This window comes from Halichoeres trimaculatus, unplaced genomic scaffold (genome assembly GCF_033239565.1).
Source record: "Halichoeres trimaculatus isolate MK-OKI-2021-1 unplaced genomic scaffold, fHalTri1.1 fHalTri1_scaffold_19, whole genome shotgun sequence".
NCBI lineage: Eukaryota > Metazoa > Chordata > Actinopteri > Labriformes > Labridae > Halichoeres > Halichoeres trimaculatus.
The window spans coordinates 15,067,977-15,137,086 of NW_027437197.1; the positions used below are offsets into that span (position 1 = coordinate 15,067,977).

At 40.7% G+C, this 69,110-nt stretch overlaps 4 protein-coding genes across 8 annotated transcripts; 2 read left to right on the forward strand and 2 right to left on the reverse strand.

The window, feature by feature from the left end:
- Window positions 1-454: 454 nt before the first annotated feature.
- On the reverse strand, window positions 455-8,548 carry LOC141808197 (OX-2 membrane glycoprotein). Of its 4 annotated transcripts, none has more exons than XM_074694633.1 (7): window positions 8,345-8,548; window positions 8,006-8,086; window positions 7,595-7,915; window positions 6,471-6,800; window positions 4,551-4,835; window positions 4,010-4,111; window positions 455-2,389 (listed from the first exon to the last, which is right to left on the reverse strand). In XM_074694633.1, exons 2-7 carry the CDS (start codon window positions 8,082-8,084, stop codon window positions 2,262-2,264), a joined length of 1,245 nt encoding a protein of 414 aa, XP_074550734.1. In that variant the 5' UTR covers window positions 8,085-8,086; window positions 8,345-8,548; the 3' UTR covers window positions 455-2,261. The 4 variants fall into 4 exon arrangements, with proteins under 4 accessions (XP_074550734.1, XP_074550733.1, XP_074550731.1 ...); XM_074694632.1 differs by having other exon boundaries at window positions 8,006-8,116; XM_074694630.1 differs by having other exon boundaries at window positions 8,006-8,119.
- Window positions 8,549-9,259: 711 nt separating this feature from the next.
- LOC141808195 (Golgi pH regulator) lies at window positions 9,260-14,811 on the forward strand. The gene is made up of 14 exons (XM_074694628.1): window positions 9,260-9,503; window positions 10,255-10,314; window positions 10,468-10,571; window positions 10,651-10,757; window positions 10,864-10,965; window positions 11,084-11,204; window positions 11,292-11,372; window positions 11,453-11,562; window positions 11,645-11,733; window positions 13,044-13,136; window positions 13,242-13,337; window positions 13,675-13,764; window positions 13,850-13,915; window positions 13,999-14,811. The coding sequence occupies exons 1-14, from the start codon at window positions 9,462-9,464 to the stop codon at window positions 14,203-14,205; spliced, it is 1,368 nt and encodes a 455-aa protein (XP_074550729.1). The 5' UTR covers window positions 9,260-9,461; the 3' UTR covers window positions 14,206-14,811.
- pdzk1 (PDZ domain containing 1) lies at window positions 14,809-18,937 on the reverse strand. 2 transcript variants are annotated; one of them, XM_074694627.1, is made up of 7 exons: window positions 18,676-18,937; window positions 17,647-17,857; window positions 16,131-16,463; window positions 15,862-16,055; window positions 15,558-15,779; window positions 15,160-15,480; window positions 14,809-15,073 (listed from the first exon to the last, which is right to left on the reverse strand). In XM_074694627.1, the coding sequence occupies exons 1-7, from the start codon at window positions 18,880-18,882 to the stop codon at window positions 15,020-15,022; spliced, it is 1,542 nt and encodes a 513-aa protein (XP_074550728.1). In that variant the 5' UTR covers window positions 18,883-18,937; the 3' UTR covers window positions 14,809-15,019. The 2 variants fall into 2 exon arrangements, with proteins under 2 accessions (XP_074550728.1, XP_074550727.1); XM_074694626.1 differs by having other exon boundaries at window positions 15,862-16,463.
- A 4,502-nt stretch (window positions 18,938-23,439) lies between these two features.
- On the forward strand, window positions 23,440-42,221 carry cckbrb (cholecystokinin B receptor b). The gene is made up of 5 exons (XM_074694629.1): window positions 23,440-23,801; window positions 33,816-34,067; window positions 37,711-37,972; window positions 38,689-38,816; window positions 40,838-42,221. The coding sequence occupies exons 1-5, from the start codon at window positions 23,633-23,635 to the stop codon at window positions 41,374-41,376; spliced, it is 1,350 nt and encodes a 449-aa protein (XP_074550730.1). The 5' UTR covers window positions 23,440-23,632; the 3' UTR covers window positions 41,377-42,221.
- The last annotated feature ends 26,889 nt before the right edge of the window (window positions 42,222-69,110 follow it).

Sequence of the window (69,110 nt, forward strand, 5' to 3'; positions counted from 1 at the left end):
ATTGGAGATGCAGTGCTGATGACAACGCAATTTGTTCCCACTCAGAAACTCTGACAAATACAGACTCTGTGGAAAGAGCTGACATTCAAATGCTGAGATGAAAGAGATTTTTGATAAACAGGGAATAAGAGTTTATGTTTAGCAGCTTTCAGTTTAGAAGACTCGGGAAGTGACAACTAATTTAAAGAAGTTAGCAAGAAAATTGATACGCAAACATTTATGTAACAAAAGAAATAAACTCTGTGTGTTAACCAGGGTTAAGTATACACATGTGCAGCAGCCGCTTGCCTGTGTTTGACTCTGCACAGTATGAGCCCATACTCTGCGGCCTGGCCTTGGATGAAAACCACCACAAAGTTCAGCATCTGGAGGCCAGGTCTGCAACATCAGTGTTTCATATTCTTCACATTAGTTGAAATAAAAAAAGGTTAAGATCATAGGACAGAGACTGATAACAGATTTTGTTTGTTTTATTCTGTTTGTGGCATTTTTTCATCAACTTCACATAACTGGTCATTTTAAATATGTAGCTGTAGTTGTTCTGTATAGGGCTGAATCCTGGGCTTTCTCTCACATCAATCAAAACAAGCTTTCAGCTCATGAGTGCTGTGTTCATATACAGTGGAAATATGCAGACAGAGGAATGCTGTATTGAATCGTTTGACTGGTGAGGAATGTGATGCTCCTGATTGAGCTCCAGAGTCCTTATACAAGATCATTATGTTTTATACACAAGACTAAAATTACATTGTATCAGGCAGAGTTTTAAATAAAACAAAATAATGCTAACCTAAATGATGCATCACAAGCCGCCCAAACCCATCACATCTCCTCTCTGCCATCACACAGCCAACAAGACATGCATTCCTTTCAGGGGCACTGAAAAGGTTTCTGCATGGCTCCTCCAGAGAATTCATGCAACCTCTGACCGTGGAATTTATCCTCAAAAAATATGCACACACACTCTCTCTGTCTCTCACATACACAAACAGATCTCAAAGCATGAAGAAAATCTGCTCCAGATATTACACAAACAAGACATAAGTATGCAGCCTTTTTCCCAGATTGAACCAATAAGGAGCACGACTTGGTTCAGCCTGCTCTGAAAATATACAGAAGATGAGAAGCTCTTCAGGGGGGGGGGGCACATTATCTCATTAAGCTGAATTATTCTATAGGATAACGTTGGAAATACTCTGTAGCTTTCATCTGTCTCTATGATACAGGTGTGGTTAAGGGACTGATAAAAATGTGCAAAAATTAAGACTTTGAAAAGCAGAAGAATATATTTTTTTGTTGTTTTTGCAAACTCTTGTCAAAAAGTAGTAAATGGGGCCTTTTTCATGGGTTCCATTTGACCACAGACGAACAAACATTTGGTGCAATAAGGGCCTGTGTCCACTGACACCGTTTCTTGCACCTGCAGCGCCCACAACCACAACTTTTAAGCACACCAGCTCACACTTGCTGTTGACAGATTCTAAAAGATGTTTCACAGGACTTGTTCTTACTAGTCACCATTTCATTTTCAAATGCTCTGTTTGCTTCATATTTTCTTTCATTTAATTGTATTTTGCAAAAGTGAAAACAATTGGTAGCATTTTAGCGTTAGCAGCAGCTGCAATTTGGGAAAAGGTGTCCTAGCAAAATGCGTGTGGTAGGTTTTTCTGTAGTTGTTGTTGACAAAGTTGATATCGGAAGTCCTTACCCCCCTCTTGTTTTTGATTGGTCAATGATGAAGAAGTGAATTTTTTCTAATTAGATTGCTGTGCATGCAGTGGTAACATTATCCTACACTAGGTGTTCATAGACTTAGGACATCAAACTCTGAAAATTACTGAAAATAGCCACTGCCAGATCAGAAATCGCTGCTAAAGGACACAAGCCCTTGCGTGTTTTCAAAAGTTTTTGTACAACATAAAACCAGAGGAATAAGCTATTATATTTTAGTCTAAATACGACAGACATTACATCATCAGACATCAGACGGACAAAGGACAGTTTTTAACATGTGCAATATGCTGCAGCAGCAGGATCCCTGTATTTCTACATCCAGTACAGTAGATCTGCTGCATGGTGGAATGGATAACCAGTCAATCCCCAAAGCCAAGGAGAGAAAACATGAAACACATCCATTCAGTGTCTCTGTGTTGACTTGATGTGAGGACAGCCTGGGGATTTTATGAGAGTCAGATTCAGAGGAGCAGAGATGAATGTCGTTGTATGAGTCAGAGCTCCTGAACAGGATTGTATGTGACATCCTATAGAGGTGTGTCAGAACTTCTTCCCTTTGGACCCAACGATGATGTCGATGATGATGAAGATGCAGGACACAGCTCAGTTCTGGTGACTCTGAGAAGTCCTGCCTCTCTCCTCGGTCTGGTGTCATCTGAAAAATTAATCAGCTGAAAAGTAATGAAGAAGAAAAGAAGGACGTAACAAAAAGAATGACTTTTAAAAGAGTTTAAAGTTTTCTAGCCGCTAAAAAAACACAGTAACAAAATAACCAGACAGGAAAAAGAGAGAGGAGACTGTGAACCTTAGGTCTGCTGCTGTTTATCCAAATGCTGCATGTAGGTACTTTCAACAAAGTAATTTGATTGGCCTTGGGTGTCATGAACGGCGCCTCCAAATAAAATGAATTATTATTATTATTATTATTATTATTATTATTATTATTATTATTATTATTATTATTATTAGATATTCACTCCAGAGAAGCTACACCTCTCAGATTTAATGATGGGAAGAACTTCATCACTCTGTCATCAAATAGTAAAAATTTGTTCCTGAATGTTAGCTTAAAGAGAATCGGTGGATTTCATCACATACTGCACAATAATAATAATAAAATTTCAGAGACCTCAGACAGCACATGACTGCATCCACAAAGTCAGGTTCAAACTGAACAACCCACAAAGGAAATAAAACACAAACAGGATCCAGACACACTGGAGACTTCTCTGGACCTGAGTCTGTTTGATATAGATTAAGGGGAAGCAGAAAAAGGTTCTGTGGTCTCACATGTCAAAGTACTCGGTTGTGAAATCTACCCTAAAAGATGAGAGGGACCACCTAGCTTTTTAGCCCTGCACAGCAGGAGCGGCATTATGGGTGGGTCCAATGGTCCCAGGCCATTTTTTTAAATGAAAATTGGTGAAATTTTGTCACTTCAAGTTCATTCTGTTATTGTTAGATGCCCTGTCTTAAAAAAGATGAGCAATGAGTTTGGCAAACATATTCTAGCCTTTCGGTAAAATATAAACAGAGTAATGAAACATTCAGCCTCATGTTACATGGATGAGTCAGCAGAATGGTTTTGGGAAAGACAGTAGATTTATTGCATTTTATTTAACTGTGGTTAATGCCGCCGTTTTAACAGCCTATAATACATCTAAAGCCATATTAATGCAGCTCGCTGGTGTGTTATAGTGCAAAGCTTTGATCAGTATGGAGAGTGATAGCAGGTAAATCTGATGCACACTAACATTATGAAAATGCAATCAAATGTTAAAAGAGCAAAAAGAAACCAAATCCACTTTAGAATCAAACACTGTAACAGCAGTTTATCAGTCGGTCATTTTTATTCATTTAACTTAATGTTTTGATTTCCTGTTAATTTAAAGAATTGGTCAACCAACTTTTGTAATTCCTCCTGCACAGTAAAAAAGCCAGGCATCACTGATGGGTGCTTAACTGAACTGCCTGCAGTGCCAACTTTTCCTCTGTTGAAAATATTTGGCACATCATGACACAAAAATGTCAACAAAAGAGCAGCTGAAATGAGCAGTAAGAATGAAGCAACAAGTCAAAAAGTATATACCAAAGCAGCTAGGAATGGTTATTATTAGATCCTGTCTATGCACAGTCTGGGCTTCTACATGCACAAATTTTGGAAAAACAAGGTTAAGTTAAGACTTGGTTTGCAAATGCCTCAGAGCAGGACCTGTCTCCACAAAATCTGTCTAAGAGTTTAAGTCTGGGTCAGTTAGTTTATCCCTTGACTCACCTTCTTTGCGCAGGAAACACTTCCAGAGGCAGAAGCAGAGAGACATGACCAGCAGAGCTGCCACGGTGGTGACTGAGATCAGGATGGTGAGAGCCGTCCCAACTGAGAGAGAACAAGACACAAATAACATTTTTGAACTGACGACTGATCTAAAAATGGCCTTAAACCATAAACAAAAACATTTCTTAAGTGGTTGGAGCTTTTCTTAAAGTAATCTCAAACGGAATCATCAGACAACAGCTGGATTACTCTCTTTCCTGTGAGTGACAAAGCATGTGTCTGTGAAAAATGACAAAAAGAAAAACACTACCAGGCTACACAAAGCTGAATCTCATGTTTAAAAAGTGAAGACACGGAAATCGTTGTTTAAAGAGAAGTCTGTTAAATATCCAGATCATTGTCCGACTTTTTTTTCACTTTGTTTTTATTGGATCTTCAACTTTCTGCTATCCACATGATTATTCTTGGTAGTAATGGCTCAGCTTGCTTGTTTCGTCATCTTAAGTTTTAAAGAAGTGCATCATGGTTGTCGCTAACTCACTTTTTGTGTTCATGGATACAGCAATCGGAGACTCGAGCCCTCTGTGGTGCACCAAGCATTTAACCGACACGTCTTTCAGCAGCCCTGATTGGACTGTCAGCGTGCTGATGACCAGCGTGGTCCCGTCCGCCTGTGGGATCTGCGTGGTCACAGGAGGGCCCATGGTGCGGTTATCCCTCTCCACGTTCCACACAATCTCCACTGGGGGGCGTGACACGGATGTGCAGTTGGCTTCGATCACACCTGGAGAGGTAGTCTTGTAGCTCACCTGAGGTTTGGGCAGCACTGGAGGAAGTAAATTTTGACACACAAACATGTCACATGTTAGCATCACGCTAAGTGTTGTATGGGGAAAACAAAAACAAGAAACCTGGGAGTGCTCATTGAAATGATGAGACTTTGAAGCCTTTGGATCAGCTCAGATTTTTGAATTCCTGCACACTTAAGATCCACAAATGAATCCCTGCCTGTTTTCAATCCCTTTCTCTCAGGGCTGAGTGAGGAATGTGATACACTGGAGCTGAGAACGTTTTTATTGGCAAAAACATGGTTAGCCACAGATATTTCACCCTCATACTTTCAGTCTCTTTTCAGAGATCTGGGCCGTGAACCCAAACCTCCATCGCTGTAGAGGGTTATCAGATTTAAAGAGGGTCAAACCAGCAGGAAAAAGGCGTAACAGTCCAAACCATGAACACACGCAGCCTTTTTACTGAAATTAAACTCCATTGTTTATCTGTTAACTCCTCGTATCCTTGGAAACACAATACTACAGGGTTTCCAACACTAAGGGGTGTGACCCTGACAATGGATCCAGATTTATGCTACTCTCATGGTTTAATATGGTTTTCAGTGTTTTACCAGCCACTGTTGGAGAGGAGGGCGCCGCAAAACAGTTGGACTAGGATGTGTGGGAGGCAGCAAGCAGCATCAAGCATTAGCATGAATGCTAATCAAGCCCCACACCTACTGTACTGCAGTTTGATGTCAAACAAAAGCTCATCTGTTCAACGAGATAAGTTTGAGCGAAAGGGAACGAAAGAGGAGTGAAAGAGCAAACAAGCAGAACGAAAGAGAGAAAGACAAAGCACAGAGGGAGTCAGTGTCCGCAGCAAACACTGACACAGTCAGGGCCTCGCTCCCTGCCTCCATCACTCCCTCCAATGGTCCATTCATCACGTGGACACACTGTTCTGTGTTTGTATGAGTTAAAACATCAGCCAGCAGCTTAGCTGCACTGTATCATGGGAAAAAGATCAGCATTCCCGTTTTATTCCAAGAGAGACTCCATCATCACATCAGAGTCATTTATCTCTCACATGAGATCATGTCTTTCCTGAAATTTTCGAGTATAATCAAGGAGAAACAAAAACTAACCAATCAACAGCCTTCAATGCACACTATATTTTCAATTTAAAGGATTAGTTCAGATTTTTTTGCAATCAGAAAAAAATATGTGCCTTCAATTGTCTGGTCTGAAATCATAAATTCTTCTGTCATGGTTGTCATTTTAGTTCAAAGCCCTTTCATTCTTTTGTTGCTGCAATCTGAGTTTCATTGGGACAGATTAATATGCTCTGGTACACACATGTAACAAACACGAGAAAACAACAGGAAAACACAAAACACATGAGCATCAGGGCCTTGTTGGTTGGCTTGGAGGGAATGAGGCACAAATTTATTTCAAGCATAAGTTGCTGCAGCTCAGGCCAGCAGTGGATGGGTCCCAAACCAAGATGGCTGTCCCCCTCTATTTCTAATCTCACCGCAAAGCAAGGCTAAACTTAGTTGGAGTAGCATTATCAACAAGAGAGAAAATGTTTCTGAAAGCTATATAAACATCCAAAAACATCCTTTAAAGAAAGTTTTGGTAATTCTTTGAGCTATATGTTCATGAAAATGTGAAAAACACTTGTTTACCAAAGGTGGCGAGGCAAACCGTGGAACTCTTCAGCCCTTCAGCGTGCGTGCTGTACATGCAGGTGTAGCAACCCTCGTCTTCAATAACAACAGGCTGGATGATGAGCTGACTGTCAGACAGTGAGGCGCTCAGCCAGACTCTCCCTTGGTATGATGGCTCTATCATGGGGTCACTGCGCTTGGCATAGGATGCGACCTCTGCAGAGTCTCCGTGTGGAGGGGTGTGCCGCCACATGACTTGCTCCACCTTCTCAGGTAAACCATAGGAGCAGGAGAGGGAGGCCTTCTTGCCACTCACAGCTGTCTTGTTGTTGTCAACTGTGATTCGTGCTAAAGAGACAAGAGAGACAAGAGGGTAAAAATACAGGGCAAAGTTAATATCCAGAAATATGAGGCACCAAAACAGAAACCTATCAGTGGAATCTGCAGCAGCTGTTTCTGGTTAAAATATGAAACCTCCTTCTCCCTCTGCTTCACGCTGCTTTATTAACCTGACTGGAAGATCTACAACTGGCTTGTCAAGCTTGTGTTTAGAGTTCAGGAGGAGCTGAACATCTATATTCACATATTTTCTCAGTAAATCCCCAAAGAACCTTTATATAAGCAGCTCACACAGAGAGGTATGAACTGTTTCAGGGCTGGAGAATCAGTTTGGTTTGATAGTAGAAGGCTGGTGCAGAGTGAGAGCATGCAAAATCAGTTATATTGCATTCAAGTTAAATAGATTCCAACGTAATTATGAGCAGCATTATGGGATAAAAGGGGCTTACGACAGATGGCAGTTAGTTTGACACAGATGATACCTCACAGAACGAGAAATGTCAGCGTTACAGCTAATTTTAAAGGCTTGCTTTTGTTTTAATTTCGTTACACTGAACTGACTTCAGATGCCTCAGCTCCTCTGTTTGATCTCTCAGAGTGAGTTGGGTGTCTTCCTGTAACAACAGCCACTACTCAACCTTGGCTTAAGAGGAAGCTTCTCCTCCCTAGTTCATGACCTTTCTGACTGTGTAATAACAACAGAGTCAACTCCTGGCCTGTGTTGTAGAAACTAATGTGTTATCTGAATCCATTCTTTAGGGGTTGAGGAAATGATGGAGTATATGTGTTTTGGCTCTACTCACAGTAGACAGTGAGGCACGTCTGTCCCTGCTTGGATCCAGAAGGATGCATGTCAAAGATGCAGATATAACAACCCTCGTCCCTGAAGCCCACCCTGCGGATGGTGATCGCTGAGGTGTCTCTTGGAGAAGTGGCGAGCTCCACGTGCTGCTGTCCACTCACACTGTCTCTGAGGCCAGGTTGGTAGGTGAGCAGGGTCTGGTTCTGGACGTCCAGCCAACGCACCTGCCTCAAAGATTCACCTCGATCCCTTATAACAGTGCAAGTCAGGGTGAAGGGTTTTTCAACAGGAGCTTCAAGACGCTCAGGCGCTGTTACCCTGCCTGCAAGAACCAGTAAGTAGAAAATTATTACTAGCTACTTAATTTACAGTTTGATTTCTTTATAGTTTCTTCTCAGTGTGACCTACTCACCCTGCAGTCTCTTCACCATCAACAGGACGAAACACACCAGCAGACCTTTTCTACAGCAGGCCTGGGCCATCATCTTCATCACTATTCATTTAACAGGGAGAGCCAAGAGTACTACTAACACATGAGAAAAAAAGTAAGAGCCATCAGCAAAAATTCAATCTAACACTCTACAGCTATTGTAATTGATGGTCAAACAGGGATAAAAAAAAAAAGGCGATACAACCTTAATATAACAAATAACACTGAAACGCTGTTGGTTAAACTACAATGTTTCAAAAAGAAAATCTGTTGATAATCTTACTTTTTTTTTACCCCTTTACATAAAAGTTCAAAACTCACCTCTACTTGTCCAGCTGTACAAAGGTGAAAACCAACGGTTAAAGATGTTCTACCACTGCAACATCCCACCTCTTCACCTGTCCTTAAGATCCAGCAGTCCTGTAAAACATCACCCCACAAGCGACTAACTATCTGTCACTCATCCGACTTTTTTCTTTCGTGTGCACCACCACCAGCACAATGGACACCAGCCTGTGGCTGCTCCAAACTCCAGTCTGCTGTGTATGGGCAAGCTTTTAAAGGAGAATATGAAGCATTGTTCGGGGCCTAACAGTGCTCTCTAGTGTTGAGTAGTGTGAAATTCATGTTGGTGGGTTTTTTTTTTTTTTTTTTGGTCTCAATGACATATTATGGATCAGTTTCATCTTATTGTTATGTCTATATTTATCGTCGTCAATATATTTTTTTTTGTACAGATTTTCGCAAGTTTAAATTATCTGTTAAGCATATTGCTGTTTTAACTTTTGGCATTACCATAACTGTTATCTTGTACATTTATTCATCCACTTACGTATTTTTGCCGTCTGCATTTTCCTCACCGTTTGTATTTCTTTCTTTTGCTTACTTGTTCCTATCTGTGGTCCTTTTGTTGTCAAGCACGTTACAAACTACTGTTTTCAAAGGTGCTGGAAAAATAAAGTTACAACTGATACGATTAAATTCTCAAGATGCAATTCTGTCGCCCTCCTCGGGCAAATCTGGTAATTACAGCGATCCCCTAAAGTCCTCAAAGCCTCAGATGGATTATCAGCAAAACTTAAACAACAAAAAAAAAACATTATTTTTTTTTTTTACAAATTAATTACTCTTTAATGTTTCTGAGTGTATGATTTACTGTCATTTAAAATCATTTTTTGTACTCCGTGTTTAGCTTGTGTTTGACATCACATTCCAGAAACGGAAGTGGATCGCAACGGCGCATATTGATGACGTTCATGTTGACAGCCGCCCAATATTCAGAGCTGAGACCAAAAAATATCTAAAAATGACCTCAGTTATAACATAGCAAACATTTAGAGGCCTGATTTCTCTAATTGACACGAACTGAAGCATCCTCGACCTTGCTGCACATGCTTCACCTGGATTTCTATGGACTAGTAGCTGTTTTTAGGACATCATGTCGTTTCTGGTGGACTCAGTCATCATGTTCACCTCACAGGTAAGCATAAGTTGTTAAAGTAGGGCACACTGGTACACGTAGTATTACTATCATGAATAAACACCCTGTGTGTGTGTGTGTAATTATCATGAGCCACATCGTTTTAATTATTGTACCCTCTGGTTTAAAGTGAAGTTTCCATTGATTGTAAATACTTTACGTTTTAGTATCTCGAACTGAAGTCTTTAATAGTCCTGATGTCTTTAACCACTAATCTAGTTTAAAAAGCATTCAGATTTATTATAAATACAACCGAAGGACACATGTATTTACCGAGCACAGCTCTTATTATTTCTAATTTCTTAGTTAAACGAAGTATTCATGTCGACGGAAAGTGTAATTCCAGATCAAAAGCCGTAGTTAGAGTCTAATATACGTTAATAACTCATTGCAATGCATTGTTAAGAGACAGTCTGTCGCACTGTTTGTTCCCTTATACATTATAAATAAAATAAAGAACAACATAACTTATTTCTTTTCTTTTTATCGAAGAACTGTAAATAAATAATAGAATGTAAAGTACATGTACTTTATTATTTCCTGAAGGCAAAATCGGATAAAATATGAACATGATTTGCAAACAGTTTTAACAATGTAGTACCTGTCTTAGATATCATTGTATTTTGCACACTACAGTGATTAAACGTTCATCCTTTATAATTTGGTATGGGTCCCTTGCAAAACTTGCAAAATACTGAAAAAACATATTAAAAAATGTGTACATGTCTCAGTCTGATGTATTCCAACACAGGTGTTCTTCTTTGGATTTGGATGGTTATTCTTTATGCGGCAGCTGTTTAAAGATTATGAGGTAAAGTACTGTTGGCAGCACTCCCACAAACAAGAATAATCTTCATAATGAATGTGTATCCTGCTAGATCAGACACTGAGCCTATCAACCTGTAGAATGAGTATCTTAATCACAGGAAGTCCTCTGAATCATTACTCCTTGTGTTGCTGACAGGTTCGACAGTATGTTGTCCAGGTGGTTTTCTCCATCACGTTTGCTTTTTCATGTACGATGTTTGAGCTCATCATCTTTGAGATCCTTGGTGCCTTAAGTAGCAGGTAGGTTTATTTTCTTTGGAATGTGTTTTTTTTGTCCGTTTATATCTGCTTATTTATGATTGTTGTATTTTTGCCCCAGCTCGAGGTATTTCCACTGGAAGCTGAATCTATATGTGATACTGCTGGTTCTTATCTTTGTGGTGCCTTTTTATATTGGTTACTTTGTCGTCAGCAACATACGCCTGTGTGAGTAGAGCTGATTAGCCCATTTTTTTCTAAACAAATACTACAAGTTGGGGTGAAATGTGCTCTTGAAAAGATTTTTTAAGTGGCTTGCTTTGTGTCCAAGCAGTGCAGAGACAAAGGCTTCTGTTTGCCTGTATGGTCTGGTTTACCTTCATGTATTTCTTCTGGAAGTTGGGAGACCCTTTCCCCATCCTGAGTCCAAAACATGGTAAATCTGCATCCATATGTGCTTATCTGTTTACCTAAAGAAACATTAATTCATCAGGATTTGGTTGTCTACAATGAAAAGAAGTTAAAGCAAAGGTGTTCCTGGTGTCATTTTTTAGGTATTCTTTCCATTGAGCAGCTAATCAGTCGAGTCGGTGTCATTGGGGTCACACTTATGGCCCTGTTGTCGGGTTTTGGTGCGGTCAACTGTCCCTACACATACATGTCTTATTTCCTCAGGTAAACTTTGCAAATTTTTCAATCATCATTCAGAATTGCTTGTGTAAGAAATGATGCTTTGATGCTTTTGTTTTCTTATTTTCACAGAAATGTAACAGACAGTGACATTCTTGCTCTGGAGAGGCGGCTGCTCCAGACTATGGATATGATTGTCAGCAAAAAGAAAAGGTAAACAAATAAGAAAAAGATCATGATTAAGATCAATAAGATAAAGGAAAGTGTCTCTAACGTTTTTACTGTGTGTGTAGGATTGCAATGACAAGGAGGCAGATGTACCAGCGTGGGGAGGACCAGAACAAACAGACAGGATTCTGGGGCATGATCAAGAGCGTGACCTCTACACAAACAGGCAGCGAGAGTATCCTTGAATGACATATAACATACTATGTCAGTTCTCATGTGATCATACAGTTATACAAGCCTTAACTTCCTCTCTTCAGATCTTTCTCTGATCCAGCAGGAGGTTGATGCTCTGGAGGAGCTGAGTCGACAGCTCTTTCTGGAAACTGTGGACCTCCAATCCACAAAGGTAACACATGCACATATTTACATATGCACACATGCCAAACATGCTAAATGTATTGAATATTTGCCTATTAGCATTGCCTATAAAATGGCACGCACGGTTCAGTGTGGCTCTGCTGCCCTCAAGTGGCCAAAATAAATCAGTTACTGAGGCCCTGGGTGTATTTTAAGTGTTGAATTTGTCCTTATTAGCACAGTTTACAGCTCTGACTGTCCCATGACTCCTGGAAGGGCTCACATAAAGTGATACCTGAAGTTCAGTTTCTTTGTCTGCCCAAGCTTGAATCAGTCAACAAAGAAATCCTCAGCTTTCTGTCTGTTATCAGTGAGGAGTTTTATCACTTGTTTATCTGTCCAGGTGTGGTTGCAGTTCTAACCCTCTGTTTGTGATCTCAGTTTGTTCCCTCCTCCTCCACAGTTGATTGTTACACTGGTGGTGTGAGCTGTAGGAACTAGTCAAGGATTATTGAAAAGGTTAAAAGCAGACTGTCCTAGGGTGGGAGGAAAAGGGGAGGAAGTCAACAAGAATGCACCTTGCGTCACCTCTCTGTGTGACGTGACCGAGAAATGTTCACTGGCTAGAATGTGAGCATTTCATGTGTGTTTTTATGACACAGACTTCTGTACTAGATGATTTACTGTCTTATTTTTGGTATTTGGTCTTTACAATCAAGGTTTGGTGTCCCCTAGTATAAAGTAACTCTGAGGCCATGTACATATGTAGCCTGGTATCTGGGAAACATATTTTTATACCTCTAGGCCTGTCATCCACACAAAACTGCAGTTTTACAACACTAAAAACAATGTTTTCTGAAAACTCCAACCAAAATGAAGATTTTGGAAAACTCTGATTTCATGGTTTCGTGTAGACGCAAGGAAACAGAGTTTTTGGTTCTTGGACGTCACCAACAGGGGTTCATTCTGATTGGCTGGCATTGGTTTCACATCTGGCCTAAATAACGGCTACAGATGTTACAGGAGGAATCATTGGATGAGAACTTAAAAGTTATAAATAGTGACTACAGAGTTACTCCCCTGTCATTCTTGTTGTTTGACCATTTTCACTGTTAACACATAAAAAATTGTAAACGAAGACGATAAATCAAAGTTTTGTTTACTCTTGATTGCATTCTGTATAAACATGCTGGAGTTCTTTGTATCTAAAATCTTTTATCAATCTTTGCTCAAATCAGTACCAGATAAAAAATTTTATTGCTGTTACAGACTCACGCATTTACTTCTACGCCCATGTTGATAATCTCATGTGTGATAAATTATACGCTGAGTCTTTACCCTCACCTCTCTGATTTGTAGGAGCGAATCGAGTATTCAAAGACATTCCAGGGGAAGTACTTCAACTTCCTCGGCTACTTCTTTTCCATCTACTGTGTTTGGAAAATCTTCATGGTGAGCACAATAAAATTAGTAATACCACATTCAACTGTTTTTTTCTTCAGCATTAAAGAAAAAGCAGAAATATTTTGATTAAAATCTCTTTTTTGTCCAACACAGGCCACCATCAATATCGTGTTCGATCGAGTGGGAAAAACAGATCCGGTTACAAGAGGAATTGAAATCACAGTGAACTACTTGGGCATCCAGTTTGATGTAAGATACACACACACACACACACATACATACACACACACACCCATGCACACACCTGCAGAAACAGCCTTGTCACACAGCGTGGCTTCCTGTAAAGATAATTACTTGCAGTGTTATCATCTCTCCGTGCTGCTTCTCTGCTGTGAATGTGATAACGATCACTTCACATCATTCCCTGTGTAGAAAATGATATGTGTGAGTTTACACCGCTCGTACTCAGAGCGTGGCCTTTCTGTTTTTTTTTAATTCTACAGGTGATAGAGGCAGATTGGAAATGATGCTCTTCTGTCCTTTCGCTGGTTTTACTTCTGTTCTTCTCTCTCTTCCATCATCTCAGGTTAAATTCTGGTCTCAGCACATCTCTTTCATCTTGGTGGGAATAATAATTGTTACGTCTATTCGTGGCTTACTCATCACTCTCACTAAGGTAAATCTAATGCATGATGGAGACAGAAATTATTTAAGAAATTAACCTTAATCTAACCAGATCTACTGCTTTTTTGTGTCTCCAGTTTTTTTATGCGATTTCCAGCAGCAAATCATCGAATGTCATCGTTCTGGTCCTCGCACAGATTATGGTGGGTGTGTTTTTTCATCTTAACAAACAGAGCATAACACTCAAGAGACAGACCCACTCAAACTTTGCCTCTCTGCCTCTCAGGGAATGTATTTTGTGTCCTCTGTGCTGCTGATGCGTATGAGCATGCCGCTGGAGTATCGCTCCATTGTGACTGAAGTTCTGGGAGAGCTGCAGTTTAACTTCTACCATCGGTGGTTTGACGTCATCTTCCTGGTCAGTGCGCTGTCCAGCATCCTCTTCCTTTATCTTGCACACAAGCAGGCACCAGAGAAACACATGGCACTCTGATCCCCACACCAACTCCTGGAGGGACACTGAATCTGGTTTCATCCAGGAAGAGTTCTCGGACATGATTATCTGGACTGCATGTTCCTGAATCAGGAACAGCTGATTGTTAGATGCAAAGAAACCTTTAAGAAGAAGTTTCTCACTTTAAGAATCCACGGATCAAAAATGATTACCTTGATATGATTCACAAACAAATCAGAAACTCTGTTCTCTGTGCCCTTAAAGTCTTCACTACTGTAACTGAAAGGATTTTTACTCCTGTAGTCTAAAGACACTGGGGCCGGACTGTTCTTGGCCACTTTAAGAGTATAAATCCACTCTTTGGAGGAGATGTTCTGATATTTGTCCTGAAGACTGTTATATTTGAACAAATGGTGTGATTTTATCGGGAACATAAACACAAAGAATTGCGCTGAAGTCAGATTTTATGTTTTTATTTGTGTTCGTGAAAGTGGTCGATTGTTTCAGAAAGAAAAACAAAACTTTGAATTTTCAGAACATTAAATAAAGACGGACACTCTGGTTTAGAGAATATACATTAAAGACCACAACATTTTAATTTAGCTTCTTTTTCTCTGTACAGGCACATCTGGGTGGATCAAGACAAGATAAGTCAGGATTACGTTTGTTCTCAGTATTTTAAACGTGCAGATATTCAGCTATGATCGAGGTATGACCCTGAGCTTCTGAATTCATTACTGACCATGCTTTCCTGTGACATACATTGGCTGTACGAAGCGCTAATTGTCAAAAAGATTGATAAACATTAAGAATGACAGGGGTGAAATCAGGAATGCAGTCATCCAGTGGCTGCTCAGAATCTCTCATCAAAACTCTCCCGTGACGTTTTCGAGCTTGTCGATGAAGTCTAGGAGAAAGAGAACATTCAGATTAGATTACATTATTTTTGTTTTTTCTTTGTCAGCTTTCAGGCAGAAAGAAAACACAACTCACCCTGTCTCTGACTGGTTCGACAGGGGTCTCAGGTCTGGCCTCCTCATGTCTTTCCTCCTTGCTCGCTTCTGCAGTGTACGCCTTGTGCACCTGAGCGTAAGATGTCTCGCCGAGGAGCAAGCGTGTGATGCTCACCCCGTTAGCTTTCAGCTGGTTGTAGACACTTCTTTTGGCCACCAACATTTCCAGGGAGCTCCCCCCTCTGTGGATCAGCGCCACCACCTCGTCATGGCTGCTTTCCTCCACGTTTACCCCATTTACCTCCACCACGATGTCATCATCCTCCAGGCCTGCTTTGTCTGCAGCTCCACCCTTCACCACCTGGAATCACATACGTCTTCGAGTTCACGACTGAAACAAGTTTGATTGTAATGCTGCTGATTTGTGGTTGATCTTACCTCCTGGATGTACTGTCCAAACACACCATGGATGCCATTCAGGTGGAAGCCGAAACCTTCAGGTTCCCTCTCCATGCGACACAGCTTCGGCTTCAGCACCCTTGTGTCCTCAACAGGCAAGGACGCCTGGACTGTCGCAGGTGACTTTATGGCTTCTGTGTAGCTGGGCGGCAGGTTAGTATCGTGCATCTCCTCCCAGAAAAGCATTGGTGACACCTTCCCCTGTGTGGGACATCAGGATGTTTTTATTCAGCCTGTCTGCTGTTCAAAAAAACAAACAAAACTAAGTGGGAAAGTGACTCACCAGTTTGCACATCTGGTCTGTTTCTTTGTCCACCACAAACAGGCATTTTTTTCCACCTTTTCTGACTATGTCCACCACCTGCTCATGGCTGAAGCCTTCTATGTCCTTCCCATCCACAGCCACAAGTCTGTCCATGTCCTTCAGTCCAGCTGCTTCAGCTGGGCTGCCTCTGTCGATGTCCCTGATGAAGTGTTCTGCATTGTGAAAGAACAAGCTGTAAGAACACAGCCTCAAACAAAACCAGTGAGAATTTCCTGACCTGGTCTTACCGTTTTGGTTTGGCTCTCTCTTGAGCAGGAAGCCGTATCCATCCGGTCCTCTGGTCATGGTGGCTTTGCGCGGCTTATGTGGAAGATACCTGGTTGTGGCTAACCATGCTCCTATCTTCATGTGCTTGCTCTGGAAGTGCTTATCCGTTTCCTCGTCGACCAGGAGGAACATGAGACATTTGCCGGCGGCCTTGATCTTGCCCACCACTTCATCGTGTGTCATGCCTTCGACGTTCTCTCCGTTGACCTCTAGAAGACGGTCGTTGAGTCTGACTCCTGCATTGTGAGCGATGCCTCCTGGGGCCACCTCTGTCATGAACAGACCTTTGTTACCTAGAAAGGAACATACAAACTATGAGATGTTTCAAATGGGCAGATATTGCTATGTTGATATTTGACAACTTTGGCAAGTTTTCAGAGCCTTTGTGTTTCATGATCATGGTCAGCCATCCAGAGACAAAGAGATCCAAAGAAGCAGCGATCTTTAGCCTCCTTTCCTTCCCCTTTTTAATTTTAGGGGACTTTTGTCCCTCTGTTCAATGGACAGGATGATAATAACAATAATAATAATAGTAATAATACATTTAATTTGTGGGCGCCTTTCGTGACACTCAGGGTCACCTTACATAGCAAAAGTATAGTTTCCTAAAAACGATAACACAATCAATTACACAGAAACAACAAGCAACAGAAGTGAGGATGGCTTGGTCAAACAGAAAAGGCCAGTCAGAACAAATTAGTTTTAAGGTGTGATATGAAGGTGGAGAGACAGGTAATGTCCCAGATGGTTTGAGGGAGACAGTTCCAGAGACTGAGGAAAGCTCAGGACCCCATTGAAGATGGACAGGCAGGAGGTGTAAAGAGGAGCGTGGAGGAAGAAGAACAGAGAGTCCTGGAGCGTGTGTAGGTGTGAAGGAGATCAGAAAGGTAAGGAGGTGTGAGGTTGTTTAGAGCCTTGAAGGTGAGGAGGAGAATCTTGTAGTAATGTGGTATTTGATTGGCAACCAGTGCAGTGGTAAGCAGCAGAATCAGATGAGTGGGACTCAAACCAAAGCCTCTGTGTGTGGTACATTTAACTTAACCACAGAGGCCCGGTGATTGGTTTCTTGGTTCCTTTTTTTGTTGGTCTCTATGCAGATGCTTGTTCTGTGGGTTCGAGTCAAATCTTTCCATTTTATGAAGGCAAAAAGTCTGATTTTGTTTATCATTTCTGTTTCTGTTTTGTTGTGTTGTTATTTTCTGTCCATGTCTTACAGAAAAGATTGTTACATAAACAGCAGGCTACAGGTTTCATGAGTCAGCAGTTGTTAATCTAACTCAAGCCCAGGTTGTAAAGCAGTGTTTCATTGCTCTCTCTGGTTAGAAGTGTCACAGGATTTGATGTGGTCGGATGTAATCAGTGCTCTTGAAACTCCCCCTGACACTAAACCCTGGAGTTCACCTGTACTTTACTCCAGCAGGGTTATAAAGTTAACAGCTGAAGCAAAGAGCTAAAAGAGTCCTCATGTCAGCTCACCTTTGACTGTGCGTAGAGAAAGCCCGTAGTTTAAGCTGGTCTTCACCAGGTAGCAGAGTTTGGGTTTCTCTGTCTGTTTGGAGACTCCGTTGGCCACTGGTGCGGAAGCGTTGGACATGTTCACTCCCTTCTCTTTGGCTTTCTTGTAAGTGGCTTCTTCCATGACGTGAAACGTCACTGTTGCACCACTGTTTCTCACCATATCCACCACCTGGAAGGAAATCCAGATTAAAAGTTCTGGAAAATTATGCCTGACACAGATTAATCATTTATCTGACAAGTACTTCTCATCCTGACAACTTCCCTGACTGTTTATGTAGCTCTGTATTTAATGTTCTCCTCAGTTCATATGGTGGCTCGTAACAAATATGCTTTACAAAAAAGTTCTACTGTAGCTGATGTTGTAAAAACTGAAAAATGAAATAGTTTAAATTTAATGTGTGCGAGAACTTGAAATTTTTAAGTAACCTGATACCTAAGAAGTGTTTTTTCCTATGACTAAATGACTGGAGATGAAACAATCCAATATCTTTGCACGAATGTTTTGGGACAAATTGTGAGACTAAAAAAAAAGGCCTAAAAGAGACTTAATTAAAATAATGATTATAGTTAATTTAATCAGTTCAATAAAAAATGTCTAAATTTACTTAAACATATTTACTTTAACATATTTAATTTTAGAAAATAATTTAAAAAATATAATTTAAGAATAAAAAAGTGATTACATTTGTTATCAATCCAATGAGGTAAAATAAAGCATTTGCTATTAAAAATAATTATAACTGTATTTAAAAAATGATTTAAATAATATTTAATGTATTTAATTTCAGAAAAAATAGTTGAAATTTGAATTTTTCAAAAAATTGAATTGTGGGACAAATAGAGGAGTATCTTAGATTAACCTTCCTCAACATGTTACACCCCCCAACCCCCACACACACTCACACACACACACACACACACACACACACACACACACACACACTCACACACACACACACTCACACACACACACACTCACACACACACCTCGGAATGGGCCAGTCCATCGACATACACTCCGTTGACTCTCAGGATGCGGTCTCCATCTTTCATCCCAGCCAGCTCAGCTGGACCTCCCATTTCCAGGCAGCGGATGAGGTGACCCTGCTCCCCATGCTCCACCCTCAGGTAGAAACCAAACGTCTGGCCCGGCCTCTTGGTTAGAGAGATCACCTTCGGCTTGTACCCGGCCATGTCCTTCAAAACAAGAGCGGTAAGAAATTACAATTACAGAGAAATTACAGAGAAAACACTCATCACCCACAAAATGTTGACTGTTGTCCTCTGTCTCCCTCTGGAGCACTGTTTTACTCACATTTTAAGATATCAACTGATAAAAATGACTCATTATTTTCACTCTTTTTAAGCAATGACGACGTCATTCTGGTCTTGTAAATCTTGAAATAAGACATTTTCTGGACTTGTCGGGTGAATGTGGCTAAAATTGAATCTTAAAGACATTTTGACTAAAAATAAGATATGAACACTCCCAGTTTTGTTGGTGTAATATTTGATAGCAGATAACCCTGGACCTAAAACAGCTGTAAAAGTGCTGATAGCTGAAGATGAAGAGCTACTCTTCCATACCAGAGCTGATTAGTTAATGGTTAATCGAAGCACACCTGACGTCTCTGCCTTGAGTGACAACCTTTGAATGTAGGAGCGTCTCTCACTGTAATCCTCTCATAAACATGTTGTTTCCATTTGTTGTTGGTGTGTGGACCCAGAACAGCCGCTGGTTTGGAGTCAGTTGTTTTAAGTTACTTTGTGCTTTAAACCTTCAGACCATCATTGCATTCTGTCTTTACAATAAAAGAGTTTAGGGCGTTTTATCCATAAAATCTTAAATAAGTGACCACCCCACTGCTGTCTTTCAAAGTGAATTTGTCTTGAGTTTTCTTGGCAAAATAAAAAAGGGTCCCAAACAAGTTCAGGGTGTAAAGATTTCACCAGGCTCATAACTTTTCAACTTTGGCAACTCAACAAGAAGCAAACAGACCCAGAATCGCGTAAAAACACACCTTTAATAAAAGCTAGGCTCAATGTTTGTCATCAAAAAGTGAAATTTAATGAAAAAAAACAACGCTGCATCTTGTAAAATTAGACTCATGTACTGCTTACATAGTAGAATAGTTAACATTTTACTGAATGTTCATCATTCACAATAATTTGTACTTGTATCAACTCTTAAACCTGTCTTCATGTGACAACTTTAACCCTTTAAATGACCTTTGAACTAAAAATCAGGTTTTTAGAGGCTAAAAAGGCAGTATTGCAAATATCCCTCATGTAATCAAGGATTGAATGGATGAAGAGAATAAAATAATATTTCAAATACTTTTTTGTATTTTCTTGTTAGTAAACCCTCAAAAAGTCACAACCTTCTTTGAGGTGTTATTTTCAAAAAAAGAAATTGACCTTTTCAAATACATTAGCTGTGTTATCTCATTAATCTGTAGTCCTAAATTTGGAAAAAAAAATATACATAATTAATCACAGAATGATTGTTGTGAAATCAAACTCACCAGCTCCTTTCTGCTCGGCGTCCCAGACCAAAGGAGGAGCTCACCTGTCGCTGCTTTCCTGTTATCTATTTTATCTTCAACCTGCTCTCCCCCTCCTCCCCCTCCTCCTCCTCCCTCTCCCTCCTCTTTCTCTCTGCGGGGACTTTGACAGGCCAAAGGTGAGCCTAAAGGCTGAGTTATTTAACAGTGTCTCGTGTCAGGAATGTCTCAGGAGGCCACGGCCCTGCTGCCGTCTGTGCTTGGAGGGAGGGGAGAAAAACCAAGAGGCAGTCACCTGTTCAGCGGTCCAAGGTTCAGGATAAAATCTGCGACGTCAGGGATATCAAATCAGGCAAATCACAGTCAACACTGCATCAGAGGAATGTATCACATCCATCACTTGAATAACTCAATCTGACATAAATCTGAAAGGACTTGAGTTAGAGAATAAAAAGTAAAATGTACTGCATATGTGCAGCAAAGGTATAAGTCGTTAAAACAGAAAAAAAAACTTTCACATGAGCAAAAACTACGTTCTTAGCACCTCCTTTTCACACCAGCTGACTGGTGTTCAAACTCTGATAAAGAAGCTTTAACAGACTGTTAAAAAGCCCATTAAGTTATCTCCATTAGTCTTTCATTGGTTTTCTAGGAAGCAGCTCCTAGATTTGCACTTTTATGCCCTCACAGGTTAAAATTTTACCTCTGTGTTTTATGTTATATCACTTTTTTTCTTAACATGATATATTTGAAAACCTCTCTGTGTAGAAACAGTTTATCTCTTATAATACACATTACGCTGATAGAGCTGAAGATAATCTGGGGTGTATTTGAGTTTTGCAGGTTTATAGTTGCTGTGATTGCATACTATGGGAGTGTCATCAGGCTTGTTTTAACACTGCCGTCCTTTTGGATGGGACAAAGGTGACAAAAACTCCTCCAATGCCAAGAAAAAGAACCTGCAGACTATTTGAGTTAATTCATTACTGTGTAAAAACACACAGAGACCACAGAGCCAAACAAAGACGTCACTGCAGCAGACTGAGTTTGTCACCTGTAACATAACCTTGTTGGTTTAGTAAAAGGCGTATATACCGAGGCACCAGAAGGCACAAACACGAGCTGTCAAGTGTTACCATGGGAGTGATTATCTCCAGCCGATCATCATCAGCAGTGAAGCATCGGTAATCAACATGTCATGCCAGTTTGTGATTACTGCACTCCACTGGGAGCACTAGTCTCTCTCTCCATCATAATTGTCATCTTCACATGGGTTGTTTATCTGGGCCAAGTGTCTCTGCTCTGCCTCAGCCAGCTAATGAGACCAGGGGAAGGATTAAAGGTGTGCAACATGGAGTGATGTCCCCCTCCTCCCTTCTTTCTCCTCTGGGTGTCAATTGAGCATTCAGAGGCCATCAGAAGGTCCCTACTCTTCACAGAAATACCAGGGTACACAAAGAAGGGCCATTTCAGCCTCCTGAACATACAGGTGGCACAAAGGAGCAGTGGCGTGGACAGACTTTCTGAAGGGCAGGGGCAAAGTGAAAAAAGGACATAGGCCTGTGTTTGTACAACCCAAGAGAGCATTTTACCACCAAAGAAGGCACTTAAGCATGCGTTGTTACTTCCTAAGAGGGTACTCAAGCACAATGTGTTTTTTTCTTTTTTTAAAAATTCTTTTATTGGATTTCTTCAGATGAAAAACACAAAACATCAGTCCAGTCTTTGTACTAAGTATTTGCTTAGTTGGTCACACACTACCTACAGCATTCACCCAAGAGCACATAAAACAAAAGACAAAAAAAACACAGAGTAACAAAGCAACATTCACGTACTTAATCCTTTGTCGAGGTGCACCTAATTTCAAGAATTTCAAAATTCTTTCCCATTTTGAAACAAAAAGTTGCAAGGGGCCAGTTCAATGTTTCGGTCAATCAGAAAGGTAATTTAGCACACATTTTGGCTTCCAAGCAGGCACTATAGTGCATTTTTTAACAACTGGGCCATGAGGTTGGGCGACTGACTACACTGCTGCACATAAGCAGGGTTTCTTCATTTGGGGAAAAGAGCTTGGGTACACTTGACATCCATGGGTCATAATCAGAGTTATTACAGCCGCAGGACTTTTAAGTAGAATCCTGTATTAAATATATCAAATCTAACTATCCCGAAAGGACTTTGTATGCTCCTCCCTGGAGAAAAATACAATTATTTAAAAAAAATGAGTGAATGTGTTTGCCTTAAATTAGTCATTAATTAGATTTTAAGTTATCACCATTTTAATTTTCAGATTTCCAGATTTAATTTAGGTGTTTTCATGTTAGATTTTCAGTACAGGTGGTTTGAAAAGACAGATGATTCACTGCCAGGCCACTTGAGGGCGCCAGTGTGCATGTAAAGCTAGTTCAAACGCTCTAACAGCGAGGCATGCGGTTTACATGCGGCTGTAGTTGAAGGTAGCTAGAGCCAACCAATCTGTCCATCAGACGAAGAAAAACGAGAATAAACATGGTGACAACTGTTCATGCTCAAATTGGAGTCAAAAGTTAACCTGAAGGTGGGCCTGGAATATGGCTGTTGTGGCCAGAAACCTGCAGGTAAAATCAGAACACCAGGACAGTGAAACCTTGCCCCCTCGAGTGCAACTTTGAAAAGAGAATTGAATAGTTTGTAATGTAAAAAGAAATCAGAGAGTATATTCCGCTGGCATCACTTCGCTGATTAACTAATTTCCATGGCGCATTTTTTCTTAATCATGCTGAAACTCCTTAACAAAATGAATCAGATTTCTTATATCACTAAGTGTTCATTAAGAAAAAATGAAGGAAATTTTTTTTTTTAGCTCAGAAATAATCAAAGTGCCGCGTAAGCTCCCGGTTTTTCAAATATCCATCCGAACTACTGGATACCTCTGTGCGTAAGGACCGAAGTGTGCCCAAACAGAGTGACAGCATGATATGACAGCCCACACCACACGCAGTGACACCCCCCCCCCCCCCCCCCCCCACACACACACACACACACACACACACACACACACACACACACAAACACACAAACACATACACACACATTTTTACGTATACACATAGAACGCCCCTGCCCGTATGACATTAGTCTCTTACTTCCCACTGCGCTCAGTCGCGCTCTCCACGCGCTTCACTTGACAGACTCCGTCAGTGCGCGTCGCGCTTCTCCTCTCCTCTCGTGCGCACTCATCCCTGATTAACGCGTGTGATGCCAAGTAGGACACAGCCTCTGTAAAAACGGGAAAAATACTCGTTTAGGAATCAAATCCGGTTTGTTTATTTTAGTGAGGTTGAAAAGTTTGTAATCGATATCTTGAGATGGTGTTGTAATTCATTGACTGTCGATGAGAACAAGAAAGCTAAAGGCGACCAGAGTCGGACTTTTTTTTCGCACGCTTTGAAAGATTGTAAATGAAAAACATGGATATTTGCGCGCGAAATGAGACGTCTGCGTCTCCGGTGTGCGTCGCGGCGCAATCGGATGCGCTGCAATCTGGAGCCGGGAACGGGAGCGTGGAGATCTCTAACATCACCTGCTGCAACGTTTCCTCGATCCTCATACCTCCGCAGAGGCAGAAAGGTGAGCAGAGTGAGATAGCTCACCATTTAACACCCAGTGGCCGGAACATAACTTTATTTCATACTTATTGTCTTCGAAGTTTTTACTTTGGGGCGAGGTTATCCAGTCAGAGATGCTGTGGTGTCACCCTTATTATTTTATAATTGTTTATTTTGTAGTTTGATCTGGATGTTATAGGGCTTCTAAGTGTGAATTTTGACCTCATTTTAACCACTCAGTGTGTCTTCAACTGCTTGAAATTTGTATTTCATAGCAGGATATGATGCTCCCACCAGCTCTCTGTAATCTATGTTCACAAAAGAGAGCAGAGTGGACTCAGTCCACAGTGACATGGTTTGTTCCAGCTCTTTAGCTGCGTTTTATCTAGCTTTTTAGAGGAGAGACAGTGATTAGAGGAGCAGAGTGAGTGCATGTGTTCCATGGTTAGGAGTCAAAAACCGGCCACACAGGAGGGGATTTACTCATAAAAAGGTCAGATGGCGTCTGCGCCACATGTTCATGCTGTTTCCTCCTGCTTTTATATCTAACATCCTTTTTTTTAATCTTCAACTCCCTCCAAATTGACATGTCTGCGTGTCACATATGACGCAGGCTCTCAGATTTCATGAGTCAAATGAGTTACTTTAAAAATAAAACTGATTTAACTTCATCTTGCCAGCAAGTTTCTCCATCAATGTGCGTCATCAGTCTCTCCTTTACCAATCAACACATGCTATTTTCATCCACCTCCTCTTGATTGTCAGAGCCTCAGTGTATCAGCGAGGTTTGTGTGTGTGTTGACTACATGTGAGTAAAACACAGCAGAGATTGAGCACCCTCATTAACCCACTGAAGGCTGACAATCAGACATTAAAAGTGAGATTTATGTTCGTATTTTGTTACAACCTGTAATTCCTCTCATGGCTGATCAGCCTCTCAGCTGTGTGCCCACTCACAGATTATCACTCCCTTTGCTCTGGCTCTTAACTGATATTTCTCTCAATTACACAACCACTTGGCCATCCTCCATATTGAAAAAATGAGGATGTCTGATGACCCCGTACAGCTGCTGTCAGCGTCATTGCTCACTCTGTCACTCAGGATTTTGATTTCTTCTGTCCCGTGTTGTCTTTTTTTGTCCTCCAGTCTTCTTCTTCTGTCACTCACTCTGATGTTAGCGTATATGGAGCAGATTGAGTTGTGTCACTGTTTGAGTCCACAGCTATTGCTGCATTTATCCACAGGAAACTCACGCCAAAGTGTGAGCCATGGACCACTTACTGTTAGGTCTTTACACAGTTTTTCTATTTGCTTTGGGAGACATTATTCTGAATATGTAGGATCAGCTGTTCCAGAACAAACTGATCCATCAAACTGACAAGCAAACGTAGCATCCTTAGGGGGCTTTGACAGTGGCACACTGGGAAATGAACCAATTCAGAGACCTGGTCGTGTACATTTTCATGCTTTTACAAGCAAACTTTAATTTTTTTTTTTTTTTTTTTTAACTTGTCCTGTCCTGCATCACACCAACAAAATTATGCTCTGGCTGCCGAATTGTGCAGAACACGTTTACTTTTTCTATTGCCAAGTTTAAAGCTCACTGCTTGACCAGACCAGGGTGATACCTGAAAAGAGACAGTGACAGAAGGAAAGAGTGTAGAGAGAAACAACAATATAGCCAAATATTAAGTTAAAAAAAAGGCTGGAAGTCGTGACTTAACATGGGCAAAATTTCCAGTTGTGTGTTCAAGTGTGTTGCAGGATGAGACATCCAGCATTTCTGAAATTAGTCTTTTAAAGACAGCTAAATGAGATGAGAGAAGAATCTTTTAACCTGTAGAGCTGGTACAGAGCTCACAGATTGATGAAAGAAAGCCTGAAATGAGACAGTACCCCCTTATTAAGAGCAAGAAACCCGATTCAGTCCAGGTGAAAAAACTGCGGTTCTGTTAAAATCAGCAGCTAATTAGCCTCCACTGTGGCATTGTATTTTTGACCCCTTTATGTTGTATATTTAATCTCTTCATGTGCAAGCAATAGTTACTTGGAAAAAAAAAAAAAAACGAGAAAGTGGTTGTTCTAAGCAACCATCTTGCCTGTTTGTCTCCATTCAGTCTCATTTCAATAAGCAGACTCTGTTACAGGCTGAAGCTCGAGGTCTGGTTCCACTGGGAAGTCAAAGAAAGGATACATGAGATGATGTTTGAGGATGGTGAAGCACCGTGCCCTGGTTCTTAGCACGCTCTCATGATGTTGTCTTTGCTCCATGAGTGGGCTGGAGCATCCTGTGACATTTGTCTTTTGTGTTCTGTTGAAAGAAGCTTTTTTTTTTGCTCAACACTGTCCCTCTGGTTCTCCTATAGTAGCTTTACAAAATTTGCTGCTCAAAATCTTCTTTTTTCCTCACACTTCTGTTTTAGAAAACTCTTCTTTCAGCCTCTGTCTAAAACACAGTGTATTAGCTGCTGTCTCTCCACAAACCCCCTTTCCTTTGATTTGTCAACTTTTTTGAGGCATGTTGGAGGCATGGCTATAGGCAAACCTCAGGGTTTGATGCCTGCCTTTTTAAGTACTGTGAGCTAGTTAGGTGATCCTTATTAATGACCTCATAATGCCAAGATCTTACAAAGATTTTGTAAAGATCTTGTTTAGATCTGGTAGAGAAAGATCTCTTAAAGATAGACCTCATCAAGATCTTGTGAAATTTTTGTGAAGATCTTGTGTAGATGTCATTAAAACCTTAGCAAAAGTTAGATCTCCTTGGAAAAGATGGACCATGAAAAGATCTTGTGAAATTCTGAGAAACATGTCATGAAGATGTCGAGATATCTTGATCTAGTTAAGATCTCATGAAGATCCCTTGAAGATCTAGTTATGATCTTGTGAAGACAGATCTTGCGAATATTTATCTGGTTTTGATCTTATGAAGATCTACTCGTATGTTTTCAGAACGGAGTGTTTTGATCAGTTTACAGACAAATTCAGGACTTTCCTCAACACATTAATATGTGCATGTTGGAAAAGCTGCACACATATAGTTTGAACAACCTGTGCTGTTACAATATGCATTTTTATGATATAGATGCATTTCACATTTGTCTTGTAAAATCTATTGTAACATAAACAGCTTTGGATCATCAGAAAACAGGATACTGTCATAGGTTTATTTATACCTCCATTTTTTCTTGTTAGGGCTTTGTCAAATTTGATTTTTTCCTCTGTGATGTAGCCAATAAACCGGAGTAAGACACTTCAAAGAGATGAAGGAATAGCATCACTCAACCCCAGCTATCTATACGTCCACACAGGATGCAGTGAAGTGTTGTGATATGGAACAATAACCTGCAGACTCCATCCCCCTACCCCCCAACATGGACCTGATATCAGTTAAAGTGGCTGTGAAGAAACCCCGTCACACCTTGTTTCCAGAGGAAACAGGCAAACAATTATTTATGGAGTCTGACTGCTGGCAGGATGCAGCACAAATCATCAAACAACAACAGGAGGTTGTTACTGTTAAGATGATGTTGATGATGAAAGAAGCAAGGTTTATCAGCAAAAAAAAAAACAAAAAAACTACGATCCCAAAGCTGAAAGCATGTTTATTCCCCACAAAAGACAAAAAAAAAGAAAGCCTCCCTGCATTTTTCATCCCTCCACTCCACCTGTTGGTGTGCATGTCCATCACTCACACCCTCCCATCTCATTGCCTGTCGAGGGGCTGAGGTGTTTAATATAGGCCTGCTGCACAACCTGTTTCATAGCCTGACCATGGAGACTGGGGAGAGTGGGGGTTTGCTGTTTTCGAGGTTTCCTCAATCAACTGTTGCAGTTGGCTCAACGGCAAAGGGTTAGATGACATTTGTAGAGCTGGATGAGCCACGAGCTGTGACATTTACCCACACATCAGATTTATACGCTTGTGCTTTCCTCTGATAGGTGAAGCAAAGTGACTCTCGTTCCATATGTATCAGACAGATGTGGGCTTACAGTTGATAGGATGTCTTTTATAGTGATGGAGAGGAAGCTGATGAAAACCTCAAATATTCATAGATGATTTACAATTCTCATTACCAATTCATAGACTTCTTCACCTAATAATAGCCTCAGTTTCATTATAAACGTCTTTTATTGTTCATAGGGAAGCTGTTCGGCTGTGTTTCACATTCAATACTTAAACAGATGAAACAGTTTTTATTTCACAAAGAGATGGACATATTAAAGATCCCATATTATGCTCCTTTAATTTGAATCATTGATGTCTTCATGAAATGGTAGTAACATCTTTTGGTCCAAAAAGCCAATAAATCAAGCACAGCAGCATTGTTTCCAGGCTCTCATAGCCCCTCTATTCAGAACGCTCTGATTTAGTGGGCGTGACCTTCATATGTAAATGAGCCACCGCTGATACCGCCCTGCTCCTCCACGTCACTGAGAGCAGCGCCACAAGCTCTGAGTGCACAATGTTTAGAAAACAGCAAAGCTTGTTTACCGTAACATTACAGGTTAAAACAACAGGCTAACCGCAGCTACAGTAAGCATCCTGAATCTAATGCAGGGACAGGGGGGACACTGAGGAAAAGCTCAGCTCCACAGCACACAGCATTTGAAATACTCGTGTTTCCAGGGTCCGAGGTTTGTTTGGTTGGTAACGCGCCTGGATTCAGGACCAGTCTATTCACTAGCCCTCTGTTGTCCTGTCCAAAGTTGGAAAAGCAGTCGGCTGTGAAGTGACTAGCACACACATGCACAGTTTTACTGAGTGTAGCTGGCACATTTCCTCGATAAATGAACTCTAGTAGGGATGGGAATTTCGACTAATTTCCTAGCCGACTAGTCGCAAATTTTATTTGCGACTAGTCGACTAGTCTATAAAAAAGAAAACTTGCAATTTAATACACATATTAAGTTAAAAGTTTTAAATGCAAATGTGTATTTAGGAGCTATTTTAGCCCAAACATTCAGGACAAACTGTTAATTTAAATTGTATTGATGTAACAACAACTGACTGAATAAAGTTGAACAAATTAAAGAGAAATCCACTTCTGATGCGTTTGCCAATGCAATGCATGGCATTTATTATGAATTCTGTTTCAGTATGAAACTTGGATGCAGCAGCATGACAATTCCAAACATACAACATAGTAGCCTAGAATAGAATTTCCCTGAAAACCCTGGCACTTAAAGTGATACTCCGGGATGGAACAAGTTGGGTCCTATCACAAGGTTTAGGGCAGAAATTACCCCTACAGCAGTGTTTTTGTTCAGCAGAAGCCCAGAGCACTCACACCGAACACCCCCTCCCTGCTCCTCTGCCGGTTTGTGCTACCTCCGCAGATAGCCATATAGCCACAGCTGGCTACGAGGCGCTCGCCGCTTAGTGTATCAGTCCGCGCGCGCAGCGTGCCAGATATAAACAAACGCAGGTAGTCTGCCAGGACGAAGAGACACGATGAGAACTAGAGCCTTATTTAGCGGTGTTTTCGTGTGACCGAGCCCGGTCTCACCATCTCCGCCCTGCAGGTCAACATCGAGGTGTCTACTATGGATGTGGTTTCTCATCGCTCCGGTAGAGTGGTTATAAGCGAGTGTCTGCTTACACAGCCGACAGGCGACCTTGTGGCCATCTGCTGCGTCGAAATACTGACAAACTGCTGATTTTCTTGCGCGGTAGCCCCACTTCACCTTTCCAAACTTTCTTCCCCAAACTTCGATGCCCTGCCCCCTACGTGACGTGTGGGGGGAGCATGGGGGGAGGGGAGAAGGAGCAGTTCTCTCACTGTCTGCTCCCCCTGTATACAAAGCAGCCGAGGCAGAAGCGTGCAGCGATTAACCGACTAGTAAAATACTAAACGTTTAATAAATGAGTAGGCGGTTAAACGATTAAACGACTAGTCGCGCACATCCCTAAACTCTAGTCACTCAGTCTTGTCTTCTGGCTTTTTACAGCCAAAAACAGAGCAGTAATGGCTGTGATGGCAGCTGGAGCAGCAGCGGGGAGGGGTTCAGGGGTATCTGCTCCGGTGGACCAATCAGGTCAGACTTGCTCCTGATTGGTCAAAAAAGGGAATCGCTGACGTCGGCAAATTCCCAAATTCCAAACAGCTCGTTTAAGGTCAGAATTTTACATTCACACGCACTACTAAGTACAGGTTTTGTTATTAAATATCACACTTTGTGGGCTGGGAGGAAAGCCAAAGACCCACAAATTTCACGAAAAGACTTAATAAAGTGATTTTTGCATAATATGGGAGCCCCAAATTTAAGCTTGATTTCGCACCTTTAGGTACAGCTCAACGGACTCAGCTCCTGTTGAACTTAACGTCTGGAGTATTTAAGATGAATTACATGAAGGGATCCTCTGCGTTTGACGTCCTTCTTCCACACTCTGCTCATGTTTCTGGCTCACACACTCTGAACACCACCGCTCCACCTCCAGCCAGGCAGCGTTGCAGTCTCTCCTGCTGTCACCAGTCTCTTTCACTGACAATAGTACACCTGATCAATCATTAGAACTGAGTGCAAGCCAAACAAGTCTGAACATGACTTCATTTTACCTGGTATGGTTTATAGCTTCAGGGTCTGAGACATCTCTCTAAGGCTTTTCCTCCAGGAAAAACAACACCTCTGGATCTCGCGAAGCAGACATCAATCCTGAAGTTTGGTTCAGAGGTGTGGGCTGACAGAAACATCCGTGGAGATTTGGGTAAAATTCAAGAGGAAATAAGACTAAAATTGAAGAGTAGAAACAAAAAAGGGGCTGTGTGGGCTGGCCCTGCACGAGGAAACAAGCTACTGAAATAAGAGTAGTCAAACTTAAAGGCATGATGAGTCAGATTCCCTTAAAAAACATAATTTAAACTCAGAAAATAATCCCTCTCAATCATCACTCATGACTTAATGGAATTGTGCAGTGAAAATCCAGACACCTTTTATTTATTTATATTTTGATTTATCTTCATTTTGCAGAAATTTCTTTGCCGTGAACTTCAATCCAATTATCAACATGCTCGAGGGGATTTCGAAAAGTTCTTCTCCAGTTCTTTAAACACATCCAGATTTCCAAACCACTACACGTTCATGTGTTGTAGAAATTTCTGAATCTGTCTGTAAAACCAATCAAAATGCTCCACTTTAATAATCGCCCCAGATCTTAATGAGATCTTCACAAGACGTGCTCAAATGATGATATCATCACATAAGGATGACCTGACAGGGTCATGACATATTGGAGAGATGGGGCCTCAAACACCAAGGTGTACCCATAGCTCCACCCCTGGCAGGCCTCCAGAAGGCTGGACAATCAAAGGGAAGGGGGTTGTGGAGAGGAGAGTCTTGAAGAGACAGCGGCTAAAAAAAACATTTCTTATTAAAGAGGCTGTGAGGACCATCTGTTCGAATTAGGCCCCTGTTACACGTCAACGTTTCATCTGAAAATGCTAAAACGCAGCAGAAAAAAATCTGCGCTTACACGGAAACGCTGATGGACTGAAAAATGCTGTAGTAAGCATGCTAGGCCTGAAGGTGGTGCTATAACTGTCTTGTCCAGAAGCCGCTTTTGGGAGATCTCCACCGAAGTTGAGTTTGGCCTGTTGGGGAATGCTAATAAAAAGTGGAGCAACAGATGCACGTTTTGTTGAAAGACAGTCAGCAGATACAGCAGTTTGAGCAGCACAAGCACAACACGGTAGTTTGCGACAAGCGTACCAAAATCTGATTTTTTTTAGCTGTTAATCCTGCTAAACTACTATTTAGGTCATTGAAGCCTAAAAAAGGCACAACACCCACTTGTTAACCAAATATTAAGACATCTTTGTATTGTTTTGTTTAAAAAGATTCATTATCAAACTTATTTTATTCAAATTTTAAGTGAAAAGTCTCCTTAAGCAATCACTGCATAATTTTAGTGAGTCTTGTAAAGAGCTCCTAAAGATGCTGTTTTAAGAGCGGCGCATTGATCGGTTTACAGATAGATTAGAGGATTTGTCAACATATGGACATGTAGAAGTTTGAAAATCTGCACACATTTAGTTTGAACATCCGGCAGCGTTACTTTATATCCGTGTTTAAAATATGGGAAAGCAGAATGCCCCCTCTTTTCTTTTTAAACTCTCTGGGGTTTCTCTTCCATTCAAAAGGTTTCCCTGCTTCTGGTGCCAAGTGCTTTTGCATTGCTCAACATTGGATCAATGTTTGTCTTGGAAAGAACACGGTCTAGACCTGCTCTTGTTGTTAAGTTCACTGAGATAACTTTTTATCACGATTTGGCTCTGTATGAATAGATATAGATTTTTTTGTTGTTGTTTGTTTTTTTTAAAGGGGTTCTGCTTGGGAAACTAATTAAAGAAAGAGCAGGAAGAGTGGGAAAGTTTTCAAAGTGGGAAATAATCCAAACCAGGTCCCTCCAGACATACAGGTGAAGAGTGGAATGTGTTACTTTATGTGGAGCATCAAGATAACAGGTAAAGAAAGTAACGTTTGTTGTAGGAAAATGGTAGGAAAATGTCATCTGTGTGCATCATTAAGGGGCATTAATGCAGGAAAAGCGTTTGAGGGGACTGATTAATATGTCTCAGTTTGGCACACATGAGCAGCTGTTTGAAATTCTGGCCTGCAGAAATGTGCCGAGCGTGTTATCTGTGTGTCCTGCACTGCCAGTGAGCACACTGGAGAGCTAATTGTCTTCGATTAGGCAAGAGCAAGAATGACATTTTTCATTAAGCCAGAAAAATGGAGCAACGTAGTCAGTAATAAAGAAAAAAGAGTGACGATGCCACCTCGCTTTTCTAATCATGTGTCTGCACATTTCCATCATGCTTGTGCAGATGCGTGTGTGTGAGTGTGTTTGTGCACCCACGTGCAGGCACTGACACAAAATGAAACACTCAGAGCTGCTGCCATTTGCGAGGCCTGTTCTTGTGAAGGAGCCCTGATGTTCTGTGAGGAGAGCAGAAGCAGCCATATTAGAGGTTACTGCTTTTTTATGTGCATAGGAGTGTGAGACAGATGGTGAAGCCTCATGTCAATAGAAGGAAGACTGTAAGAGGGAGGGAGGATGGCTGACTCTGCTGACCAAACTGGGCCTGGATCCATCTCTAGGCTTGTATGTTGTACTTAAACATTTGAAAGAGGAGGTAAGAGCATTTAATCAATAGACATGTTACTCTCCTTCCTGTGTGCTCACATCCCAGATAGATTAAAGTCAATCTGCTTGAGTCAGCTACTCTTCTGACAGATGTGATGCAAGCCAGAGAGGAATAAGTGCATTATGTTTGTAAATTTAATCATTTTTTGATGACAAAATTTATTTTAATTTGATTGCTTTAACACTTTGCAGCTTGATTTATATAAAACCAAACTTACAAATGGTCTGAACTCTTCTGTTGCTGGAAGCGGTCATCAGGTATGACTCATGTATGTGGCTGTATTCCTCCAGCTCTGTACTTTTAACTCAAAGCAGACAGAGAGGAAATGGGAACAGCAGATCTAGAGGAGCTGGAAAAGGGTGAAAGTCAAGAAAATGTGCCTTAAAGAAGTGAGTACACCGTGGATGTTGCAGAGATGAGAGAGAAAGCATTTCCAGGTGTGTTCTCTGTGGAGGGTCGGGTTAATGGTCGAGTTGGTTTGCTCCCATGTGCCTCCTCGCCTGGTTCAAAGGTGTGTGTAAGTGTGTGTGTGTGTGTGTGTGTGTGTGTGTGTGTGTGTGTGTGTGTGTCTGAGATGTGGTGTGTGACCTGGGGATGTAGCGCACATGACTGCGTTTAATCCTCGGGATTCAGATGCAGCAGGTAACCCGTTAAAAAGTGCTGTGTCTAAGCAGGGGGTGAAGTGGAGATAAGGGAGGGAGCTGATAACGCGGACTTTACACGATATGATCCAGTGAAGCTGCTAATGGCTGAGAGAGACGGGTGCTGTGAGCTACACTGGACCCTGAACCCATGGAGGAATACTGAAGAAGCCATGAAGTTGTATTTTTTTTTTTAAAGAGAGGCTCTAACAAATCTCTTTCCCCTTCATTCTCCTTCTTTCCAGATGAAGACCACACGCTGAGAATCCTGCTCTATTCGCTCATCTTCTTCCTGAGCGTGGTGGGAAACCTGCTGATCATCGTGGTGCTGACGGTGAACAAACGCATGCGCACTGTGACCAACACCTTCCTGCTGTCGCTGGCTGTCAGCGACCTGATGATGGCCGTGTTCTGCATGCCTTTCACGCTCATCCCCAGCATCCTCAAAGACTTCATCTTTGGGGCCACGATGTGCAAAATCGTCTCCTACCTCATGGGTGAGAGAAGGGAGCTGTGGGTGAGGAAAAAGAGGGCACAAAAGAAAGAAAAACCTCAATTCAACTTCTACATAACACAATTACAACACAAAGACATTACCTCTTCCAAAAACCTGCAAGAATAAATAATACTTCCTTATACCTTCTATGATTAGATTTAGATGTAAAAATGCCATACATAGTTTAATCAGTCATTGTAATGCAATAATTTCCTCTCAAAGCCAGTAAATAAAATTGTTCTTTAACTTTAGCTTTTTTGTCTTTTTCAGCATTAGTTTGTCTTAATGGCATTTTTGTTCGACAAGAGAAAGCAGCTTTAAAGCTGAAAGTCAATCACCTTTTGAGGAAAGTTCAAGCATCTTTAATTTTACTAAGAATATGGATGCACATGTTTGGAATAATCTCCAGTCAAAAGTAAGTACAGGGTTTGACCCAAGATAAAATAAATAATAGTATCCCTCTGTGGTTTGAAGAATGAATAAGTGAAATGACTTTTTCCTTCTATTTCTTTGTGACATTAACCACCCTTCAAACCTGATTCTGCTCTTTTTTGTGTCTAAGTTTTAAAAACAGAGGAACCTTACATTTTACTGTGTTTACGCGGCTAATCCTTTGAGAAAAACCGAGCATCCAAAAGGAAATGAAAAAGGCTGTGTATGCTGGCCGATGGGACGTTAGGGCCACGCAGCAGAAATTAAACCACTCAGTTACAGACTCTGTATTGATTTATTCTGCCTGTGAACCTGAAACACGAGTGTTTAAACAATCTGCAGTCAAGCAATAAACAAAGTCTGTGAGCCTCAGTCACATTACAGATATAGAGCTACATCAATCAGATTCTCATGCACACAGCATTTTCATCATGACCACAACAAAGAGTGTTCTGTCTCGATCATTATCTATTCATAAAGAGGGTGGTGTAACTCTTCCAGCTGTCATAATGTGCAGTGATGGACTAAACGACTAAAGCAGAAATCAAATATCTACAAAGTCATCATGATGCTGTGTAAACCATGGAATAAAGCCATCAAATGGAGATTCAGCTCATTTTTCAACATAAAGGAAAGTCTTTGTTTCAGGGCCCATGGGATAAAATCAGTGTTAAAGCTCTCAGGAAATATATGTACACCCTTCCAGAGACATGTGCTGCTGTAACAGCTGCAAAAGGTTGAGAAACCAAATACACAAACACAAATATAAGACCTTTTTTTTTTTTCATTGAGAATAACATGAAAGTGGGGGGCTCGTTTTATAATCGGGGTCATCCTATATTTGGTTCATTATGGTAATTTGGAGGCAAAAAAGGGGGCAGTAGTAGCTCAGTCCATAGGGACTTGGCTATGTAACTGGTGGGTTGCTGGTTCAAGTCCCAACATGGACCAAGAGTGGAAATTGGGCTGATAGCTGGAACGTGTTAGCATAATTTCCTGAGCACTGTACAGGTGCCCATTGAGCAAGGCACCGTAGGCCCCAACTGTGCTGTATGTCGTGTTGACCAAAAGCGCCTGCTCAGTGAAACTGTAAATGAAACTGTAAAAAAGGTTGATATATTTCAGATGTGTCAGGAGTTCGAATAATTTCGCCCACCATTGGTGATAAGTTGTCTCTCATGATTTGTTTTTGACTTGTTTTATGCTAGCTTTCTTTCTCAATACTTGTTTGTCTACTTTTTCTAAAAGGACGAAATCTCTTTCACAGCTTCAATTTAAGTTATTTTGGAACAATTAGGGGGTTTGCAGTGCAGATAGCAAAAAGACTGAAATCAGAGGAACAGTTGTCTTAGCTCTGTCAAAAAGCAACAAAAACAAATTAAATTGAGCATATTCTCAAAGAGTTTTACATTAAGGATCAGAAATGCAGTCTCTGCATATAAAAGTTGGATAAAGTAGCTAGATGTTTCCCTTTTCCTCAAACCCAGGGGTCTGCAGCCTGTAGCTCTGGAGCCTTATGTGGCTATTTGACTCCTTAGCAGTAGCTCCCGTAACTTTAAAAAAAAAAAAAAGTTAATTGAACACAGAATTTTTATTTTTCTAACAAAGAAAATTGGTGATTAAATCATGATTTAACCTCACTTACAACACCAACTTTCCTTGCACCTGTGGCCAACCTCAAGTTTTACACCCCTCGTGGGATAAAATCCACAAAAAAAAAAAAAAAAAAACAACCTGGAAGAAAATAGAGATTTTAATTTAGTGTGGATGGCTTTATAATCAGAATGTTATATATTATCTTTATTGTGAAGGTAAAGTAGATTTTGTTGCTCTGGAACAACTTAAATCCAGGTGAGATGAGGCTATGTGGCCACTTGCAAACCGCATCAAATGCCCTCTTGGCTTGTTAAAACATGATATTTATATGCGCTTATTCTGCCTTTTTTGTTTTTTTCACCCCTGCCCTTCAAAAAGTCTGTGCCCACCACTCAACAAAAGCTCACTGTCGCCTTTGCTAATAACGCGGATACAGTCCCTCAAGTAGACTTGGATAAAAAGTCTTTAATGAATTATTTTTTCTCTATTTTATCATGTGCCTTTTTTAAGCTACTAAAAAACATAACATTAGCTTTATTCATTAAAAAATAAAATCAGTAATTCAACACAAGTTGTTTCAAGTCACCATATTTCTAACACAAGAGTTAACTATAGCTCTGACAGTCGCACAGACATGCACTACGTCATCTGTGACGCTCACTGACTGCACACAGGGCAAGAAAACAGAGAGAGTTTATTAAGGAATAAAAATCACATTCAAAGGTTAAAAATAAACTCAGATCTTTGGGAGAAGCGCAGGTAATGGGATGTTTTATGCTGTCTTGTACACGGAAATGACGTCCTCCAGAAGAGGACTGAAAATAGAGAAAGGGTGAGTGAGTGCTTAAAGATAAACAAAGCATTAAGGATGAGGATGGAAATAAAAAAGAAGCACCAGCAAAGATTGTAATTGAGAGAATAATACCAGAATTATTATGTTACAGCAGCAGGGGTGTTAAGCAGAAAAGCCATCTCAGACTGGAATAGAAAAGCTGGATTATATGGACCACACAGCCTTTAAAAGAAAGAGAGGCTGAGAGACTGAATGCACTGAGGAACATGGGGGAGACCCATGGGACACACTGATGGTTGATTGTTTCTTGCTTTACTTGAATCTTCTCTAAAGCTGCTCTCCAAGGTACAGACAACATGCTGCATCCCTGGTTTCTTCCCTTCCCTCTGCCTCTCTCACACACTCACACAACACACACACACACACACACACACACACACACACACACAGGGGACATAAGAGAGGTAAAGAGTAATTTCCCGTCCTGGCCTGTCAGGACGGAGATGAGAGATCACATCAGTGGTCTAGACCAACATGATTTCTTCCACCAAGACCGAGCCTGAGATAAGAATCCCCACCGCCCATATTTGCAGTTTATTCATTTGCTGGTTCATCTCTTCAGAGCTTCACATATTGTTCTCTGTAACCATTGTGGATATTACTGAATATACACAAACATGTTAGTCAAATTCAATACAGCGACAAACCATTCTGAGCACAGAGCGGTAATAACTTCTCATTCATCAAAAGAAACGGCATCTGCTCACAGCCAGCAGCTCGATGTTTACTGACTGTCTGGATCACCTGTTGTGTTTTCTTGCAGGGATTTCAGTGAGCATCTCCACATTTAGCCTGGTTGCCATTGCGATAGAGCGCTACAGCGCCATCTGCAACCCCCTGAAGTCCCGGGTGTGGCAGACTCGTTCTCATGCCTATAAAGTGATCGCTGTGACATGGGTGCTGGCGTTCACCATCATGATCCCGTATCCCATCATCAGTCACCTCGAGTCATATCAGCGGCCAGACAACACCACGGCCAATCAGTGTCGCCACAAGTGGCCCGTGGCGAGGGCTGAGCAGACCTGGTGAGTCACAGTTGTTATATCTTCTCCATAGAGTCACACAGGCTGTTTTTATCCTCTTTGATCAAGTGTTTGCAAGACTTCCAGGGTAACCGCACACAGACACGCTCATAAATACGTTGAAAATATCTCAGGTCAAATCATTTATCTGTCTTCTTCTCACAGTGTGTGCTCTGTGCTGTTTTGTATCAAACACACTTTAGATGAGCTCACTCTGACCTGTGTTTGTACTTACTTTGGTAAGACTGCACTATAGCATCTCATTTATTTCCATGTTTGGACCTGGAGTCAGGTCCTATTCAGTCCATCTATTTCGTGGAAACCTTTTGGCAAGATGAAGATGATGTTTCTGGGTGTTTATGTTTGGAGAGTGAGGACAGAGCGGCTGTGGGGTCACTTCAGGTGATGCTGTGTACACATCGATGCACTTACACAGCTAAATGTTAGTTTTATGTGTGTGTGTGTGTGTTTTTGTTATACAAAGGGCCCCTGTTAATCCTTTACAAGTCTTAAATCAGGGTTTCAATGTTCAAGGCCTTAAAATGCCTCAAAAAGTCGCTCATGACAGTTATCAAAAATTTAATAAGACTTTGATGAATGCCTGAACACGTCCACAAACATACACCAAACCTGAGGCTCACTCTGTCAGTGCATGATTCATTCTTCTTATGCATGAACATCAATTTATTTACTTCCCTCTCTCCTCCATCTCACTTCAGGTACATCCTGCTGCTGCTTGTGTTGTTTGCGATCCCAGGTGTGGTGATGATCGTAGCCTATGGACTCATCTCCAGAGAACTCTACAGAGGCATCCAGTTTGAGATGGGACACAAGAAAGACTCGACAGGTGAGGCCCATAGACTGTATATAGAGTGGACAGAGTGGCTCCACCATTCACCATTGTACAGTTTTGAAGGCAAAATACCCACCTCACAGGCGCAGCCTTTGTTAGCAGTTGTGCAGCCTGAGTCTGCGCAGTAGAGACTTTGAGGGATTCTGGGAGAATCTGAGTGGAGCCGGGTGACAAAAATATATTTTTCTTTCGAGAGTTTAATCACTTCTTGACTTTATCACCGGACATATTTTACAATTCCCCCAAAAAATACATGAGAACAGCAGCTGTCATTCATTGTTAAACATGACGTAAAACTTCATTTTTAACAGCGTATAACTAATGAAAACCAAACTTTTCAGAAAAAAGAGGACTTGAATAAAATGCAGCCAAATGATATTTACAAACAACTCCCACAACAATGGGATGTGAGAAACATTTCTACGAGGTGAATTAATTCTTAAAGTTTAACCACAGCTCATCTGGAATGACTGGAGAGACGTTTTTTTGACCTATACTGCAGCCAGCCACCAGGGGGAGCACTTTTTGTGGCGACCTCACTTCGAACAACAAGAGCAAGATGACATCCATTTTTTTACAGTCTATGGTGAGGCCACATGCACCAAGTGTAGAAAACGTCAAACTCTTGTGCATGTGTTTATATCAGGCATTAGAAGTGTATTTATATTGAACTGTGAGCTCTGATTTTTCACGTCATCCCAAGCCTTCAAGAAAGTTTCCACAAAGCTCTGATCTACAAACTTTAATTGGCATTAGAGGATTAAAATGTTTGTCAGGTAAACAGTTTCTGGTGTTTTTATTTCATCTCGTTGACATTTATGGTTTGTTATTGGAATAAAGTGGAAGCAACTTAAACATAACAAAAAGTTAATGACAAAGCAGGAATTCAATTTTGACTTTAATTATGTTTTGATGAAAATGTTTTTTAATTTTTATTCAAGTTGTATCTCCCCCCAAATAAAAATCATTTCATCCAGCACCTTCTAGCCGGGCTCTAATGGCTTTCCACATGATTTATGCACATGAAGAGGAGTTTTATTAAAAAGAAGACATTTTCATTAACGCTACAATCATCATAATGTGTGCAGGTTAAGTGAAACATAGCCTTTTGTGATCATATGAGAGTGTGTTCAGCGGGCAAGCAGCTCTCAGCATGTTCGCTGCATTAGAGAATGGGATTGGCAGCTGCAGGCTTGGACATCACCATCTGTTTGTTCTCAGAGAGAAAAAGGTTGCCCAAAAAAAAAAAAAAAATCAGAGAGTAGGGAGGGAGCGCTTGGAGACAAATAGCAATGGATTTTAAAAAAAGAGAAAAGAATAAATAACTTGCATCATAACCTCTGTGAAAATGAGTTTTATTTCCAGCCCTCACTTCCTCTGCAGTATGAGCTCCTGTTTTTACCTGCCTGAGCTTGAATTATTACTCTGAATGAGAGTGATAAACTTTCAATGTTCTAATGAGATTAAAACATCCCCTGATGGATGATTGATGTGGGTTAGCAAGAATTACAAGTCTTTTTTCTCCATGAAAGATCTGCTCAGGATGATTTGCTCTGATTAAACCTGATCATTGATTGGGCGTGTTGAACACTTCTCTGATTCTTCCTCTGGATAAACAATTTATGCAACCCAGAAGCAGGAATGTTTTCTGTATGTTACAGATGGGATTTATACATGGCGACATAAGCAGGGGGTAAAAACCTTGTTTGATTTTATGTTTTCTTTTACAGAACAACATAAACCATGAATGGTGGAAAAAAAGAGATTGATAGAAAAATTAATTTAAAGTGACAGCAACAAAACCCTGAATATTACCAATATTTTCAGTCTAAAACTCCCAGGTAAATTTTCAAGAAAATTTCCTGGAAATTTTCCACCCCTTAGCAACCCGACCGTGGAGACTGCACCAATGCTCTTTTTTACATTCTCACTGCATTGAGAATAAATAATACAGCTCATTCTTGGAGTTAAAGTTAAGACTTTGACTCTAAAGTTGTCTTTTCGCTCTCCCACAGTTGTAAAGAATGGCCTGACCACCACCGTGTCCGCTGGCAGTGATGATGGCGACGGATGCTACGTCAACGTCCAGCGCCCACACTCCATGGAGATGTCCAGCATGGGCACGTCAGGCAGATCAGTCAAGACTGAGCGACCTCGCAGTAACACGTCAGGAGCAAAACTGGAGGCTAAGAAGCGTGTCATCCGCATGCTGGTGGTCATCGTGTTCCTCTTCTTCCTCTGCTGGATGCCTCTGTACTGTGCCAACACCTGGCGCGCTTTCGACGACCTCTCTGCCAAACGCGCCCTCTCGGGAGCGCCCATCGCTTTCATCCACCTGCTGTGCTACACCTCGGCCTGCGTCAACCCCATCATTTACTGCTTCATGAACACGCGATTCCGCAACGCCCTGCTCACCACATTCTCGTGCTGCGCCACGCCTTGCCATCGTCGACGCCGCCGGAGTTTACGGGACAATGAAGAGGATGTTATGGTGACCGGAGCGTCCATATCGAAGTTCAGTTACACAACAGTCAGCACCATGGGAACCTGCTGAGGCAGAAGAGACAGAGGGTATGACACTGAATGCCACGTCCTGTGTTTGTAGGCCGACTCAAAGGAACTGTGTGGAGGAAGACGGGTGGGTCGCGTAGCGTAGCAGATAGAAACTTCAGCTGTGAGTGTGAGTACGTTATATAAGGAGAGCTAAAGAAGTCTTACAGTGTAAATACCTCCAAACAACATAAAAACTCCAACATCTCCTGTCACAGTGGACATAGACACATCCTACTCTTAATTGTTTACATCAGGGTGTGTGTGTGTGTAAGCAGAGCTGTCCTGTGTGAGAGAGATTTGTGTTTTGTAGCTTAAAAATGGGACGTTTTCTATGTAGCGTCAAAGTGTTACCTTTCTCTTGTCGTCAGGTGTTGATCTGTGAGGAAAGCAGTAAATCGGTTGCCTTGTGCACTAAGTGCCTGCTTCTAAAAAACGCTGCCACTGATGTGCCTCATTCATCGCAGGCACCAACATGACGTAGGGATTGTAAAATGAGAGACTTGGGCTTCAGCAGAACAATGGGTTCTCAGATTGCTTCACAGTCAAACACTTCTGGAGTGTGAGCAGCTCAGACATGCAGCAGTGACACCTTCAACTGTGGATGAAACAGAAAGCTGGTCATCAGATTATGTGGGATGATGCTCTGTTGTGCTATGAGTGCAGTGAGAATTTAATATATAACAGACCGTGTATCAGTCAATATATTCCTAATTTCATTTGGCGGTATCTGATGCAGATTTAACCTCTGGGGATGGCTCAAGGCTCTCTGCAGTTCCTCATGTGTCCACTAGAGGCTAACAGCAGAAGTGACACACAAACCCATTAAAAAGGCCATCTTCACAGATGTGTACACAAATGTGTACGTCCTAGTTTTAAAACAATTTCAGTCTGAGGTCGGCTCATTTCTCTCTCGCACTATGAGCGAAGAAGCTTAAGACTTGCCTAATCTTCTCGTTTTTGTCAACATTTTCAAGATGCTGATTGCCAACAATAGGCTTCAAAACTCTGCTTCAGAAACAGATTGGTGACACCAAGTGACAACCTCCAGTCTACAATTATGAGACAATGCAGATGTGCTAAAAATCTGCAGTGAGTCGAGTGACTGCTTGAAGCTGGAAGTACCAGAGACCACATACACACCAAGCCAAAAAAAGCAGTTTTAACAGCAGAAATAAGGACAGTCTGGTACAGAGAATGCCTCACATCCGAATCTCTAATTTCTCTAAGGGTGCATTCTTTTTTTTTGTCGTTGCTCAGCAGTTTAGAAGATCGTGAGTTCACCCAATCAGAGGCACAGCTCAGCTGGTTGACAGGCATGCGTCCTATAGCTGTTAGTCAGGAGGCTCAAAGCCCACCCCCCTGCGCCATCTGATTTGCTTCAAAACTCTGTTCAGAAAACAGACAAGTGACGTCACAGAGACTGCATCTATTTGTTGTACAGTCTATTGGTGACTTCTACCTTGCAACATTAAACTTTTTGCAATTGATTCAGCTACTGACGATGCGCTGATTGTCAAAATTCTGCTTTAGTCAGACAAAACCCAATGAGTTCAAAGCTCTGCCTCTCACTATTGAACACTTTCAACATCCGTGTGTTGATACCTCTGGATTAAGAGGGGAAAAAGAGTGTAGCCAAGAACCTTATTTGATAAAACAGAAAGTGCTATTGCATCAGTTTGAAGGACTTACATAAAAAAATCAAACACCTTATTTTTCCTTAATGTGTTTCAGCTAAGATGTGTTCACTGCCCAAACACAGAGCCACAGCTTGGCATTATCTGCAGCCTTAGTTTTGTGTCTAAAACTTGTGGCCTTACCTCCAGATCTATTCCACACTTTAGATTACTTGAATTGTGCTCATGGGTCGAAGAAAGATGAAAGTTAAAAACCTGGTAAAGGACACAAACATTGACCCTATTTGACAAGTAAATAACGCTTCATATGTTTCAAGGTGACGTCAGTTTGAGTGGAGGTAAGAGCAAAGGGCCTCATATGTGTTTGAATTCTGTTTCAAAGTAACTCATCCTAACAGAAAATGTCACTTCTATGGTCCTCAAGTTTACGCATTGTTTGACACTTGCAGAGTTCACTACAGCTTCTTAATGAGTTAAAAGAAGGCAGCAGGAGTCAAAAGTTTAGAAGAAGAAGAAGAAGCTCAGTGACTGCTCAGTGACTCGCGGTCTCTGTTGATTTCACCTGCAGGCTATGAAATGGCAGCTGGGTTTCAAAGGTCTCTGTTCATCAGACCCTGTCTAGCGTGCCTGACTCCGGCTCCCCCTGCTCACTCGGCACTAATTGTGTTACAACCTCAAACCCTGCCAGGCTGAAGGGATGAGCATATTTCTCTGAGTGCAGCAAAGCTCAGTGCTGTCACTCTCTCAGCTAATTGATGTATGGGGCTTTGTGTGCAGGTTTCTGGAAGTTTTTGGATTAGCCTGCAGCTTTTTGGGCTTTATTGTGTTCGCTGATCCTTTTATGTTTGAAATATAAATCAAAGTGATGCACTGCTGCAGGCAGCTTAACTTCAGAGAGGCAGAAGTTATTCAGCTTGTTCTTCGATGATGTTGTGAAAAATGCAAAAAGGAAGTTATAAATTTACAGTAACCAAAGTGACATCATAGGAAAGTGAGCTTGTTGTCTCTTGTTGTGTGATTTATGGCTTTGCTGCAGTAAACAGAGGTGATTAAACCTCCGCTAGAAGAATTTCCCACTTAGATATTCTGTAGCACCTCCACCTTGTTGTTGTTTATGAGTGGCACTTACAGCGAGCTGTGAGTGGCTGATTTCCCAGAGGCTTTTTTGACGTTATGATTTTCTCCCTGATCCACACAAACTCTTTCAGACGCAACAAACACCAGGACTTAACTCTTCATCATGAACTTTTAACTGATTACAAAACGCTGCAAATCAAAAACAGCTCAGTATGAGAATAACTGTGACGACAAACGCGGCATGGAGCTGGAGGAGCGCTTATTAATATTCCACTTATGTACGTATAAATGTCAGCATGAACGCAAACACTAAAGGTTAATGTAAATGTTCTCACTTTATAAATGTCACATCTGTGATCATCATTGACACGTTTCATAACATATCTAATATATACTTCAATCAGGAACGATAATGGCTGATCATTTCTGATTTAAATTCACACATTCAGGGAAAGTCTCACATCAAGAAGACTGATTTGTTCGATGGTGCAATATTACAGATGCACGCAGGAAATTCGACTTTGATTCACACCAATTTTAGACTGTTTTTCTTCTTCTGCTTTCATTTCTTCACTTTTGTCTGCCTAAATGCAAGAAGATGGTGACAAGTTCCATTTTTAACAGACAGCTAGTTAGTTGCTGGCTAATGCTTAATCTAGCATCTTAGGTGACTCAGTCATCAATCTGAGATGTCTGGCTGGTTGAAATTCTGATTCCAAGCTGGTGGGTTGCATTTATTCCAAAATTTATCAATCAGTGCAGTGAATCCATGAGAAAATCCAGCAATTAAAAGCTGGAGTATGCATTTATGCATGACCCACAGTGGCATGACTTCATAGAAAACTAAAACTCTCAACACGTTTGCAGGATCAGTCAGATTCTGATGTGCTTTAATCATCCAGAAAGTCCCTGCAGTCAGTTCAGATTCATTCAGTGAATAGTTTGGAGTTAAGCAGCTGCTCTGAGGTATTTTGGGGTTCGATGTGGACTTAGACTTAGGTGACAAGACTTTGCTAAGGTTCAAGCCTTTGTGGCTTAACTAAAATAGCTTTATGATTTCCTTACTGTGGATATTATTTTTGTGAGCAAAAGGTCAAACCACTGTGTCCACAGAGTTAGAATAATCACACATCTCAGCAGCTCTCCAACCCTCTTTGCAACATTTTTTTTGCCTGAAAAATCCTGGTTTTCTTTCAACACCTCCTGCCCTTTGCAAAAGAGAGGATTGATATGGCATGTGCACAAAAATAGAAGAGAATCTCACTCCTCAAGATTAATCCTGAGCAAACAGTGGGGACGAAAAACAGAGCTCACAGCATCAGTGAAGATTGGTTTTCTTTTACCCTAAAAATAACAGATTCTGCTGGCTGGCTTACCAACACTAGCCATGAAATGTTTGTTTATAAGTTAACAACCGCAGTCTGACCTCCTCCTGTCAAATTTGTAACATCCAAAGACTTCTGACTGAAGTCCCAGAGGACCTGTAGTGTATAAAAAGTAAAAATGGAGTCTAACAGTTAGCTACATATAGATGTTTGACCATGTCAAAGTTAGATTGGCCACCCCTCACTTTGCAGCAAAAAAAAAAAGCGTTTGTGACAGTCAAACTGATCGTGCATCTCAAACCTTTCATCCACAGAGTGTCAGAGTTAAACACATCTGTGCCACACATTGTGCATACTGTTGACTGATTACTATCAGGGACTCATTAACTTCCTCTCAGGTAATCAATCATATTCATCAGGACAATGAGGTGGCCTTTATAAGCAAACAAGCTCTCACTCATTCTGGTGATCATTATGCCCCTGCTACTCCCCTCTCCTCTCCATAAAGACAAGAGAACCATTACTGGTTGGGTTTAATGATTCCTCACTCTGCCACCCTGCTCTGTCATTGTTCAGGCTTCTTTTTTTCACCAACATGACCTCTTTCCATCTCATCACCTCCAGCTCTGTGAGTGCCCATAACTAAATGGTCTCTCTGTTGGAACTCGCCAAAACTCTCACCGTCGTTTGGATTGTTGTGCTCCCTAAACAAGAGTGGGGCATTCATCCAGTCCAAGTGTGACCATTTGTTTCAATAAGTGGTTTCTAATCTGTCGCAGGAATGTCACTCACAGCCAGTGCAGGTGTGTTTAGAGGGTGTTCTGCCAGTGGGTGATAAGGGCACTGTCAACAGGTGCTGCAGTCCCTGGAGGGGGGTGGCAGTTTGGGTGGCATCCTGATCATTTACTGTGAGTAAAGCTGGTATTTGGGGAGCTAATTTGCTTTAGCAGAGTTTACAGGCAGATGCAGTAATCGGCTTAGGGGTGGCAACTTGCTAAAAAAAATAAAAACCTGGAAATCTCAACAGCAAATAGAACAATTTTGGGGGTTAGTGGATTCTCTTTAACTGATACTGCAACAGTCAGTAATACTTTTCAGCCAGTACAGATGAAGCTCATTAAAGAAAGAAGTAATTGTGAACTTCATTTTTCCACTTTTCCTCTCACTAGTTGGATTAAACTCTTAGTATGCCCTAATAAAAGCATTGTTAAACCCACGTTTTATAAAATATGCCACTTATCTACCATTAAATAACCATTTTCTCCATAGTAAATATTTGACAGATTTTTCCAGTGAGCACCCCAAACACAGTGTTATTATATCCATTTTTAAAGCCAAGTTAAATTTGTCAGTCATGTCTGAGCAGCTCATTTATTCATGCTAAAAAGTGGATTTTACCCTTTGACTCATCTATCTAAAGATATTGAGAGTAAAAATTGTGCACACAATTGCACCGTAGAAATGTAGCTGAGTTGACGCTGATTCCAGAAGCCAGAAAACTCAATCTTTTTGTCTTTTTCTTGGTCGAATTAGAGTTAGATTGGGTCATCATTTTAGATGTAGTTGCAACCATCATTTGGCTTTAGAATACCTCAGTGTGGTCTATGGTGTAGATTTGTCGTCAAAAATAGATATATCAAGAGATTTGTGCATGAAGGTTGAACTTGAAATAAAAATCAGTCGCGTGTACCTTTAGAAAAAAAAAACAATAATGTTTCAACAGCATCTTTAAAGCTTAAAGCTTACAACTTGTTCCTAAGTCGCCCATATTTTAAATCTGACTGGCTGACATGGTTGAAAGTAAGAAAATGCAAAGAAAACTGTTAAATTTTGAACTTTATCCCAACAGCCAAACACAATTTTTTTTTCTTTTTTTTTTATAAAACCCTTTTTCAGTTCTCAGACTCAAACCCTGCTGCATTGCAACATGTTGTTTTGTAACCTGTGCTTGTCTGCGTGTGCACGGTTGTGCATAACAAAGCCTATAGATGATTCCTTTAATCAGCACCCCCTCACATCTCTCCTGATTCTGTACTCAAAGGTGCAAATTCAACCACCCAATGAATCTGCATTGAGTTAATCACCAAAGCAACACGGAGGAAGGTCTTTAAAGCCCTGAATGAAAGCCTGTGTGGTATTCCAGCCTTGCTTTTTTAATTAGTCATATACATTTACTTATAAAAGACAAATCCAATTTCTGCCTCAACAAAGGCTCCATTTTTCAATGAACCAACCAGAAAAAAATAAAAAGCTGCTTTTAATAGCTGTCACAGGCATTTTTGTTGTGGAATTGTCAAAATGAGGAGAACTGACAGCTCCTGTGCTGATAATAGGTTAACTGCATATTCAGTTTAACACAATAAAGATGTATTAGTAACCTCTGCAGTCATGACATTACAATGTGAATAGGATATTAAAAAATATTGTGCAGGGATAAAGATTAAAGGCTGCGTTCTCTGGGAGTTTTGGGAATTATCTGGTTTTTGTATCATTACTGTTGACGTTTCCTGTTAGACTCCAATAATTTTAGACAAAGCTTTTTTTTTTTTTTTTTAATGTAAATAAATAACATACACACACTGAGTATTTCTGCTTTCTGGAATCAAGTGTTCAAAAATGAAATTTGTGAACATTTGCATCCTGACTTCCTCCAATGAAAAAAATGCTGATGTTGTGTTTTAGTGATAAGTAAATGTGCACCATGTTTCTGAGCAGCTTGTTCAGGCTGGGGGGTGAATATGGGATGAACTGAGTTGAAAGGTTAGAAAAGCATACGAGGGCACATTTGGATCTACTCCAATGGCCACAGTTGCTAGGCCACCATTGCCTTAAGTGTGTTTTGAGAGTACAGTATCTGTATGTGTGTGTGAACGTCTGTGTCCTCATGCATTTGCTGTCTATACATGAGTCACCGTTTGATGCAACATAAGAGCTGCAGATGGAAGCGCTCAGTGGTGCTGAGGGATGAGCTTAATGATGACCACACTGATTCATTTGTGAGGCAATGGTAACACGATAGAGCTTACTGTGACTAACTTTGAGAAAACTATCTGTAAAAAATACTCAATGTAGTCTTACTGGCTTCTGTCTACAGGTGTTTGTGCTGCTAATGTTGTGAGGCCTTAGGTGTTATGGAACCTGTTGTTCTCTGTTCTGGTGTATGTTCTAGAAACAGGAGGTGCAACTGGTCTACCTCCCATGTGACGGTGCAGATTCAATGCTACTGTGATTGTTATTGCAGCCACTATCCTTCCTACCTCTGACTCAGCAGACAGAAGAGATGTACTGTCTGTTGGGTCAGAGGCGCAGGATCTTCTGGATTTGTAAATTCTTGGTGTTTAAGTGTGTGTTTGAGTGTGTTTGTCTGAGAGGAAGCCAGGTCATAAAGTTTGATCTCTGAAATTTATGCTAGCTGCAGGGTCTTGTTAAAGCGGTGATCCTTGTGTCTGAATGCACGTTGCGGCCACGTTGTATTCCTGCTCATCTCTCTCTGACATGCTCTTATAAATCTGTATGTACTGCTGGCTGAATATCCAGCTGGGTGAACTTTGCTTTTGCTCTTTGTGTAATGTTAAATAATGCCAATAAAGTCTTAAAGTGAAAAAGCACATTTCTTGGTTTTCTCTTTTACATTCTTGAGAAAGTGCATGAGGTTTTTATATTGACTCCATGCCAGCGATGGCTGTAGCTTGAGGCACTATGTTTTCAGTTTGTTTGACAGCACAGCCATCTGTCTGTGCATCTGTCCTTTTCTTTATGAGCGAAATATCAAAACAACTCCAGGAGGAAGTGTCCTTAGAAAACATTGAATCAAAAATTTATTGATTTGATTTTGATGGTCAGAGCAAACTCAACCACTCAGAAGAACATTTTGGGGCATGGATTACCTTTAGTAGTTGAGACATAGTGCTGGCTGCTAATAAGTTTAATTGGAGTGATGCTATTATAACCCAGAAAGTCAATGTGACTCTATTAGTCATAGTTAGCCCTTACAGCCATTTAAACCATTGTTTGTCAGCTTGTGTAATACTCATCCAACAAAACATCTAAAGGAATGCAAACTTTTGATTAGGGCATCATCCTGTGATAATAAATGGCTTTATCTGACCGTGATATCTAATTAAAAGAACATTTTTTCTGTTATTCATTCTTTAAATAAAATAAAATAAAGGCTAAGATCTCACTTATTCTTTAAGGGTATTATAGCATAGCGTTGGTTCAGGCAGGCCATGACGTCAAGCTCTAACAGCTTAGCTGTCATCTTCGGTGCAGATCAGCTGATTGCTTGGCTGACTCCCGTGTCCGCTTCAATTGGAAAATTGCATTCAGAGCAGTCTATTTAAACATCTCTAGCCCAGCCTCCTTCCTGTTTCCTCTGATGGCATTTTGCAACTCACCTCCTCCTGTCAATACATTCATGTCCAATGCTCTGCTCTGTCTGTGTTTTTATTTTTGCGCCGTACACAATGGCTCGTGATAGGCAGGAAGGTGTGCTCTTCCTGCCTCAGGCTTTCCACACAAGAGGAAGAGCAGGGAGTCCCAGAACAGAACCATACAGCCAAATCAAACTGTGTAAGTTAATAAAGATTATTTTGACAAAGTTGTCCTGACTGAACAAAAGTTTTGGTAAGCAAAGTTAAAACTTGAAGTTAAGGTCACTTTAACACTTCAACTTTCAGAGCTCATCTCATATTGACTCAGTGTTCATACAATTGCCAAAGAAAGCAATAGAGCACTTTGATAAACCACAGGTTGTGGTTGCTTCACACCTATGCCAACGTTTACTTGAAACATCCAAGCTTGGAAGAAGAAATAATACAGGATATTAAATACTCAAAGAGTGATCAGTGATGTGTCAGTTAGGTTTGGTAATGCCTGTTTGATCTGAAAGACAACTGGAAGCCTTGAAGACGTTTCACCTCAATTCAGAAAAAAAACTCCTTCACTTTGAATCCAGCTCACAATACCATAACTCAAAACAACTGAGAAAGACTGTATAGTTGAACTCAACATGTCCCCTGCTCAAAGAAATCAGTGTCTGTCTCCTCCTGATTCATCCAGTGTAAAGAGGGCTACCTGTGCCTGGGCCTAAATCAGTACACCAGCTATAGGCACTTTGGAACGACCTTGCTGACGCTCTACCAAGTCTGCTCGGGAGGCAACTGGAGTGGGCTTCTGAAGGTATGTAGAGTCACACACATGCTCCACACAAATGTAACCCCAACATGTAGACTTGTAACTTCATTATATTTACTCGATTAGTGTTGAACTTATCTTCCCTTGACAAACCCCTGAGCCTTGCTCTTTGTCTTTTCAGGACACACTGAGGGAACGTCCTCCAGGCCCAGGTGGCTGTCCAAGCTACCTGGGCTGGGCCTCCCTGATCTATTTCATCAGCTTTGTGGTGATGGCCCAGTTGGTGCTGATCAACCTGGTGGTTGCAGCCATCGTGCAGACGCTGCAGGGCAGCACCCAGGTGCAGCCTTTTTAATGATAGAGATTTCAAAACAATGTCTTACCATTTCAAAGAAAGCTCTCTCACTTCTACTTCCCAGGAGGAGGTAAACAGAGAACAAGAAGGACAACAGACCTGCAAGAGTAATAACAACATCTCAGAGGGAGCCTGTATGATCAGGATGCCAAACGACCTAAGCATTACTGCTTTACTCACTTGGCAGAACAAGTCCACATTTGTAGATATATACAACCCTGTAAATATTAGAGAAATAATGATATGAAGGCATTTAAAAAAAAGTGAGAAAAAAGAGTAAGTTTTGGATGTAGTTGTTAAAATAAGTCACATAACTCCTTAATTTTTTCTGTCTTTTTTTCTTCCTTGTAATTTCTTGGATTTATATTTGTGATTTGCCACCATAAAAAACGTGTGATTTTAGATGTAGTGAGGTGAATTTGAATAAATGAAGTTTTAGGTTTCTTTCCTTCAGTTTTTCTTTCTTTCTTTTTCTTAAAAATTGAAAAAACTATATTGAAATGAAAGGTTTTACTTTGAAAAGCCCCCAGAAAGTGTGGTAAATACTGTCAAAAACTCCTCTTAACCAGTGGTTCCCCAAGTGGATGTTGCAAAATACATTCTGAAAGCAAAAAATGGAGGTTCGTTTTAAATGACACAGTACAAACAGAACTTATTTAATTTGTTTCCACATTTCTTTTCTGCGACAAGGTAACTAAAAAACAACCAAAAGGTCTACTTTTTATTTTAATACTGTGATGTTTAAATGGTTGACTTCATATCAAACAGTTGAAAACACTTAGGTTAATCCTAACAGCAGCAGAAAAACAAGCAAACGCATCACACAGCAGCCTTTTTTTTTTCTTTTTTCAAATCCTTTACTTTCCAGATCATCTTTGCTGACTGTGTAACTGTAAACAGCAGACCACTGAAGCATCCAGCCCTGATGTCTGTCAGCTTTAGATCCTGTAAACACTTTAAGCAAATCTCAAGGCCGGGCTGAAACTTGAGAAGCTAAAGTGCCTTGGTGTTTCCACTGACTCCTTCTCTTGCTTACATGGTGGATTTGCTCAGAGTGCTCTTAATGGAATCAAAAGTAGACTCAACGTTAGCTTACAGACACCCTTTAAAGATCCTGCGTAACCTCTACAAAATGACAACATAGCATGGAGTATAAGTAAATCTATACTGTGTGTACAGCAGTGCGAGGAGTAAGAGATAAGCAGGGATGTGCTGATTTAGCACTGTTAGCTTGACCTTCAAAGCACAATTCCTTTCCAGATGCCATCTCCTGACAGCATTTTAATAATCATAGATAACTGTGTGCTCAGGAAGAGGTGCTGACTGCAGGCTGGGCATAATTTAGACGCTGAGGTCCTGCGTAATGGATGGCTATTGATGGGTGGGAATACTTATTACCGATACACAAACTCTGATGACGCTGATGAGGATTAGGGCTTTCAATCTATGAATGTATGAGCATTTAGCCAAGAAATCAATGAGGGGTTAGAGGGATTTCTTCACTTCTACCTGTGAATAATGACACAGATCCTTTTAGCCCTGAGTGTAAAGACTCACAGCTTTCCTGCCTGCTGCCTCCTCTTTCTCTTTGAAACAAGACCTTAGAAAGTTATTTAAAAGTACAAACCTTAGAAAAGAAAAATGGTTAATAGTCAAGAAATCAAAATCTACAACTTTTGCCCTCCTTTGGTCTTGAAGTAGCGAGAACTACAATCAAATCTGGAATATAAGACGCTGATTTTAGCTCATCATAGTCTGCAGTGTCCATGTAGCTGTGTAGCTCGTTCTTGAAGCAATTTTTGTCTTTTGCAACTCTGCTGCCACAGCAACATACCCAGCTATTTGGCATGGGCTTTCAAATCATGCACCCCAATTATCCTTAATTCAGAGTCCTTTGCAATCCAACCATCACCCCAAAGCTTTATTTAACCCATAATTTAAAAAAAAAAAGATGCGCACAGGATCTCAAAGTTGTACTGTCAAAATGATCCACCATGGTTTATTTCAGCGTGCTTTGCTTTGCTTCTTTTGATAAAATACCAATACTCAAAACCTCTTTGCATTATAAACATGTACTAAATTCATGTTCTGTTATTTAGCTCACTTTTTAGATGTCAAAAAGCCTTTTATAGTGCATCTCGAACTCTGGATTTAATGGTACATTTTAACCTTGGCAAGTAGGATACATTGAAAAATATGAAAAACATCCATTACCCTAAAAGCAAAGCAACAGAACGGGGAGGTCTACACTTAACTGTTATGGGTCAAACCACATTTATTCTCAGAGAGGATATTCTATCAAAGAACATCTCTCCATCGCTCCATTTCTTGTGATTTTTAGCAGACCCCACTCCCGACAGGAGAGTAAACAAAAGAGTCCAGTGAAGGGAAATTGGCCTCTAATTTATCACCGATAGCATCTTTCTTCTGCTAAAGAAACAATCATGATTTGCTGCAATGAATTCTTCCTCCTGACGTTGTTGGGTTGGTGTGGTTTAATAAACAGGGCAGACCTGAGGTCCCTGTGACCTGAAGCTTGAGGGAAACAAAGTCAGATCACTTAATTACGCATCTCTCGTATTCTCTTTGTAGATCTTATTGTCCTGTTTACAAAAATGAAATAACATGTTATTTGCCCAAACATTCTATGCACATCCTGCTTCAGTATATTTGCACTATTTCACTATGTTTGCTGTTTACAGGAAGAACTGTGGCACTCTGAAATTTAATTATTCACCAGGTGTGTATAATATCACCTCCAAGAAGACTTAATGTAATCTCGTCTCAACAGCTTTCAGCTTCCTGATGTGACAATTTATTCTGTAACCTATAGCAACTCCTTCACACCCCAGCCCTTTGGCAAAGTGCTATTACAGTCAGGGGGGAGCCTTAGTTCACTTATTCACCTAAAGAGGAGCTGACCCGTCAATTTATTCTGTCTGAGAGCAGCTGATGAGCAATCATGTACCTCTGTGGCCCTGCGTGACCCCAACGGAAACATACCCCAGGAAGAAAAATCTTATCCCCTCACTGCTCATGTCACTGGAAATATTAAAACGTATCTCGGGGATAGAGGAAGACTTAGGCCTTTGCCTAGGAAGAAGTCTATACAGTCAGAAGATGAATTAAACACCCGTGCAGAAATCAACAGGATGGCACACCTTTAGATTGCAAGGTGTGAAATGTCACAAGGTTGATGTAATGAGAGAGAGAGAGAGGCATGAAAGAATGAGACCGATCATCTGACTGATCCATTGTTTCTATGTTCACCTGATAGAGAATTAAAAAAAAAAACTCCCAGAAACATTTGAAAACCCTTTAAATGTCATCCAAAAAAATGTTGTAACAACACTAAATTTCAAACTAAGATGCTGCTTCCATCTCATCAATCCTTCCATTCACACTCATCCTGAAACAATCACAGCTTCCCTCCCTGGAGCTTTTCCATCAGAGCCTCTGAGACGTTTGTGTTTCAGGTCATGAGCATACTGCTGCTCATTCTAAGCATGGGAGCACAGCTGAATCCCGGTTCAAAAAACGTATTATTGGTCAGTGAAATGAGTCTGGAGACTGAGGACAAGTCAATGCAAAGGGTTTTAAGCAAATCGATGCAAGTTTACTGAGGAACCTGGCTCAGTCCGTGCAGCTGAATATGGTTGTGTGCACACATGTAGCAAGGTATATCCTAGCTACATGGCTACTTTTTTTCAACTAATACTTCAGATATTGTTTGATCTGTTCCCGCCACTTCCTCCAAGTAGCCAATATGGCGACCATTGAGTGTGAGAAGTATCCAGCATTCTACACTCAACTTTTTGACTATTTTGAGTGAGGGGGGGGGGGGGGGGGGGGGGGGGTTGGATGGCCTGTGTGACCGCGCCCTCATCAGAGGAAACTCTGTTAGTTACTTTATATGGGTTCTGATTTAGACAGAGGGGGTCAGATTTTAACTGCCCCAGCACATGTTGTGGTCGGGGATGCTTAACTGAACCCAGAGACTTTCTACACATTGACTATTGTTAATAAATTGGTGATCAACTGAGAACTTGGAAATCTCTTTCTCTTTCTTATCATTCCCCATCAATGATTGCACGGAAATGGGTAAAAGGTGAAACAGTGGAGTCAGATTGGATTTTTTGGTAAATGTAGGATTGTTAGGTTCCAACAGGCCTCACTCTGGCTGACCACTCACAAATGTAGTGAAGTGATAAATAATATTTAATCAGTGGCGTGCACAGGCGTGGAAAAAAAAGCATAGCAAACGTTTGCCCCACTGAAGAGGGCACAAAATCCTGCATGTTTTTGAGCGCACTTTAGCACACATACTGTCCCTCTGAAGAGCATTTTGGCGCCTAAGAGGACACCTTAGGACATGATTCTGCACCTAAGAGGTAGGGACGGGAAGATATGATTGTCTCCCTATGGGATTCTTTAATATTTCTCATTTTTTCACAGTTTTTAGTTTTGTTTTAGCTTTTGTGGTTTAGGTTTTTCAACACAGACCATGTGAAAAAGTTGAATGGTAGCAATGTCTACTGACAAAATCAGGAGCCATATTTTCCCCAAAAAAGCAAATCACATGTGGGTCACTTTTTAGGATTTTTTCAGAGGATCAGACATGTTACTAAACCATCAGAGAAAAACATGCTGTTAAGAGAAGTTTTGGAACATTTTAATATTGTTTTGCTGCGACGTTCTGCCTCGGGGCACTTCTAAATTAGTGCACTATTAGCTGTGGTAATAAACAGCGGTGCACATTTGTGGATTTTGGCTGAGAAGCATTTTTTTTCCAGCTCGTTTTGGCTGATTGCTGATGCAGATAAAACCATGAGCCAAAATTTTAGAGATGAAAAGTCTGCTCTGTGTATCTCCAAATCATGTAGACCCAAAGGAAATTTCTTCAAGCTAGTTTGAGGTCAGTGGTGTGTATTTGTAGGCTGGAGTTAGGACTCCACATCCACAGAGGCTTGAGCGTCAGATCCACACACAGACAGGTTATCACGCTGATGGACACAGAGCAGCAAACTTACAGGCAGGAGAGCGGGTGGCAGCATAATGAGACACATCGCTGTGAAACAGCAGCCTGCAGTTAGCAGAGGTGAGGACGGCAAGACCCTGCAGAACAAATAAGAGAGAAGCACAAAGCACTTTTTGAAAGTCTTTCTCTCAGTAGACTTGTTTCTGAATGCAACCTTTCATTAGTCTTTTTCAGTAACTTAGCAACTCAGTGTGATAAAGGAGAAATGACATCTTTTGTTTGAGGTAGGAAGAAGGCTTCCTTCCTGAAGTGATGAATATAATCCATCAGCTTCTGCACATAATGGCACATGTGTATCATGTCATCATCGTGTCTTCCATTTAACAATTTTCACATTCAGTGTGAGCACACGTCAGGTTTTTCTTTCATAATTTCAACATTTTAATTTGAATGAAACTGATTTTTCAAAACATTAAGAAGTTTTTCCTTCTTGATAACTCAGGACAGAAACGAAGCAGAAGAAAAGCAGCGAGCTGTGTCAAACCTAGAAGAACAGTGGAGCTGTAGGAAGGGGAAAAAAAGGATCCAAAGAGAGGTGATTGGTCAGTGACTCTTCCATCTCCTCTTACCTAATTGCCGCATTAAAAGACCGGATGGAAAAAAATGGACACAGCACTCCGGAAGACCATGGAGAAAGAGACAAAAGTGAGTTTTAATGCAGAGCACAGCAATTCCACAGACCTGATGGAGCTGAGTGTAGATGTCATTACCTCTCTGCTGAAAGCCGTCCTCAAAGAACTCTGAGCTCTCGCTTTTTCTCCCCAAAACTTTTCTCTTCAAAAACAACGGAGGAGTCTTTGCATCTCTTAACTTTAAGGAAGATAAACTCCAATGATGCCGAGAGTTTCCTCACAAAGAAAGTTGTTCGAGGCACTTAAACCTATTCTCTAAATACTACTCTACAGCGACCCATCCAAGTGCTGTTAAACTATTCAACGGTATAATTAAAATTTAATGGACTTGTCTGAGGTTATATCCTTCAGTCTCATCAGTCTGTTAATGTCCTGAGCTTTGCCTCATAACACCCTGTTCCACACAAAATTTTCCATATCTGCCTCTTTCTGAGTGACCCTGGTCCAAATAGCTCATCGATAACTAGCCCACTGACTTTTCTTTTCTTTTCCAAGAGCCAAGTGTCTCCTGAGCTGCTTTGTTGTGCAGGTTTGGCACCTTGAGGTCTGCTTTATTGTTTTTATTTTGTCAAAGCATTCCTCCCAATTCAGACTCAGATAATGGGGATATAAACATTAACTTTATGACCTCAATTTGACTTGTTTACAAAGTCGTGAAACTTATCTGAGCCGATTTAAAAAGATCAATTTCAAAATAGCTTTTAATGAAGGAAATCCCACCAAAGAGCATAAACAACATGGAAGACAATGCTGTCAGTGGACACACAGGGGTTTTCTTCTTTCTTATATTTTAATCATGGTTTGAAAGCAATACTACTGGATGTTCAGACTAAACATGCAGATTTTCAAACTCGTATGTTGTAGAAATTCCTGAATCTGTCTATAAACTGTTTGAAACAGTCTGTTTTAAGAATTGCACAAAACCTTCCCAGGACTTGCTGAAATGATGAGGTCATCATATTCGGATGCATTGGAGGGTCAGGGCCTCAAACACCAAGGTCTGCTCATAGCATAGACAGGCCAATCAGAGGGAAGGGGAACAAGGAGCTTTTAAGACAGCAGCTAAAAAAAAGCCTTTAAGAGAAAAAACAAAATAGAAACACCAGTGTGAGGAAAAAAATGGGGGTTTGTTTGAGCTGTCATCATGTAGAGCTACTATGAAGACAGTATTGAGCCAAAAAGTAAACCAAAAAGCCCCCTCTTTAAAATAAAATAATAAAAAAAAAACTTTCTAAACTTCCAGATGTTTGACAAAACTCAAAGAGTAAAGAAAATATCAGCAAAAAGTATTATTGTTTCTATGTTTTAAATTTTTTTGAGTCAAGCACACTTATATAAATGGTGAAATCCTAAAACAAGGTCGTAATGTATATCCAGTTTCTTTTACTTTAGAAAATTGTGCATTTAGGGAAAATTTACATTTTTTTAAAATGGTAAAAGTTGAAAAACATAGATCTTAATTTGTGTGACTCAGCAGCTTGCAGCCCTGAAACACAGACGTAAAGCAAACAGGACAGGCTGAATCAATAGATCTAACCCCAGTGGAGGGTGCGAGTGATTAAATGACTGTGCAGAAAACAGCAACTTAGCAGAATTTTGTCATTATTGTTAATTACTGCTGACAAAACCCTATTATAGTCACCTATCCAGCTGAGCCTGAGGATATCTATCATGACACTTCAGTGATTTACTGTAACTAAGTCTTAATAACAAGCATTCAGAGCACATTGTATCTTTATTTCTTTGTCTATCTCTGCACATCAGATTAACCTTTGTGTTAGCATATCCTAATTCAGGCTCATTTAATCCTTAAGAGCACCTGTTTCACATGTTTTCTAGCTCAGGAATGCTGGCTGCATTGATTTTGCTTGAGCTCATTTATCATGTGACACTTCGGTCTCATGGGAGTTTTGGTTGTATAATTGGTTAAATTGGTTGCCTCTGTGGTAAATGCTTACTTTGCACATCAGACGGTAGTTGCCCCCACACCCTTCATTAATTCTTAATGTTGTTAACCATATCTTAAAAAGATAACATTTTTACTACCCAGAAAATAAATAGTAAACAACCTTTGATTGATCTCATTAATGCATTTTGCAGATTTTTAAGGCGGTAACACAACAAGGGATAGCTGTAGCATGTGATACCTGAAAATCAACACATTATAATGTTCCAATCAGGTGCAGCCATCATAGCCATCCTATTCCTGATCAATATGATTCACTTTCATTAGCTTTTGCTATTTTTGACGGCTTGAATCACATGGTCACACTGCTATTAGCTATGTGCAGGCTAATGTGGTGCCTTACTGGAAAACATGCCACTCATTTTGGTGCGTCTGCCACAGGAGCCTTCCCCATAATCCATTCCCTCCCTGCTCTACCTTTCCTCGTCTTTCTTTCCATTTCACCTGGAGATAAGGCTGTTTTTAAGTCAATTGAGAAGCATCCAGTTGACAGTTGCTGTATATGCTGTGAAGGATGCTGAGGTCATGTTTTGCAGACGGCAGCTGGAACGCTTCTGCAACAGGCTGTGCACAATAATCCAACAGTGTGAGACGCATTCTGCATATGGTGACAGCTGCATTCAGATGGGTCTATTTACTTATTTTTGCTGTTGGCACTGACTGCTCACAGCAGGCCAAATATACTCTCAGGCCACCGAAGATGTCTGATAAAACTGTGAATTCCCCTGACAGTAAACAGTGTGACTCTGACACACTCTGCTGATCTAACTCCAGTAGAGTACCTGGCTGATTTGGGGGAGCAGGTATTAATGAGGCTCAGGGTTAGAGAACTTACCAGGCAGGTGACCTTTAAGTGGTTCCTTAATGCAAACAGGATGTCTCCACAGGGGAAGGGTAAAGTGTATTAGAGACATGGGTGCCCTCATCCAGGCAGAGTTAGATTGAGGGATGGTCAATAGTTGAGGCCATCCTGAAGACTTCAGCCTGTATAATGGAGAAAAGGAGCAGATATTGTTCTGTTTTCTTTCAACAATATACATAAAAAGCAGAAGAATTTTTTTGTATTTGTTTGTAAGGGTTTTTATTTGTGCTGGCAGTGACACAACCATCATTTTGACAACCCACATGCTCACTATCCTCCTCCAAGTTCTCAGTGTGACCACAAGACAGATTCTCTTTTGCTCCAGTCCTTCTTGACACGTCACATGTTCTTACCTGATTTACATTTCACTATGTGATTAAAATATAAACATATTGATATTAAAGCTTTAAATAATTTGTTCACCATCAAAATCTGTGCATCGCACCGCACGAGACTGTAGGATTTTTAATGTAATGATCTGCAAGACTTAAAGAACATTTAAGTATATATACAGTGGGGAAAATAAGTATTGAAAGCGTGAACTTTTTCTCATCACATTTATTTCCAAAGCTTAAATTCAAACAAAATTTCTACCAAACATTGGTATGAACTCAAATAATCCACACATGAAAAAAGTCATGATATTCAAGTCCATAAATTACGATTATGTGGAATTAAGTACAATAACACAGGAAAAAAGTATTGAACTTACCACGGAAAGGCTGTATACTTTGGCAAAGAAATGCACCATACCACCTGAAATCTGTCAGTAATTATTACTTGAACTTCCAGTTAGTGCAAACCAACATCAGCTGGGCTAGAGCAAATTTATGGTCCTATAAAAAAGGTTGTTTTTTCACCAAGCAGTTAAATACGACACACCTCATGATGAGTAAAGGCAAAGAGCTCTCTGAAGACATTCACAACCTGATTGTTGCTCAGCATCAGAATGGAACTGGTTACAGGCTTATATCAAAGCACCTGAATATTCCAGTCAGCACCGTTGGGGCCATTATTCGCAAGGGGAAGAAGCACCACCTTACCATCATTAGGCCACGCACAGGAGCTCCTTGCAAGATTTCTGATCAGGGAGTTTGAAGAGTACTCAAAGAGCCATGGACCACCCTGAAAGTGCTCCAGAAAGATTTAGAGGCAGCAGGTGCAATTGTTACAGAGAAAACAATTGGCAATGCAGTCCACTACCATGGCCTCTATGAACGCTCAGCCTGCAAGACTCCATTCCTCAAGAAAAGGCATGTTGAAGCTGGATTTAAGTTTGCTAAACAGCATCTTGACAAGCCTGTACAATACTGGGAGAATGTTGTCTGGTCAGATAAGACCAAAATTGAACTTTTCGGCTGTCATACTACATACCATGTTTGGAGGAGAAATGGCACTGCACATGACCCAAAAAACACTAAACCAACAGTGAAGTTTGGAGGTGGAAGTATCATGGCATGGGGTTGTTTCTCATCTCATGGTGTTGGCAAAATTCATATAATTGATGGAGCAATGAATGGAGCCATGTATGGGGAAATTCTTGCCATGAATCTGATGCCATCCACCAGGATGATGAAAATGAGACGTGGCTGGACCTTTCAGCAGGATAACGATCCAAAGCACACAGCAAAGGTGATTTTGAATTGCATCCTTGGAAATAAATGTTATGAGAAAAAATTGACGTGTTCAATACTTATTTTCCCTACTATATATATATATATATATATATATATATATATATATATATATATATATATATTTATATATATATATATATATATATATATATATATATATATATGGCCAGTGGAAAAATTTCTTTCTGCTGAGCATCTCAAGTCTGCTTTTAATGTTATTCTGCTCCAACAACATTAAGCTAAAAGAAGATCAATTTGAGCCCTGTCGTTTCCTGTTTGTGTCAGACCACTTAGAATGAGTTCAAGGGCCTGATTTAATCAGCCAAACTGTATGTTATAAGATGAAAGATGAAACTCAGACCCTTCTTATTGATCATTCAATTAAATCAGAATACCAGCTGGTTAAAATGACATTGAATTAATTATTGTCCAGAAAGCCACACATGATGTTGTTTGTGCAGACTTCTACACACAAAGTTTTAAACCTTAATTTTTAATCATCTCATTGAAATAGTTAAAGGTAATTACTGACATCAGCTGCTCCTCTCCCTGTAATGATGATGGATGCAGAGAAGGACAGGAAGACGAAGAAATGAGGAGTTTTTGGAGGATGTGTGCTCAGGATTTTCTCTGCCTGCCAGGGGGATGAAGCTAAATGGAAAGACCAGATATGAATCCCAACACATTAATCAAACAGTGGAGTTGTTTTTACCAAAGGGAAATCAGCGTCTAATTTAGCATTGAGCAAAACATGCACAGACAACGTAAGCTCAGGTGATGCACAAGAGGCTGCCTTGGAATGCACACAAACAAACACAGAGACAAAAGCCAGCTGTGACTGTCACCGGGGACCAAGTCAAGGTATCTCGTTTTATTAATCATTAATATGTGCTTTCAGCCCTGGGCATGAAAGATCTCATCAACCTTCAATTAACCCTGCTGCTCTCTGTCTCCTCCATCCTCTTTCTTCCTCTTTGGAGTTCAGATGACCAGAGGCTGTTTTTAGACTAAACATCGCAGGTTGACAACTCCAGTAATCAAGTCTATCAGCACTAATTACCGGCTGCCCCTCAGTGCCTCTCGCTGCGGATGGAATCAATGCAGGAATATAACAGAGGAGGGATGTAAAAGCTGAGAGGATGCTGCCACTTGTTGAGGTGAAGAGGGTCTGTTTAAAATCTCTGCTTCCCTTTGGTAGCTTAAGCTGTCTGATAATTTGATGTATTCCTGCTTCTGGTTTGATTTTACTGCTTTCACTTTCTTCCTCTTGTCTTTAGCCTTACTGATCTTTTTCTTTGATTTTTCTGGCTGCTGAAGATGGCAAGAAAAAGAGTAGGACTTTGTTAAATCTTCATGGATCCATAGTGAATGGGTGCATGGATTTGAGTTGGCTTGAGTTGGGCCAATTTAAGCAATTATGAAAACTTCTTCAGCCCTAAAAGCATTGGGACTAAAAACATAACAAAAATGGAGATAACTGCTTCTTTCCAAAAGTTGGACCCGTAACCCAGTTAAGAGAAAACCTACTGGGTATGCTTCTGGGGACCTCACAGACATACCCTAGAAGTTTCAGAGCCCTCGGGCAATGTTTTGTGGAGTTACTGCCCATTTGGTGAAAGGCTAAAAACAGGCCTATTTTGCCACTTACAATAGCCTTCAAAAAACGTTTTTTTTTCCCGAAAGGTGGACCAGAAACCTGGTTTTGCTATAAAAAAAAAAAAAAAAAAACTTGGGAGGCTCCTAGGGAGCTCACGGACACACCCTATAAGTTTCAGAGCCCTCAGGCAATGTTTTGTGGAGTTACGGCCTATTTGGTAATTGGAAAAAAATACCTGTTTTCCCCTTTAGAAATGGCCCGAAAAAAACTGCTTTTAAAACAAACAAAAAAAATGGAACCAAACCCAGTTTTTGGAAAACCCAGTAAGGATGCTCCTAGGGACCTTGGGGACACAACCAAGAAGTTCTGGAGCCCTCATGCTACATTGTGTATAGATACTGCCAGGGTGAAAGGCTAAAAACAGGCCTGTTTTCCCCCTAAAAATGGCTGGCTAAAAAACATTTGTATTTATTTTTTTCTCATAAAATAGACCCGAAGCCAGTTTTGACAAAACCCACTGGGGATGCTCCTAGAGACCTCAAGGGCGCACCCTGGAAGATTCAGGGCCATTAGGCTACATTCTGTGGAGTTGCGTCCCATTTAGTGAAATGCTAAAAACAGACCTGTTATCCACCTAAAAATGGCCCTCAAGAAACTTTTTTTTGCTGAGAGTTGGACCCAAAACCCTGTTTAGAGAAAACCCACTGGGGATGCTCCTAGGGACCTCAAGGATGCACCCTAGAAGGTTCGGAGCCTTCAGGCTACATTTTGAGAAGTTGTGGCCCATTTGGTGAAAGGCTAAACAGGCCTGTTTTCCCCTGAAAAAATGGCCCACAAAGAACTGCATTCACTGAATAATCAACCCGAAACCCGTTTTTTCAGAAAACCCTCTGGGGACCCTCTTAGGGACCTCAGGGATGCACCCTAGAAGCTCCGGAGCCCTCGAGGTTACATTTTGTGGAGTTACTGCCTATTTGGTAATAGGCGAAAAACAGGCCTGTTTTGCCACTCAGAATGGCCCCCCAAAATCTGCACAGCTGGGTATCTGTCTCTTTTGAGACATATACCTAGAAACACTTGAGTGTTAAATTTTGTTTTACAAGTCTGCAGAGGTGGATTCATCTAGTTTTGGTGGAGGCTAGAAGGATGTGTCTCATCCAAACACCTGTTATTGAGGCTCATATTAACAAAACCTGACCTTGGGATCTCCCTTTTGGGAGCGGCTCTGATGGAAACCACTGATTGTAGCATGGCACTGTAGACTTTGTAAAGAATAGATAAACACCAAAGTTTCCAAATATGGGTGGAAAAGCACATGAGACCCACTCTGCTTAGCCTTGACCTGTGGGCATCCACCCACAGCAGCTTAGTAAACTGGAATCCCCTGTAGACACACTGATCTTACAGGGCTTAAGTGTTTGGTCAATACAGAGAGAGGAGAGTCTCCCTTACAACATCAGAGTCACAACATTATGCACACACATATAGAACACATCCAGATGAGATCTACATTTATGCACAAAAGTGATCATAATGGAGGAAACAAGTATATAATTGAAACTCTTTGGATCTGAATGGGCTTAAATTATCTGCAAGGGATGGGTGAATGACTACATGACCCCACCATGAGAAGATTTAATGTTTCCTAATTGAAACGATTGACAAAAAGGGCGCTCCATCCAGCTTCAGTGTAAACACAAATCATCCAGATCCTCTTTTTTTGGACCTTAGTGTTAGTGAAGAGGAAATTAAATCCAGCAGAGAGTTAAGATTAAACACAACAAGAGAGAGTGGTGACCAGTGGTGCATTGAACTGAATGTTTCAGGCTTCATTTTGGGGTCTTGTGGCTTTGACTGAAAAGTAAATGGCAGAGTTGATATTTGGAGGTCTGGGATGGATGAGACTTTGTGCTCAGTTGGGGTCAGAAGGAAACACCTACGGCTATTTTTACTCCCTAAGCTGCTTGGAAGCATTTCATAATGTCATATGTGTACACCACTAAACAAATCTTCTCTTCAAATTCACTTCTGAATATGGATTTCAAGCTAAGAGGTTATTTTCAGTCTGTTTTCTGTCATTTTTTCTATTTTCTATAGTTTTAATCATCTGTCAATAGCTGTCAAAGTATAGACATTAAAAGTTAAAAAATGTAATGATGACACACTACATTTAGCTTCAACAGTGAGGTTTTAAGTTTCCGCCCTCACCTGATAGTTGCATTGTTCCTCTATAGTTCAGAATCAGAAAGAGTCAGTGTCCAGTGATGCCACTTTTCCACTAACAGCCCTTATTTTCTTTCCAAAGCAATTTACTTTCATTACTCAGTGTCCTCAGTGCAAAAACGCCCTCTGTGTCAGCTGGCAGTGCTCTCTGGTGTCACTCTAGAAAGCTACAATCTCTTCTTAGCTGGAGCATTTCCTGTCGCTTGGATGTCACTTTCACAATGTAACAAAAAAAAAAAGATGCTGCTGTGCCGTGTTGTGTTTTCTGTTCTCTGGTTTTTTAAAAATATCCTGGTTTGAACTCTGGTTTGAGTTCCTTCTCACAAGGATACATCTCACAGGCAAACACTCAGGCTATCATTATGACGTACGCTGCTGCAGCCCGTACAGCCTGTACTGACAGTAATGATTCACAGTAATAGTTTTACTCCCGGCACCCTGATGCTGCCTCTTCTCAAAGTCATCCCTTTCACCTGCAGGTAGAATATTAACAGATTGACTTTTTACACCTTTTAATTGAGTCATATCCATACTGTGCCTCCTCTTCCTGCACAGCTCCCATTACCCAGTCTGAGGTGAAAGTTCATCCTCAGCTAATGAGTCAATCAAGCCGCCTCACATCATCCATATGATTAAGTTCATATCCTGCTCTCAGCTGTGCGAAGTCTAAGGAGTCACATGCATATATCGGACAGCTCTGCTGGGTCCTATGATAGCTGAGAGATAAATTTCATCATTATAAATGTCCATGAACTGGATATCTTTATATTTCTGACTGATTTTGTCATTTCCTCCCACCAAGGCTGATTTCGCTCTGAATGTGAAATGTTATTTACAGTATTTGTTCCCCCTGTGGCCACAGATGCTGATTACTTCTGAGGCAGCTGAACCTTTGGTGTGTGACATCAATCACACAGTTTTATCATCTGCAAATGTAACTCAAGGGATAATTTCCATTTTTTACACTCTCTGCAACACTGGAGTGTAAAAAAAAAAAAACTCTTGATTTGTGCAAATTTGTGCTTATTAGTATTGCAATAAGCCAAAAACAATGAGAAAATCTGTCTAGTCTAGCCTGTGACCCCCAAAACTAGCTGTATCAGAGACTGGAGACCCCCTTGCTGTGGGAATACATTTGTAGATCAACACCAAAACAAGCAAAAACTAACTATTAAAAGGCCTAATATACTAAAAGATGCTATGAGGAGGATCCATTTTAATTGCACTCCCTCGCCACCTTTTGGCCCAGTGTCTCCGCACACTGTCGTACATTACTTTTAATAAGGCGTCTGTTTGTTTTAGAACTAAATGGATATCAGATTGAAACAAATTTTTCTTTTTCAAGACAGTTTTTTACTGGATACAACGTGCCAAGGTAAGGGACTTATCAGTACAGTTACTTAGCGCTACGGTTTGAAATGCGACATCAAGCAACCATTGTAGCAGCCGGCTACATGTTACCGACATCGTCAGCCTGATTATCTGACATATCTGTAGGCTACATGACAACAAGTAAAAACAGTGTCAGTTTGTAAGTAGTTTAGTAGCTGTGTATATTTAACACAGCTGACAGTTCAGTGCTATTAAGACAAGTCTGTAATGTGTAACGTCAGTAAATCCTGTTAGCCTTCAGCTGGAAGCTAAGAAGAAGCAATTTGAAATAGCATGTGACCAGCAACATTAGCGCTTATTTTAAAGTGTGGGTTATGATCAGGCATAAATCTAGAAGGGAGACTTTTTCAAGATTACTTTCTAAGTCCTCACAGCCCCTTTAATATAGCTGATCCATAGTGCGCCTATGCACCTTATTGAGTTTCTGAGATAAATCTGCTGCTAATGATACTGTAAGACTAAACATTTTCTCTTTGCACAGTTAAATATAAAACTTAACCTTGGCTTAAATTCACTTTTTTTTTTTATAAATAATGAAACATGCAGTTGTAAATAGTTTTCAATCTTAGAAGGCATTTTGCAACCTCCTATCAGAGCTTTGAGCCCCCGAGGTAGTCCTGACCCCACTGCGTCATTTTCCTTGACAGAAATTGGTCTCTCTCTTCAAATGTAAAAACACACACAAAAACATTAAATGCTGTAAACTATATGTGTGGGTGTGAAGTTAGAAGTCAGCCATGGTTAATTTCATTAGTCACACCTGTGCCTCTCCTCCTGTAACCTGTCAAAAGGTCTGCTCAGAAAAGGTCAGTGATGATTGAGAACCCAGCCGTGTGTTAGTCTTACCCTCTATAGGAGGTCAATTACAGCCTTTAAGGGTCACATACACTCAGGTCTGCATCTTCAATCAACAAAATGCTTTCAAATAGTCCTGGACTGAGGAAACAATGTTACACAACTGGCCCTGTAACTACTGTTGGATTTATTTATTGTGGTCACAGTCGGCCCATCACAGGCTGAGGCTGATGTCTGCGACAGATGGCATTAGAAACAGATGCTATCAGTCAGGGTTGATCTCCATTTGGGGTCTAATCACTGATGCTGTTAGTGTGTGTGAGTGAGGGAGTGACGTGGGTTTAAGTGTGCGAGTCTAATCCTTCTACTCCTTTAAAAAAACTACAATTAGGATTAGTCTGTTGTGAAACTAGCCATCCTGAAACAGAGAGAACAGTCTGCAGTCTGTCCCGTCTTTGTGACATTTAACCTCTAAATTTACAGAGCTGGAGCTTTGAAGCTGAAACTCTCCGGAGACAGAGACAAACAACGTGGCTCTGTGCCAAAATGAATTACAAACTTTTGTAGAGACATCATAAAAACTTTGTTAAAACTAAATCAGGTCATCAGTTTACTTTTTTCATCTGTACTTCTCTTGTATTTGTTTTACTTTTTTTCAAGATTAGTTCCTTGAAGCGTCCTTTATTGTCTTCAGGTTCAGATGAAGTAAAGTTGAGTTGAAATGAATCACAGATGCGGAGCCCACACCACGATGATGAACAAACAAAAACATATTTCCTCTTACAAAGAGCCTCCAGCTCCTTCACTTTCACATTAAAGCACCCACATGTGCTCTCCTTCCCATCAGCCTCAGATTCCTTTCATCAGCCTGGTCTTCAAAGGAGGCAGCAGCAGCAGCATGGACACTTATCAGATAGCTGCACCCTTTTATATCAAAAACACAATCTCCTCACAGTGTCTACATGTTGGGTGACCAATGCACAGAGTGAGTTTCTGGAAAAATGCTCGGTTATTTATCTAACAGAGCTTCAGGACAGCTTTTTGAAGTGTGACACAGGTGATGAAAGGAGGACAGTGAAGAATAACACATTGTGCTTAAGGTGTGGTATTGGTATAGAAACAAAGTGTGCTCTCTTCATGGATTGGAGATCCCCTGCTTGCACATTTTCAGAAATAAACAGCTCTTGTTGTGTTCATTCAGCTGAATTATGATCTGGTAAAAAAAAAAAAAAAGTGAAAAACATAATGTGAGTGAAGGTTATATGAGGTATAGTGAATCTAAACCCTCTACTACTGAATGAAAAAAAAGAAGTCTAACACAATGGCCTTTCCATCATGATTTCTCAGGATGTTGATGATCTGTTGTTTACTTACATGAGAGGGAGGCGCCAGAAAGCAGTGATGGCTGAAAAAAAAAAAGAAAAAGGAAAAATAAATATCTACAAAGCTATTTGCTTTTGGCTAATAATATTATATTCTCTCTGTGTCTGCAGATAAGAGGGTTTCTGATGGGATCTGTCTGTGACTTTGTTACAGATGTTCAACAACATGCAAAACATTAAGTCTCTCCTTCACTGCAAAAAATGAAATCTAAGCAAGTATTTGTGTCTTATTTCTCATAAAAACATCTTATCAAACTCAAAATGAACTATATTCACCCGAAAAGTCCAGAAAAATGTCTTAATTCAAGATACTGAAAGGCAAAAGTCATGCCTTAGTTGTGTGAAAATAGTAGTGTGGCATTTTTCTGGACTTATCAAATGATTATGTCTCATATTTGGTCTAATCATACAATTTATATTAGAATTAAGACAAATGTGTTTAGGTTTAATTTTTTTGCTGTGTTCATCAGCTGATGACTGATCCTTGAGGTGTAATTCCTCCAGCCCTCTTTGGCTCTGCATCGTCCTTTGATAATCCTATCAAATCAACTGAAACATCCAGTTATGAAACAGACTTCTCTCCCATAGAACAGCTGATGCCTGATCATAAATGGGGCAGAGCAGTAAGCTTTTTAGGGTAAGTCGTTCCTGCTGTGTTTCCAGTTTGTGTGAAGTTGGAGAATT

What these genes read in the sequence shown, in the direction of transcription:
- LOC141808197 (XM_074694633.1), bottom strand. Translation starts at nt 8,084, where the DNA reads ATGAAGATGATGGCCCAGGCCTGCTGTAGAAAAGGTCTGCTGGTGTGT. An exon ending in GACGTGCCTCACTGTCTACT is followed by an intron (nt 6,801 to 7,594) that starts GTGAGTAGAGCC and finishes TTGTCTCTTTAG; the next exon opens with CACGAATCACAGTTGACAAC. An exon ending in GGTTTGCCTCGCCACCTTTG is followed by an intron (nt 4,836 to 6,470) that starts GTAAACAAGTGT and finishes TACTTCCTCCAG; the next exon opens with TGCTGCCCAAACCTCAGGTG.
- LOC141808195 (XM_074694628.1), top strand. Translation starts at nt 9,462, where the DNA reads ATGTCGTTTCTGGTGGACTCAGTCATCATGTTCACCTCACAG. An exon ending in CTTGGTGCCTTAAGTAGCAG is followed by an intron (nt 10,572 to 10,650) that starts GTAGGTTTATTT and finishes TTTTTGCCCCAG; the next exon opens with CTCGAGGTATTTCCACTGGA. An exon ending in TACACAAACAGGCAGCGAGA is followed by an intron (nt 11,563 to 11,644) that starts GTATCCTTGAAT and finishes TCCTCTCTTCAG; the next exon opens with ATCTTTCTCTGATCCAGCAG.
- pdzk1 (XM_074694626.1), bottom strand. Translation starts at nt 18,882, where the DNA reads ATGGCCGGGTACAAGCCGAAGGTGATCTCTCTAACCAAGAGGCCGGGC. An exon ending in ATGGACTGGCCCATTCCGAG is followed by an intron (nt 17,858 to 18,675) that starts GTGTGTGTGTGA and finishes ATTTCCTTCCAG; the next exon opens with GTGGTGGATATGGTGAGAAA. An exon ending in TCGAACCAGTCAGAGACAGG is followed by an intron (nt 15,074 to 15,159) that starts GTGAGTTGTGTT and finishes TCTTTCTCCTAG; the next exon opens with ACTTCATCGACAAGCTCGAA.
- cckbrb (XM_074694629.1), top strand. Translation starts at nt 23,633, where the DNA reads ATGAAAAACATGGATATTTGCGCGCGAAATGAGACGTCTGCGTCTCCG. An exon ending in ACCTCCGCAGAGGCAGAAAG is followed by an intron (nt 23,802 to 33,815) that starts GTGAGCAGAGTG and finishes CCTTCTTTCCAG; the next exon opens with ATGAAGACCACACGCTGAGA. An exon ending in AATCGTCTCCTACCTCATGG is followed by an intron (nt 34,068 to 37,710) that starts GTGAGAGAAGGG and finishes GTTTTCTTGCAG; the next exon opens with GGATTTCAGTGAGCATCTCC.